Here is a 72,089-nt window from a genome sequence, read left to right as displayed (position 1 = left end):
TTGAAACCACAATATGTCAGTCCACACCTTTCCCAACCTTTAATGTGACCCATGACATATACAATTCACTTGTAAAACCAAGCATCTGGACTCATGTATTGCACCTACAAGCCTAGACAAGTGTGAGGGTAGCAGACATTGTATCAGTATGCTGTTTCAGTCAGGTATGATACCTGATGCTGCCATATATGTCAGTACACTCACTGTAGCCTATTTGGCAACTATATCACATGCATGGGCATTGTTAAGGCAGACAGTGAAATAATAGGTTCCAAACATATGGATGTTCCAGACACATCTGTACAGAGGACTGGTATGGCCTGTACAATGGTATCACATCCTGCATGTGAGGCAGATGCCATTATCACACTATATAAAGTAATGGAAAAAGGAGGTGGTCACCTGCCATGTATGGTACTCACATCAAAATGGTATCAGCCACACAAGATATGATATACACACAGACACACACACACACACACACACACACACACACACACACACACACACACACACACACACACACACACACACCAGTATTGAGATTAGAGATCCTACCTATCTATTTATGTCTACCATAGTGTTACACAGTTATCAGACACACCACGAAGATTACACAATTTCACCTCATCCAAAGGTACTTGTAAGGTGAATGACATCAACACGGCTACTAAATTAGGATGAGTATGGTGGTAAGCAACTCAAAATGGTATAACCTTCACAGTACATGATTCTCACACAAACACACACCCCCAAACAGTTGCTAGTATTGAGATTAGAGCTTCTGCCTATCTAGTCCAAAGGTACATCTAAGGTGAATGACAACAACAGCACTAGTAAAGTAGGGTGAGGGAAGTGTAATGGGTGGTACACAAATCAAAATGGTATAAGCCACACAGTATCTGATTCACACACACACACACACACACACACACACACACACACACACACACACACACACACACACACACACACACACACACACACACACACACGTGTGTGCGTGCCAGTATTGGGATCAGAATTCCTGCCTATCTAGTTATGTTTACTATAGTGTTACACAGTTATCAGATGGGCCACAGAGCTTATACAATTTCACCTAGTCCAAAGGTACTTCTAAGGTGAATTACATCATCGGGACTACTAAATTGGAGTGAAGGGAAGTGTAAACGGTGGTACACAAGTCAAAATGGTATAACCCACACAGTACATCATTCTCACACACACACACACACACACACACGCACACACACACACACACACACACACACACACACACACACACACACACACACATTTGCCATTATTGGGATTAAAACTCCTGTCTATCTAGTTATGTCTACTATAGTGTTACACAGTTATCAGATGCACCACTGAGATTATACAATATCACTTAGTTCACAGGTACTTCTAAGGTGAATAACAACAGGACTACTAAATTGGAGTGAGGGGAAGTGTAAAGAGTGGTACACAAGTCAAAATGGTATAACCCACACAGTACATCATTTTCACACACTTGCCAGTACTGAGATTATAACTGCCTATCCAGTTATTTGTACTATAGTGTTACTCAGTTACAGCATGAGCTTCAGAGCTTACTGGACTTACAACTGGCCAAAGGTGCTGATAACTGCACAGCTGAGGTAAAGTATTACAGGTGGCAGGAGATCTGCCTTCAGTTTCTCCCATACATCTTGCTATTTCTTTCTGTCTTGCACTTCAAATAGCATTATAGCTTTGCAATTCAACAGGTTATTGTATTAATAAGTGCATCACATCTGGGAGCCATCAGCAGTACTTATTCATCACAGAATTATCCCCAGTACTTACTATTTATGACCACCCCTCCTGGCATGATTGAAATGTGGCTTTCTGTGCTTTCACCCATTAACCTGGTGCACTTGTCCATTCTGAGGCACTATTGCAACTGCATCATGTACACAGACAACCCTCTCCTCTAAACTACAAACACTCCAATCAGTGAAAGTTACCCCTATATAACCAAATGTGGAAATATGCACTCTCCAGGAAAGACTGGACTAGCTGATCTAGGGGATAAGATCAACACCTGCACCACACCATGTGGACCACATAGCTCACCACGACACCCACTATGACAGCCCTGACATTTCACTGAAAAGCTACACACCCACCTTCACAGAGGCACTCAATGGACATTTACACAAACAGCACAGACCAGCAAGACAGACATCCACTCAAACACCACAACATAGCACATGCCAAAGGACACATATGTCACCTAGACAGTGTGCCCCTCAACCTAAGCTCCTACGGCTGACCACCTTGCACAATACAGTGATCATGGGTGACTCAGTACTGAGGCACACAGATGTCCCACTCACTATGTTGATTATGGAGGAGGTAACAGCCAACTGTCTATCACATGCCAGAATCAAACACATGACACACCCAATCAGCCACTCTACAACAGCTACAAGTATCCTCTGTCATCATCCATGTGGGTGCGAATGACCTGAGACACACCTCTCTGGGCTACATGACAACAGACATGGTTGAACACTCAGATTATGTGGTCCAGGCAGGTGTGACAGTAGCCCTGAGCAGTATACTGCTATCACACAGAATGATGCTGTAGTACTATTAACAGATAATTGACTGCAGCATTGGCTTATGTGTTGTGTGTCATTCTCAGGGGATCCAGTATCTCTCTGCTTTGGATAACATGATTGACAGATCTCAATGCCTTGCCATAAATGTCCTAAATCTGTCAGCCCTGGATTTCCAGATACAGGGTAAGTATTTTGCCACCCCCTATAGTGCCTTATTAAGCAGTGTTCCAAATCAAATTACCACTGTAACAGCTAGACATGTATGCAATCTGAGGGTCATGCTGCTCAACAGTAGACATCTAATTGTCAAGATGCAGTCACTCAAAGTACTCCTCAGAGTGGAGGACATTGACATTTGTGCTGTAACTGAGAGGTGGTTCACAGCAGCAGACAGAAGCCCTGCACTAACAGGCTATGACGCATTCCATAGTTGTCAGTGCCAAAACATTGACCACACCTCCACAGGTGGTGCTGTCTCCATATTCATAATGGATATACACACCTCCAGACTTGTATCCCAGCATAATGCATCAAAGGTACTTCTGGTGCAACTGGCTTTGGGGAATAGTGCAATCCACACCATAGCCTGCTATCATTCCCCAGCTATGTCCCTAGACTGTCAATGCACATTCCTCAACACCCTGGCATCCATGAAGGTCTAACCCAACAATGACATAGTAGGAGACTTCGACTACCCCTTCATCACCTCGGGAAAGTAGTCAAGCACCAGTACACTGGCCCAACACTTCATGGAATTCATCAGTTCCAATGCCCTGGACCCACTCATACTGACCACCAGTAGAGGATGCAACAACCTTGACCTGTGTTGATTACTTACATGTGGGACTGTTGCTCAACCACAGTTATCAATCTCTACCTGGTCAGATCCAAACATGATGTAATCAATATGGCACTCAACATCTCACCCACACCTCCCACAAAGGTAACCACCTTGCAAAACCTGTCAAATGCTGACACTGCAGTCATAAAAACAGGAGTGGATGACTTCACTGCACCCATGCCAGTGGGAAATAGATACATGACTGTTGCATCACACACGTATGCACTGCACAAACATGTACATGGATGCATCATACTAGCCATAGCCAACAGAACACAGACACTGTTCTCCAAACACTGGAAGCCAATGTGATGGTCCCTGCCATTACTAAAGTGTATAACAAAAGGAGAACGCTGTTGCAGAAAAAGGTGGTTTCCCAAGACTGGTGAACCCTCTTATTAGCCTCAAACACAACTTGGGATTCCTCATGGAATCACCTACAGGCAGCTATGAAGAATTGCTAAGAATAGCTAAGAATTGCAGCAGACACTGACGACAATCACCAAAGCCTTTGATAGTTATATCAACAACCTCCACAGCAATAACTACAAGTGCTGTGAGTTACTGCACAATGCTAATTCCCATCCTGAGACAACAGATATTGGCCACAGTCTTGCCAACACATTCAGTGCCAGCTTTACCCCTCTCTCCCCCCAAGGGGACAATCACAATGGCAAATGAATGCCAGGCAGCCAGCATTACTGCAGGCCAGGTTAGACCTGCATTGTCCACAGGCAAGGATACAGCTTCCATTGGACCCCAACATATCTGTGGCTGTGTTCTACATGACATACAAAGAGACCTGGCATCACATTTGTGTGCCCTGGTCAGTCATAGCCTCACCTCAGGCATTGTCCTTCCACAATGGCACACTTCTCTGTCATCTTTCTCCATAAAGGGTAGCATCTACAGACCCTGGGGATTATTGGGCCCTTAGCCTGACAAGTCTACTATGTACAGGTATGGGCTCATCATCAGGGACCTGATTGACCAAGATGTCGGTGATCTCCTAACTCTGGACCTCACACAATTTGGTTTTCTGAATGGCAGATCATGTCTGCTCAACCTGGTTGACAATTTTGAGTGAGTCACCAGTGCTGTGTATGACAGTAAGGCACTGCATAGAGCCTACCTCAGTATTTGGTAAAACACTCAGTTCCCATTAAGTTCCACATCAATGGGAGCCCAATGAACACTGTAGGCATTATAAGAGATCTGGTGACACAGGTTTACAGCAACTTCTCCTTCAAGCACCAAATTGCCAATGCGGTCAGGAAGTTCTTCTATAAGGCACATTGCATTAACAAGGGTTTTGCATCCAGGAAGACAGCGGTAATCATCTCTGTCTACTATTCCCTCATTAGACCACTCCCCAGGTATTATGGCCCATTTGCCATGTACCTCAGTAGACACCTGCTACAGCTGGAGAAGCCACAGAAGCACCTCACAAAGGGGTTCCTATGCATTAAGCACACATCCTACACAGACAGACTCAGCAGACCCAAGCTATTCTCTGTGTCATATCACATAATTAGCAGTTATCTGTGCTTAACTTACAAAGCCATGTCTGACCCAGCTGGTTTAGAAATACTACATATAAATCCATCCACACCACACACTGCAGGGACCTTTACCTTAGTACCACATTCACCACAACATGCTGGTGGGACAGGTCACTCACCAAGAGACTGCACATGCCCTGGAATACACTTCCCATACATGTCATGCAGAGCACCTAGCTGACCATGTTCCAGAGAAATTTTGATGAGTTGATGGGTAATAGACAGTTCACCCAAGGATAACTGCAGTGGTTATACTTGATACAGGAACTGGGATGTAACATCGGGTGGCACAATGGCAGGGCCCTTCTGTGTGCTAGGCTTGTTGAGGCTCCTGGGCCATTACCTACAACACACTTATGAACCTATAAAGGGAATGACATCAGCAGGACTGATAAAGTAGTGCAATGGGTGTTTAACCTATCAAAGTGCTTTGTTCTACAGACACACATACACTTGCCAGATGTGGAAGTAGAACCCCTACTTGATTAGTGATTTGTACTGTAGTGTTACACATTCACCACACATGCTACAGAGCATACTGGGCTGTGAGCTGGCCAAAGGTGCTGGCATGGGGAATGACATCAACAGGACTAATAAAATAGGGCAGTGGGTGGGAAACATATCAAAATATTTCTACTTACAAACATACATACCCACACACACATTTGCTGGATACAAAAGTAGATCCCCTGCCAAACTAGTCATTTGTACTATAGCATTAAGCATTTATCATATGCACTACTGAGCTTACAGGGCTGACAGCTGGCCAAGGTTGCTAATAAGGGACTGACATCATCTGGACTGATAAAGTGAGGCACTGTGAAGTGTCTTGGGTGGGAATGACATAAAACTGTTTCACCTATAAACAAACAAACACACAACTCCCTCAGTCTTGCACACAAACCTGTCTCACACACACACTTCTACAGGTGTTAGCACTGAGATTAGAACTCCTAACTAAATAGTTATGTGTATTATCGTGTTATGCTGTTATCACATGCACCACAGAGCTTATGAGGTGGAGGCCTGACGGAAGGCACTTCTAAGATGACTGATACCTGCAGGACTGCTAAAGTAGGGGAAGGGGAAGTGTACTAGGTTTGAATGGACCCAAAAGCTTTTAGTTGTAAACACACACATTTACATTCGCCAGGACTATGATTAAAACTCCTGACTAACTAGTTATTTGTACTACTGCACTATGCAGTCACCGCACACACCACAGGGGTTGATGCCTGATGTAAGGCACTTTTAAGATGACTGATATCTGCAGGACTGCTAAAGTAGGTAAAGGAGAAGTGTGCTGGGTTTGAATGGACCCAAAAGCTTTCAGTCATGAACACACACACTTTTATCTTGCCAGGACTGAGATTAGAACTCCTACCTAACTAGCTGTTTGTACTATAGTGTGGTGCAGTTACTGCTGATGTCACAGAGCTTCTGGGGAAGGGTTTAACAAAAGTGACTTCTATGGTGACAGACACCTTCAGGACTACTAAGGTGGGGCAATGGGAAGTGCACTGGGTTGGGAAGGCCTGTTCATTTCTCAATCCTACTGACATTTCTCTAAGTGTATGAGCATGCCCAGTGTGTCCATCTATAATTCATGTGGGACTCCATTCCAGGGATTGTTGTAATCCAGTCCGGTTTGTTTTGTGTTACAGCCATACCTCTCAACCTGCTGGTGCAGGATATCTGGAGATAGCATATCAAAATGTGGGGATAATGGGCCATACAATGATCGTGACAATTTATCTCAGTAATGTATGGGATGCTAGGATATAGGGCTTGTTTTAGCAGACATCTGTCATGTATGCCATTTGACATCATCATATATTGTTTCAGTACCTCATGACATAGCTCCTCAGATCATCACAGTGATTTACCAGAAGAATACAGGATGTATGATGCACACACAATGTTTATGGCCCAAATGCTATGCATTCTTGCATAATCCAGCCTATTGAGGGGGTGCCTACAAGCAACTAACTGCTGGTGCTGTGGGAATGGTCCAGCACCTTGGTGATATATTACAATGGTGGAATCTCTGTGCATTTATGTTCTGGCCTGGTCGGATTTCCAATCCTGATTTGGGTAATATAAGTCAGACAGGATCAGGGTGACAGGCAGACTCCACATAGATTTGTACGGGATAGGATATGTTGAGGTGTGTGTCCTGGGCAGATATGTTTGCCTATAGCTAACAGTACTTTGCAGTGGGCTCTACTCAATGGTTGACTGCACTTGGAGGGTCTTATGTGTGTCAGACTGTTTGACCAGCCTGGAGGTGTGTATTTGCCACACATATATGTATGGCCCACCTCATTTGGCTTGGATGGGCACATGTTGGGTCAAAATGTTGCATAGGATAAGTGATCAGGGAGAGGTGTGTTACTCCCCATGGCTGTGGCCCAGGGTTCTGTGGGTGCAGACATGTCACCATCTACAGTGAGTGCATTCCCATGTTGTACAGAATATCACAGAGTTTCCACATCCATGACTTATATATCGTGTTAGTTACCCAAACAAGTGTGGTTTTCCAGCAAAAGTGTTTTGGAAGTCAGTCCGGGTTGAAGTCAGATATTGCTGACAGTTGACATTTCAATTTCAGACTTCGTACCCCTCAAACATTCCATGCTACTACAAATCATTCCATCAACTTTATAACATTATTAGAGCAGTATTGTACAGGTGTCCTTCTCTTTGGACATTTGGCTCCCTGAGGCTGGCAGGTTTGCTCCTAGCAGTTGTCAGTGTGGCTTTTTTTTTCATTTTGTGGACTGTGTTATGGACCCCATGACACTCTCTAAAGGGCACTCTGAGTGAGGCATAGGCATTTGCCAGAGGCCTGCAGGCCAGGGGTGACAGATGCAGGCCATCTGTAGCAGGGCAGTGCATTCTGATGATCATATGTTCCCAGGCTGTCGGCAGGAGACACCCCTAGGATGGCACCAGTAAGGTGACTGTGGGTATTACTGACAATTGCTTTCTGTTACTATGCACCATCACTATGGGACTATGGGGTGGGGTGACACAACTGCACACAATACACATCTGCACAGACTGTGCTAATATTTGCTTAACATTTTGGTCCCATGTAGCATATGGTGTGTTCTAGCTTTCAGAATACAGGCATAACAGTATCAACCACAGGTCAGATTGTTCTGGCATACACATTTGTAGTTTCAGACCTTTTACCTTTCAAAGCCATACTGCCACTGCCAAACCAGCTGTGATATCACTGTGTAAAAGTCTGCGGGTGGGGATTTCATGGATGTCACCATGTGGGGGCCTTTGCCAGGCATTTCTGTATGGTTGTCTATAGCTGATCTGCTGTGTGGGGTTGGTGGTGGGTATGGGACCCCCACTTTGACATCTATGCATGTGACCTATGACCCCCCAAGTTATTTGGCTCCCAAATATACTGCAGTGGTATTTGTCGACTAGGGTGGTACTACATGGTGTAGGTAGGGCAGTACTGGGGATAGACATTCTGCTGTCCCACAGAGCTGTCAGTTGTCTGCTGATATCCCAGTTAGTCACCCCATTCCCTTACATGCTTGATCAATACCATATATATATGCTATCAGAAAATTCCACTCAATTAGTTTATTTTGTTACAGAAACTGGCTTATCTTGTGCCTGCAGCTGTTGTAAGGGTGGTGCTTGAGGGCTGGCTATGTCATATGCACACAGTACACTGCCTATACATGGTCAGGTATAGATGGTGTGATGTTTGGCACCCATTTTACTGTGTGTGCGAGTCAGACAGAGAGAGAGAGATCAGTCCCTGGGGCCTTACAGTGTCAGTGTATGTGCTATGCATTGCCTCTTTGCCAAAGCCAGGGAATACTGGGCATGCCTCCATCTGTCTATAGGGGCAGGCTCAGGATGTTGCTCCTCTGAGTCACTCTGTGCCTGTGGAGGTCTTGGAAATGGTGGGGGGCTGTGTGGCCCTTCCCCATTTTGTTCCTGCTGCAGCTGTTTCCACAGGATCATATTGTGTAGCATGGCACATACTATGAACATGTGTGCACATATGGCTGGAGAGTACTGCAAGGCTCCACCGGATATGTTAAGGCAGCAGAACCATGACTTGAGCATCCCAAACACACATTCTATAATGATCCTGGTTTGTGTGTGTGTCTCATTATGGCATTCTTGCATAGGTGTGTGTGCATTTCTGATGGGTGTCATCATACACAGCTCCAGTGCGTAGCCAGCATCCCCCACTAAATGGTCATATGGGATGTCCCCCCTAGCAAGCCACTGATACAGCTGTGAGGGATGCCAGATGTGGGAGTCATGACAGCTTCCAGGGCAGCCAGCACACACATTCATGATAATGCCCAGGGCATCGCACAAGACCTGGCAGTTGGAATGGAATCCATTGCTGTTTATGTAAGCCCTACCCCAGTCACCAGGTGGTGCTTTGATGTGGATATGCATGCAGTCTATGGCACCCAGTACCACCTGGTAGTCTGCTACATGGTGGAAAAGATGCATATTGCGGGTCTTTTCCTCACGGGTGGTGGGAATTTAATGTGCTCCCTAGCATGTGGTCGGATGACATCCAGGAACTGGTGAAGTATCCTGGATGCAGATGCCTGTGAGACCCCCATGATACCCCCAGTTAGTCTATGGAAAGTACCTGTAGCTAGTATTCTAAGGGCTACAAACACCTTGATATCCACTGGGATGGGTTCCCCTCTGTTTGTTCTGGATGTGAGGCGAAGCCAGCACAGCTCCACAATTTGCTGCAGTAGTTCCCTGTCCACCCTGTAGCGCTCTACTATCTCCAGATCATGTAGCCCCTGGTAGGTTACCCTGGGCCTGAACACTCTTCCCATTCCTCATAAGTCTGGGGCAGTTTTCAGCACTGTCCTCTTCACCACCCTCAGCCTCTTGCACATACTAATGTATGAGACCAACAGCAGCCCCTAACATTTTATTAGTTTTGTCAGGTAAAATGTCCCCATCTGTGTACATTGGTGGTGTTGAGGTTGTGGGGAAAAAACAGACTGAAAGATGTTTGCATAGTTTATAGTGGTGTGCTGCAGATGCTGCCTGCATGATTGGCTGAGTATGATACATTCCACCTGCCAGCTCTATTACTTGCATTTGAGTGTCTCTATTCTGCTATTTCCCTTTTTTTTCTTGTTCCACTTGTCATTCCGTTTTTTTTTTATTTTGTGATTTAAATTCTGGTGCACACCACACACACCTGTTTAGGCAAGATAAACAAGGCTATACTGCCTTGGACACACACCCTTGCTCACATATACAGAGTGCTGCCATTTCCTGGCTTTTTTTTTTTTTTTTAAGACCCGGTGCATGCTGCACACTCCCCTGTAGGGAGTGTAAGCAAAGCTATACAGCTTGAGACACACCCCCTTGCTTAGCTGAGCTTAGCTAAGTGCAAACCTGGGCAACAGAGTTCCAGTGTGCTTACAGCAAGCATGAGACACCTCCTTTTTATGTTATTTGCTCCTCCTGCCTACACGATCCTGTTCTAGCACCTTCATGGTTAGGTGCAGGTTTTGGACTTAGAATATTTTGTGATTCAGTAACATTCCCCTTATTTGCATACCCCACTGCCTTAGTCCATAGATACTGCACTGACACTGAGCCTTTCCCCTTGACAACCACTGTTCCCTGGTATTGTTTTGATTCTGCATGCCACAGGCTATAATGGCAAAATGCAGATTTCCCTTAAACTTGGGTTTTCACATTTTTGGTTTTATTTTTGGCACAATCGTGTTTGCTCGCCGCTGCCCTATGGTTAAATGGCCGAGACTGGCCACATAAAAAAAAATATATATTTTTTATTAAAATTAAATATTTATTTGTGTCAATGGCCATATATTTGGCCATTGGCATGGCTAGAGATGTGAACCCATGCTTTTATTTCAGCTGTCATGCCTCAGTTTTCTTTTTTGCAGAAATGTGTTTATTTAGTAACTGAACACATTTCTGCACTGACACTGTTCCTGCATGCAGCTTTCTGAATCACTAATTCACCTAATTTGCATAGTTTTCACCAGCAAATGAGGTGATTGGCATGCCACATGGTCTTCTATGCAGGAACAGTGTAGACAGGCTTGTGCATGTCTGACCAGCTGTTTGCTGAATCGCTCGGCGGCCAAACTCCATGCAGGAGTTGCTACACTGTTCCTGCATGGAGTTTTAGTGTTCGTGAATCTCGGGGACAGTATTTCAGCATTTTCTCCCAACATCCACAGCTCTCAAAAATCTGCACATTTTCCAAAATAAAAAAATAAGAACTCTTTAAAGTTAGTATGCACCTTTGAATATTTACTTAAGGCCCATTTTTGTCCCCCTTTTTATTGCATAGTTGTGTTTGTAAATATTAGTTTATAATGCATGATCAGTCTTCCCTACGTAAAATACAAGGCATGTAAGCAAGATGCAAGACAGACTACACCTCTTGTTGTACAGCTGTATCTACCCAGGCAAAATAAAGTTTTTGAATAAGAGAGGATGCTGATGTTTATACTCTCATAAATAAACATACACTGCATGAAGGCCCTGCACTTGTACAACCCTTGTTTTTGTCAGTGTTTCCTTTCACTTCACTGGCCCCTTTTTCCACTAACCCTGTAAGTTTTGTACTATGTTCAAAAACAAAGGTAGGGGCTTAACCTATTTTAAGAGTCAGGAACCAAATGGTTGTCTACAGCAAGCCAAGTCATGGAACACAAGGATCAATCTGCAAACAAGCAAACTGAAAATATGTCCTTGCAAAGTGATCCCCTCACCCACTCAGTCAGCAATGGCCAATTAACTCATAGTAAAAAAGCCTTGCATGAGTGCTTGGTAAAGGAACATACATTATGCTATAGGTGGGTTTGTAAACAGTAATGGTACCTTGGGAGACAACCTGAAGCATTTTGAAAAACTTTTATTCAAATGTAGGAGTTTGCAACCTGAAAATGCTTTTTTAAGAGGCAGTACAGCAGAACATAGAGGCCCCAAAGGTCTGGGGATATTGACATTCCCTAAAAGTACCAAATACAGTTCAGCAATGCAGAGTGAATTATTGGAATTTTTTGACAAGACTGTAATGGAGCTTATGGCTATTTTAATCAAGGACAATGACACACTGTTGGTAAGGTTTACTATTGAATAGTCAAAGTAACTACTGTCAACTGGCATGCGGTCAAAAGGCAGTTTTGAAATGGTCAGAATGCTGACTCAAAATGCATCAACTACACTACAGCAAATAGGTAGCGTAGTTCGATTATCTGAGTTTGGCATTGTGCATGGAGAGTGTGGTTCAGTGAGGAACAGAGAATTAACCCATTTCCTCACTGTAGTGCAATCTTGGAGTTGGTATATATAATGTGAAGGGGGGCAGTGACCCACATGGGGGGTGCAAGGAAGGTTGCCAGGGAAGGTCGTGGTAAGGTAAGCTGCATAACATGGGTGACTGACATCACCTCCTGCTATGTTGAATTCATCGAATTATGGATGTCGATGTATTCAGTTTCAACCTGGCCCCATTTTCACCATTCCAGATTCAGCAGTTTGTGTTGAATATGTGACAGGTTGAAGTATGCAGTTTCAAGGTTTCAGTAGTAAACCATTGGTAAAATTAACTACTGACAAGCTAAAGGTGTTTCTGCTCAATTGTTCAATACTGGGAGCATCGACAAGAAACTACACTCCCTGGAAGTTCTCCTCACCAAAGAGTATGCTGATATCTGTGGAGTTACTGAAACATGGTTCAAAGCCATGGAAAGCACTCTGGCAGTGTATGATCATAATGCCTTTCATACATTGTCACCACCCACTGAACAAGAAAGAGCTAAAGGTGGAGGTGTATATATCTACATAAAATATAAACAAACCTCAAGGCTGGTCAAACAATATGACATGCCTGATGTATTCCATGTCCAACTAACCATGTTTAAAATCCTTTAACATATTCTTGCTAGGTACAGCTCCTCCACTGTGAACCAGGAAACCCATACATCATACCTGAAGTTCCTAGAAACACTCACCATTCAGCCCAATACCATACTCATGGGTGATTTTAACTACCCCTCCATTAATTTGGAGGCATACACAACTACTAACATGCAGGCCCAAAGACTTCTTGGCTTTGTAAATTCAAATGGTCTGGAGCACCTGATTTGCACTCCCACTAGGGGAACAAATATCCTAGATCTGGTGCTCCCAAATATGGGACAGTTCTATTCCCCTCCAGTATTATGTCCTCACTAGTAAGATCAGATCACAAAGCTGTCTCCCTTGAAGTAAAGGTGAAACTAGTCCCCCTGCCTAACTCCAAAAATGTTAAGAACTTCTCTAAGGTAATTTACCCATATTAAGGGATAGCATAGCTAGTTTTCAAGCTCTCCCAAATCTAGAAAACACAGAAATCTATGCAGAGGCATACATAAGAGTTCTATATAACAATTGCTTAAAAATGGCAGTAACAGACAAAAATAAACCCCGATCAAACTGCAAAAAGCAAGCCACCCTGGTGCACTTATATTTGTATAGGTTATACAACAAAAAGAAAGAAAATCCTATTGAGAAGTAAGAGGGAATATGCACAACAAAGAAATAAGTCCCTCATTAGTCTAAACAAGCAAATCAGGGTACTAGCCAAGTCTCTGAAAGCAGACTTTGAGATAAAATAGCCTCCAAAGTTAAGTATAACCATAAGACATTTTTTTCAATTATCTTAAAAGCAACACCCAAGAATATATGAATTAGTTGTATATGGCATCACCTAAACTCAGCTGGAAGAGATAGCAAATCTGCTGGCTGACAAATTCAGCTCAAATTTCACCTCCCCATCACTCTCAGTTCTACCCCCAAGAATACCCTTCACCACACCAATTATCACCAAAGAAAAGGTTGCCGCTGTGCTCTCTACAGCTAAAAACACAGCTTCAATGGGGCCTGACAATATATCAGGTTGCCTCTTAAACAACTTAAATCAGGACTTATCAGGCCCATTAGGATCTCTGTTTAACCACAGCCTCCAGACTGGTTTTGTCCCGACAGAGTGGATGACATCAACTGTCACCCCTCTGCATAAAGGTGGACCATCTACTGAACCAGAAAATTACAGCCCAATAAGTTTTAGTCTTATATGTAAGCCCATGGAAGGAATAATTATGGACCTGATAAATAGCATCATAGGAAACCTCCAAACACTGGACCCAACCCAATTTGGCTTTGTCAAGGGCAGGTCATGTCTACTGAATATGGTAGATTTCTTTGAGAAAATCCCTAAGGCTATGGATGAGGGTAAAACAGTACATACCACCTACTTCAACCTGGCCAAGGCATTTGATATAATTCCCCACTCAGGTATTATAAATAAGCTCACAAAAGAGGGCATAAATTCCTGTCACCAGATGGAGAGCCAACTGGCTCAATGATAGGACACATGTGGTTAAAGTGGGTGAACTGGGATCCAGCAAGGGGCCAGTTACTAGTGGTGTTTCACAGGGCTCAGTACTGGGACCACAACTGTTTGGAATATACTTCTCTGAAGTCAAAGCAAATGTGGAAGGCCTCTGGATGACAAAGACTGCTAATGACTGCAAGCTGGGGGCAGTCACTGAATCCCCAATGATGTTGATATCCTTCAGGAGGGCCTAGATCAGACAAATGATTGGTTCCAGAACCATGGCCTAAATCTAAATGCAAAAAATGCATTATTATAACTTTTGGAAAGTCAAATACCCCTGAAAATTACAACATCAATAGCACGCCCCTTAGAGTGGACTCAGAAATGGGAGATTTAGGTACACAGATAAATAGTAGCCTGAACCTTTACTACCATGTGTCCAAAGTGGTGAGGAAATATGTTTATGTGGCACAACTTAAAAGTAAATGTATGACATCCAGATCCAAGGAAATTATAGTTGTGCTGTACTCAGCCCTCATTAGACCAATAATCAAGTACAGTTCATCATTTGGCATGTATTTGACCAGACATTTACAGCAACTGGAGTGACCTCAGAGGTTCCCCACAAAAAGCCTTATCCCTTTATTTTGCCTCCTACCAACTTTTAAGGGGTGACCTATGCCTGACCTAAAAGGCACTCGCAAATCCAGCCCTGATGAAGTTGCTACACATCCAAAAGTCAAACAGCACAAAAGTCACCCAATCTAGGGACCTAAACTTAGTGACTCAAGCAAAACATGCTGGTGATACAGATATGTGTCTCAGAGGTTGCCCTTCTTTGGAACAGGCTTCCTATTCATATTAAGCAGAGCCCTTCTATGGCCCTCTTCAAATGCAGTTTGGATCAATGGCTGGAGAACTGCAAATTCATATCTGAGTTAGTGCCTGTATCTCTTATGGACAGGAGCAGTATGTAAGATACACAATGCACAAGCACAAATCCATGCTGTCATCTTGCCCCTAAGGGTCATATATAGGGTAAAATCAGGTTATATTGGCCCTTACACCATTAACCTAGTAATCTCTTATGAACCTATGAACCTATAAGTAGTAAATTGAAATTAGTAATGACCTTTTGTTCCCTATCTTTGAAAATTAATTTTGTCAGATTTTTGACATGGTTGACAGTAAATGTGCCACTATAAGGAAGAGAAATAAGATGAAGTTGACATGTGACAGGGCGGACAATAAAAGGAAAACAGTAATGCAATCCAACAGGTATATGAAACAACAAGCCAATGTCAACTGATGGGGTACCCTCGTGAAGACAATGCAACCATCGCGGTGTATAATAAAGAGACTGATACATCTGTAAATGAAGTTGTTTTTAAAACTCAATCTGTGAAGGTCCAAATGAATAGCCCAGAGGCACAAAATCAATGCTGCATTACCCCAGGAAGAAAGGGGAGAGGCAGAAGCAGGAGCAGGAATCAGAGGTACTGAACATTTCAATAACAACAAATGCAATAGTGGTAAATACTCCAACTGCATCAGGTAACGTCATTGAAGTGACTGTCTTAAGAATGTACAATTACAGTTATTTGAACATTAGCGATAATTATGTTTATTTTTAACAGGATTTACCTTTTTCCCTCATGTGGGCTGAATCTCGTAAACACATTGGTGCAGTTAAAACTTTACACCAGGAAGATGAATTTACAATTGCTTTTCAGAGGTGATAATAACCATCAGGATACAACAGTTGTAAAGAGACCAAGCATGTTTAATCCACCCCTTTGCACCTTCCATTCTATATATGAGAGATTTTGTGAAACCAACATCAGATGATTGCATGCAAACAATAAGAAGCATTTTTTTTATTTAACAGATGATGAAAGATGACTGTTGCATTCTTTCTTCAGTGATACATCTATTCAGATCATGAAACCAGACAAGGGGAGGGGCAGTGGTAATGAACAATCATGATTACTCAGTCTATACGATGGCATTTAATTTAGACTGACATATAAATTAGCTTAATTATGCTTTTGGTGCAATTGACACCTGGTTCAAACAAACTGGTACATGAGTTTGATTTGGATCCTGCTCTCATCAAGTTTTTCAAAGTTTTCCACTGAGTAATACCAGACATTTTTGGAATCCCTAAAACACATACGACAAAGCTATGGCACTCCATGCACTGCAGTCATGAAATGGCATGTACAATATACATGTCCTAGACATTATGCTATGTGCATGCTATGCCAAAGTCATGGCACTCCATGCACTGCAATCATGAAATGGTATGTACGACATACATGCCTAAGACATCATATAATGTGCATGGTCTGCAGTACTCATGGCACTCCATGCACTGCAGTTATGAAATGGTATGTACAATATACATGTCCCAGACATCATATTATGTGCATACTCCACAACAATCATGGCATTCCATGCACTGCAATCATGTAATTGAATATACAATATGCATGTCCTAGACATTATACTATGGGAATGTTCTACAGTAATCATGGAACTCCATGCAATCAGGTAATGGCATGTACAATATACATTCCCTAGACATTATACTATGTGTATGTTCTGCAGTTTCAAACATTTCAGATAGATTATTCCTTGGGTGTTAAGATATGAATATAGAGACATTTGTGATGAAATATATCTGACAGAAATGTTAGAGGAATATTACATATATTTTCACACTCTTCAAATACTTATCTACTGATCACATTTTAAGGATTTATATGTGTATATATGCATGTGTTTTGGTTGACTGCATTTTCTCCTATAGGGCTGAGCTCATTTACAGAGAGGACCAGGGTTGAAAAGCACTCCAAGATGCCAAGGAATATCCAATAATTCCATTCACTGATTGTAGTACTAAACCATGTATTTTTTATGTGAACACATCGTGCTAGTTTTAACAGCCAAATGCACAGCCTAATCATTGATGAATGAAAGAGATAGCAACTATTGTCTCTGTGCAAAAGAAGCTTAAGATTAGTAGAAATCCTTTTATGTAGGTGGGCAGCAGGTGATCGCACTTGCAGTAAGTATATAGCACCATTCATGATTACCTGATGGTGCAGGTATTTGTAGATTCGTGATCTCCTGTAGGATGTGATATAGAATAATGAGGATCTAACCCAGATTCCACTCTAAGAGCATGAGGATCTTCTGATGGGGTGGCGTAAGACAAGAGTCCAGACAGCTTCGCTTTTAGTCTTGACAAGTCCCCTTTGACTTATCAGAAGACTTGTCACTAGATCTTGGCAATGGCCTGTGCTTTCATTTCCATCCTCTGCAAATCTTTGAGGATGACCTTCTATATAATGAAGGGGCAGAACATCAAAACAACACAACTGTCACCATCACAATTCTGCAATGGAAATAAACACTGGGAAAACTCCAGAAATGTAGCTATATGAGGTATAATTTGTGATGTTGTTAGGCCTCTCATTCCATCATTCTCTGTTCTATGACTAAATAAAAAATGGTCATATTAAGTAATGTGACACCACAGAGAATGATGACTCTAATCCATCAGTGCTGTATATAGTCTCTGTGAATATGCACATATACATGTAATAAATATATCTATCTATATATATATATATATATATATATATATATATATATATATATATATATATATATATATATAGATAGATATATATATTTAGCCTATACATTGATCATCAGCTTGACAAAAGTCAAGGACAGCTATTTGACTAACTACACATGAAACATATTTACATTATTATATACTTATGAAATCATGTGATCAGATGCAACAATATATTGCAGACAACAACATTACTAGCCATGCCATAGATACATTTGTATTCAATGCTATGAGTCACAACCATACTGTATGCTGTACTATATGAGACCTTCTTCAAGATGTATACAAGTTGGGAGGGTGGCCTAATGGTTAAGGTGTTTGCTTTACAAACACAAGTTGCAGGGTTTGAGTCTCACAAGGGATAACTGGCTAGGCTTAAAATGGCTTGCAAGAGCAGTTAGCTTAGTACTAATCTATGAACCTATGAATATGCAGGCAAGTGTTGCTTGTTACATAAAATGTCGCAAGACTACACAAGTACATACATACATATTGACTGGTGTTTTTCACACCACAACACATGCCATTTCTGACAGTATCCAATTATGACATGCTCTGTCCTTTTTCAAAAAGGATAATTGTCCTTTTTCAAAAAGGATAATAAAGGTAACTCCGTGAGAAAAAAGACCTGCAATTCATTGTTTTAAGATATATTTATACCTTTGCCATGCCATTGATTGTTTCTGGCATCATTAAAGGTCAACTTCAATTTTTGTTTAATGATGGAACTCAGTTTGATATTATTTATAAGTGAAAGAGTAATTCTACTAAAACTCTAGGACACCCAGCTCTGTTATTTTAAGTCTGCATATCAGTTATGTACTTATTTTGCCCAGCTGGGTTACCGTTGTTTCTGTTCTCGTTATTATTAAACTTTATAAAACAAAATAAGCTAAAGGCTGCTTCAACCCTTTACTTTAATATTAAAATTAAAATAAATCTAAAAAAATTGATAAGCGCTTTTGTCTCTGTTTTATAAAGGCATGAGACTCCTTCCGATAACTAAAATCATATGACTAAAAGTTTTATACAAAAAGGTAGCCAGCTGATCAAGCTCAAATCTGTTTGGAGCAAAAATGTTTAAAGGGTCTTTACCTTTATCTGTAATATGCCCTTAATTTTAATATACTATTGATGGAAATGCGGCATAAAAGCTTCTAATAATAATTGCCGCCACAATTCTCTAATTTCTAAGAGTATAGTCCACAGGCCTACTCTAGGATTAATATTTATTTTTTCAAGAATGGCAAAATGAAAATAATGTCTGCTACGTGTCTCAATGTGTCGATATAATGCATTTGTAGTGTTGTTTTTACCAACATCATATACATGTTCATGTATTCGACACTTAAGTTTCCGCTCAGCTTTCCCAATGTAGTAAGTGGGACATTTCATACAAAGTGCAACGTATATCGCTCCAGATGTCTGACAATTATAATTTAATTTTACTTTGCAGGCCTTATCCATGATGCTGGCTTCACTACATATGTGAATGTATACAGATTGACAGCATGCTCCACAGCTACTCATTTTTCCTTCAAACCTATCATTAGAAGTACTAATACAATCGTCAAAAATGTTTTTAAAGCTTCATCCCCTCTTATAGATGATTTTAGTGTGTACTCCCAAACTGTCATAAATATCTCAATCATATTTTAATAAAGCCCAATTTTTCTATATAATTCTTTGAATATCTTCACTATCACTAGAGTATGTCATAATAAACCCAATTTTGTCAATATCAAACTGTTTATCCATTAAATTAGTACCAACTTGCATATGTCCATTTTCATCTCCACCAGTATCTCTTGCTCTTGTATCCTGTTCAATATTTTTTTCTATACATTCTGAACTTAAAATAGGGGCAAAATGGCCATTTTTTTTCTCTTCCCAATAACTTCCTGTTGTATTACTTGTATTAATGAGTCAGTATATCCTCTATTTAGAAACACATTCTCCAGATGGTCACATTAAAGGATAAAATCACCAATTTCTGACACCATTTTGGCCACTCTTACCATCTGCCCCTTTATTACTGCCTTTTTCTTATGATATGATTGACTACTATCATAATGCAGTAAACTGGATATGTGGGCTTCCTGTATATATTTGAAACCAAAGTATTCATGGCTGCATCTTTGACCAACTGAATGTCAAGATAAGAAATAGTGTATCTGCCTTTCTGGTAAGTAAATGTAAAAAACGTTGTACTTGTATTAATATATTCCATGAACTCTGGTATAATTTCTACAGGCCCTCTCCATACAATAAAAAGATCATCCAAAAATCATGTATACATCTTGACATACTGGAATTAAATGCTATTTAAATATTGCACTTCCCAAAATGCCATAATGATGTTGACATGAATTGGTCTACAGGCAGCCCCCCTTTTTCACTCCAGACTGTTGATTGAAATAATGGCATTCATAATAAATAAAATTATTATGCAAAACAATATCCAGTAAAGCTGTAACAATATTGACCATATCCTGTGGTATTTTCAAATGGAAAGCCAAAATAATAACAAACCAATCGACCTATATTATGAGGGACGCTACTGAACAGATCTTTTATATCAACCGTTATAAATACACCATCCATAAAATGAACAATCTTATTGATTTCTGACAGAAACGCCCACAAATCTTTACATAATCTTGGTATATTTCTAATAGCAGCTTTCAACGTATTTATAAATTTTGCTGTGGGGCTGGTTTTTGAATTGGTGGCATTGACAACTGGCCAAAAAAGTGGATTCTGAATGGAATTGTGCAGCTTTGGAATACCAAAGATTGTGGGTATTTTTGGTGATTTAAAGAATAAATATTTATATTCTGCTGGAGTTAACTGACCTTGTGCAATCATGTCATCCAATTGCATGTTATTTTGTGATATGATATATTGATTTCATTTTTTTGAAGACTCCATGTACATATCACTATACAAAATTTCCCATCATATGCTGTTCATAATACCACTTGCCCATCAGTATATAGCCCCTTATTTATCTAGCTGCATTATTCTTATCTGACCATGCTGTTTAAGATCGTTCAAAAGGAGTCTTTGTTGGGTACATCAAATTATCATACATAAATGTTGGTTTTACTGATAGTAGTGAATGCCTAATATGCAATTCACATCCTCTTTCAAACAGCTGTAAAATGAGATGGATTTCTGGGTTAAACATACTCCATACAATGTAATGTTTCCTGCTGTTTATGTTGCTGCTTCTCAGATTCGTTATTGTTGAAATATAGAAATAAATTAAGCTTCCGAATAAAACGCATGAGTTAACTTAATATGGCTACAAGCTGTGCTCATCTTGTAGGGACACATGGAATTCCTTTACTAAAGAACTCAGCATCTTCTGTATTGATCTTTTAACTACTATAATTATACATGGTAAAATCTTTTTTGATATTTTGTACAATGGGAACCAGTACTACCACATCATAAATGTCATTTAATGGGCATTCTGTTTATTGCCTCCCTCCTGCTCCACTATTTTGCAAGTTGCCTATAAGGGGAATAGCTGGTGCTCATGTGGTTCCGATTGCGAATCTGCTCTGACCTGTGAACTACTGCTTCTTGTTCTAAAGGGGGTTTTGATTATTACTCCTCCCGCTCCTCTTTTGGTTCATAGAGTCAGTTTGAAGTATGTCATTTCAATAATTTTCCTTGCTTTGTTGATTCCTAGGTGGTTTAGGGTATGCGGTACCATTTAAAAATTGCCTCCGGTCCCATTCTGTTTTCTTTAATTTCCATTGTTGAATATCTTGACAAATAGAGTAAATTTTCACAAAAGTATTATTATAGGCCCACTTAAATTGGCTGAAACAAATTTTGAGTGATGCTTGTATCTAACCATTTGATTTCAGTATACAATGTATCCATTTCTTTTATATTATTTTTTTATATTATGTTTGATAAGCAGTTCCATAAGTTCTCAGCCATGCCTATCACAAATGGCTATGCGTTCTTGATGCAATAATGAATTTGCAATCAATCCAGTTGGATATTTGCAACATCGAAGGCCTTGAAGCACTTGCTGAACTTTAATGCATTCTCTTAAAAATCCATTTTCATATTGTAATTTCCAAAATCGTAACAATTTATCTTCATATAAATTTAAACATTTCCAAATTATTACCCTTTATTCCATCCATATTTGAAACACCATGCTATCTACTGAGGCATGTATAAAAAATTAAATTGGAAACAACTATTCTCTGTATTATTTTGTAACATAACACTATTTGAGGGGCCATTTATATTAGTAAAAAAAGTATTATTATTTTTATTTTATTAGATTTATTTTAATTTTAATATAAAAGTCAAGGGTTTAAGCACCCTATAGCTTAATTTGTTTTATTGGTTGGTTGGTTGGTTGGTTGGTTGATATCGGGATTTGTTAATTATTAAACTTTATTCCATTGATTATGTTTCTGTATCATTTAGACAATGTCGCCCTTACATTTTTTAAGAGTGCCTACAAGAAAGTTTGTAATTAGATTAGCTTTGCCTCTCTTGATTGTTATTAAGCCTAAATTAACTGAAACTTCATCCAGACAAAACAAAAGTGGTAAAAGTTTTACATCAAAGAAACAAACAAAAGAGTGCTTTCTGGGAGAAAGCTGCCCCATTCTCCCTCCATACATCTATACTTGTATAAACTAACTTCTTGTTTGCTCAACCATGGATAAAAAAGTAACCCCAAAGACTCACTGACTCAATCCCACACACAAATAGAAAACACACTGCAGAAATTTACTATGCAAAAATTTTATCTGGGAGTTTCAGACTGGGAGCTAGAAAATAATCAATTTAAACTCTTCCACTTTATACCTATTATCATCTTTCCATGTTTCTATTGGTGCACGTCCATGCTATGCATGCCGTATCTCTTTCTATTCCTTATTCCTCACAGTAACAATTTATCATTTATTATTAGCTTCTGCTGCTTTTTTTGGAAGCTGTGTGGCACATGCTAAATTTATAATTTCGAAAGACAATTCAGTAAACTAAAGCTACATCCATTTTAAGTTTTCTTATTTTCATTTGTAGGGAGCAGGACAGGAAAAATGTATTTTGAAATAATTCTAAGTATTTTTTATCTCTTCACATTTTGTTCACTGAATAAGCCTTGCTGGGTAGTGTTAGATACTTCCAGCAGCTGGGAAAGATTTCTCCCATATTTTTAAATATAAAAAAAATATTTGCAGTGCACCAAATAACCTGATCTGTAGGTGGTGTTAGCAACATACAAGGCCAACAGAACCTCTCAAAAAGTATGTATTTATCCACATCAATTACACGGTGAAAGGGGATAAACAGACCAGCAAAGCAGAGCTATATCAGTATGTGGGTAGCATTAACTGCATTTACTCTCCACACCAGTCTTATTTTTTTAATAAAATCTAACCAACAGAGTTGAAGAATATGGATTTTCTGATAACACATGAGGGGAACAATAGGGATATACTATGTTTCATGGGATGCAGTTTTCCCAAAATTGTACTTTACCCCCAAAATACACTATGTAGAAAGGAGTTTTTGCCCCCTCCCTGCAACATTCTCGAACCCTACTAGTAGGAGACATCATGCATGTCCCCCTTTACTTATATAACCACATTCAAAGGTTGTACTATGTAGGGGAAAGGGAAATACATATTTCCAAGGAATACCCGGGGAAGTGTAGATATTCAGAAAAAAATGGAAGGTGTATTCAGAAAATGCAGTTTATTAAAGTATAATCCAAAAGTACACAAAGACAATACGTAGTCAGTATAAACAAAACTTCATCAGATAAAAGTTACAATTCAAAACAACCAATAGAATTGAGTAATAAATTAAGTGGTGAATACTTCATTATAAGCAATACCAAAACTAAAACATCCACAAACTAATGTCTTCAACTAAAATGTCATTTTCATACAAAGTGGACTATTAAAATGTGTAGAAAGGTTAGTTGTAGTACATTAAAAATACATATTATTTAAAATTGATACTTAATATATATAACAAGAATAAATATATATAAAATCAAATGCATTTCATATTACTATACTACACTCTAGTGGTGCAAAATGGTAATTCAATTAAATCTAATAACATTTTAATAAAACCTTGGAAATATTTTAATAGTTTGACCTGTTCAATTGAAGAATTTTGAATTATCATTGGAAAATGAACTAAGGAACTCTTTGAGGAAAGACTTTGTCCGTCCTAATCTTACCACTAGGGAGGAGGACATTTTAGCGACCTTGAGTAAAGACAGAGATGTTCGGGTTATGAAACCTGACAAAGGTGGGGGAGTAGTATTTATGGATCGTAACATGTATGAGGGTAAGATGTTAAACATGTTGAATGACGTAGAAAAATATAGTGTTACTTCTATCAATGAGATTAATGTCGCATACAAAAGAATATATGTTTTACTAAATGACTTATTGTTGGAAGGGTTGATTGATTTAAAAACCTACAAATTTTTACATGTGGAAAAACCCAGGATACCATCAATTTTTGGGATCCCTAAAGTACATAAGGACTTTATGGGGTATTTAAGTGAAATCTTGATGCGCATGTTTTATCTGATGAAGTTTTGGACGAAACGTGGAGTTTATACTGACTACGTATTGTCTTTGTGTACTTTTGGATTATACTTTAATAAACTGCATTTTGGATGGGAAAGTTATTCCTGCTGTGACTGAATACTTTGGATATTAGCGTTTTATTAGAAGTGTAGATATTCCATATAGGGAGGATTGCGGTCCTCATGGCTTGTTTATGCTGAGTAAACAAACTTTGTATTCTGTATGTATGGGACATATGTGTCTAACACTGAAATAAGTGGATAGCTTGGTAGACTATAACAAGACTATGGAGGCGCAGATGGTTACACATTAAAGTCTACTTTTAGTGGGTCTGTGGGTCAGATTATACTGAAAGAATTATACAACACTATGGATTATAAATAAGGCCACTTGATGTGGCATATAGTAGCACATCAAATGACACTTTCAGTGGATAAATGATATATTGTATTATCACTTCAGAAGAACAAAAATAATATTAATGAATTACATCTGCCTACTGGGAATATAATTGTTAATAGTTATAGCACTTTAACAGCAACATGCCTTCAGGGAATCAAACAATGGACAAACCAAAGACAGTTTCATAAATAAAACAAACACCAATTATAAATTCACCTCAGTCAAATTAAAGAAAAAGTCAACCACTCAAGTGCATAATTAAGAGCCTCCAGTTCAAAACCACATACTTTGAGTCAATTAAAATTATCCTATGTTTATTAATATTATCTAACATAGATTTTTTATATTTTTAATTTATCGATATGTTCCTGAATATTTTTCTTTAACTTTCTTTTTGTTTGGATAATGTATACCAAACCACATATGCACAAAAACAATACATATTATACTTGCATGTATGATGTCCCTTATAAGTAAACCTTAATTCATTAATAAAGTATACTTTTTTGTATAATATTTACAAAGTATACCCAAGTCACAGGGGTAGGTCCCCAGGGAAGGGTTATATATTGCATAGAATTCACGTGTTGCTTAAAATAATGTGCACTGCTATGTTGACCACACTTTTACCCTTTGAATAAGATATAAATGATCTAACCATATAATCGCATACTCTACTGTCTTCAAGGAATATTCTCCAATGTTCTACCACTAAAGAAACTAGTAAAACAGTCAGTATTGTGTACTCTGTGACAAAACAGATAATATTTCTAGAATCGTATCCATATTGCTCATGATGGTTACAAACAATAGACATTTTTAATAAATCCAATTTATTTTTCTGCATGCACTCAAATATGCCATTTTAGTTAACGCCTAAAGGATCAGAGCTTGTCAGACATTTGGGATGCATGGCTAGGCTTAAAAAGGCCCTTGTAGTCTTTAGCCTTAGTAAACACCTACGAACCTATGAATCTATATCCCATCCCAGTAAGTAACTTAACTAAATATTTATCCTTAGAGCTGCAAATGTATGTTTAGGATGTCAGCTGCTGCTTTCTATTTTGAAGAAATCTCATATGAATCTGATTATACTCAATAAATAATTTAATATCTATGTCACTGAGAAATTAATATTAAAAGCATTTAACTAAAAAATTATAGAAATAAACCCAGGGATTCATTAGAATTCCCAATTCAGGCTAAACTGCTCATAGTAAAAAGGCCTTTTTCCACAATGCAGTATTTTGGAATTCATAGACATGTTACCTGCAATGAGAAAATACTTCATTATTGGTTAATTTGCATGTCTCTGAATCTCAAGTTAACTATCATTAAGTATAGATTAGCATTGTCCTCAGTAAATTGTGATGGAAGCATCGTATAAGCACAGGCATCCCTCTCTCCTCTGTCAGTCTACCACACACACACACACACACACACACACACACACACACACACACACACACACACACACACACACACACACACACTCACACACAAACACACACACAAACACAGTAAAACACTCAGACAGGCAGACACACACACACAAATACAAAGTAAAACACACAGACACACACACGCACACACACACGCAGTAAAACACATAGGCAGACACACAAACACACAGTAAAACATATAGACACATACACACATACAGTAAGACACACAGACACACACACACCACACACACACACACACACACACACACACACACACACACACACACACACACACACACAAAAACACATATCCCATGCCTGTGCCTGTTAAAATGTCCACAGTGTCTCCATTTTGCAACTGATTACAGTTAGTCCTTTAAGCCAGTTGTTCAAGTTCTAGTCTTTATGTACTTCAGTAAATGCATGCTAGGGTAAAAGCTGTTTATGAGGCGGAGAGGTATGGCTAACATTTTCTGTCCTTTTCCCTTACACTGCATGACATATTGTATGCATTTCATAATGTCTTGGATCCTCAGTAGATTATAAAAACACACCTGTTGCACTAGTTAGGACAGTGAGTTAATGCAGAGATGTCTTCTCTAAAGGTATGCTGCTCAAATCCCTTTCTCCCATTTATTTTTAACATATATTTACACTAAATAGTAATCACCGGTTCCTACTGGTGGCACTGAGGACTAATATTCTGTGTGAAAAGTGAGAGAGTACAGGATTTGAGGTCTGGTTAGCACCTTTTAAGACATGAAACTTTTGTCTGGTGTCCAGTGGCCCCTGTTCTTTTTATCTAACTATGAACCTTTATGGCACACCAGACTGAATATTCCTTGTGTCTAGTATTACCCCCACCTGCCAGATTCTCATACTGTAAAAGTGCCATTAAGGTATGAGAATTTACAGTAATCCCTAGTGTCAAGTGTTTCTCCCCAACCTCTGTACTGTTAAAGTGTCATTAAGGCACTAGAATCCCAAGTTATTTGCAGTGTCTAGTGCTTCTTCTGATCCTAAAAATACAATTAAACACAAGAGTTTAGAGTTATTCTCAGTGTCTACTGTTTACACCCGTCCCATCCCTATATTTTTAACATGCCATTAAGACACTAAAATTTAGAAGTATCCCTTGTGTCTAGTGCTCCATCCCAATCCCTGTACTATTAAAGCATCATGATGATTAAGAGTTATCCGTGGTGTCTAATGTTCCCCCCAATCCATGTACTGTTATTTATGCCATTAAGGCACTTGAAGTTAGAGTTATCCCTGGTGTCTAGTGTTTCCTCCCAATTCCTTTACTGTTAAAGTGCTGTTAAGGCATGAGAAATCTCTGGTGTATAATGTTTTCTCCCAAATCCCTGTACTGTTATTTATTTATGTTTATTCATTTATTTTACATTTGTTTACAGGGAGTTTCCATCTGAGCCAAAAAAGGCCCTTTTTCAGCAGAGGCCTGGGGAGAAAAGCTCCAAGTTGCATAGTAAACAGTGTTATCATAGAATTTATCAAAAATAGTAAACAGTGATACAATTAAATTGAAATGAACAAAGCAAGTAAACAGCAATACAAACTGAATTAAAATGAACAAGAACAAGTAACAACAATACAAATACTGTGGTAGAGATCGTTAGTCACAGTTATTGCACATTATAATTCATGGTCATCACCTCAGAAACTAAAACATTATGTATTTTTACTTAGGGGGTAGGGTGGTAGCCTCACCAGATTAAACAAGTAGTTTAAAAATTATACAGTTATAAGCTGATGATAGGTTCCAAGGGAAAGGGTCAGGGAATATAAACAATACAGAGGAGTAATATAGGAAGAATAGTGCAAAAAAGAAAAAAAAATGCTGAAGAGTTAGTCTGAGTCAGGAAATATAAACATTAGAGAGGGGTAATACAGGAAGAACAGTGTACAAGAAAATACTTAGGGGTTAATATACCATTAAAGCACAAGAATTTATGATCATCTCCGGTATATAGTGTTTCACCAGCAATCCCTGTACTGTTAAAGTGCAATTAAGGCACTATAATTTAGAGTTATCCTCGGTGACTATTGTTTCCTCCCAATCCCTGTACTCCCAACATGCCATTAACGGTCAAGAGTTTAGACTTATCCCCATTGTTTTGTGTTTCCTTCCAGTCCCTATACTGTTAATATGTGCCATTAAATTACATTATGGAAGAGTTATCCCTGGTTTCTAGTGTTTACTTTCAATCCCCGTACCATTAAAGGGCCGTTAAAGCATGAGAATTTAGAGTTATCCCTGATGTCAAAGTATGACAGCTATACAACCCCCTCCCAACACACACATGCACACATAACCTAACTCCTCATTGCCTCCCCCACTGCTATTTCTCAGTCAGACATACATTTACACATACACTCACACATGCAGCACCACACACACACACACACACACACACACACACACACACACACACTCACACTCATGAATATATCTTCTAGCCCAACTTTTTACCAATAAATTCCTCAGCACTTATCTCTGTTGCAATGGATGAATGACAATGAATGAATGAATGAATGAATGAATGAATGCAGTCTTTTGAGCTGTTTTCACTACAGTAAACAGGTGGCAAGGCAGTGAATTGTGCTATACACAGATGGAGGACTCCAAGTACAGTACCAAACAAGAAGTTTAATAATACATTGAGAGTTTTCATCCTCTTATGCACAGGACTTCATCAGAATGAAAATATAATTCCTAATACTCATCTTAAATAATAACATCCATTAAAACCAATTATCTGACTTCATTAAATTAATTCCACTCCTAAAGACACGGTACATTTCAAACCAGATAAAACATAAACCATGTTACATATGTAAAATAATCACAGCGTACAATATTAAAAATATTAAAAACATTCCAAATGTGGAAATGAATATTAAAATCATTTATTTGAACTTTAAATAGAATTTGAGTAAAAAAAAAAAATAAAGCTGAAGCCACACAATGACATTTTCTAAAAATTACACATGTATTTTTAATGTTGTAATCTTGTATTAACCTTGTGAGAAAATGTTGATATTTGAAAAAAAAAAGACCTTAAAAGGGAAGAATAAAAGTGCCTATCTTGATAGCTTTGATGCTTTATGTTTCAGAACTGAATTTATGGAAGTATAATCATTAAGCACAGGATGAGTGAAGGTATTGAGTCTAAATTGCCAAAATAATTCCTTATATTGCAATGTATTCTCCCAATCCCCATCCGTGGGGTCCATATTAACCTGTTCTAAAATACCAAATACAAACTCATTGTGAGAAACATTGAAAAATGAATGCTTATACAAAACATTATTAATGTTCTTACTTTTTATATTGTAAGGATGTTCATATATTTGCTTTTTTCAAAGTTATTTCTGTCTTTCCTATATAAAAACATTCACACTTCTATATTTTTATTCTGATGAAGTCCTGTGCATAAGAGGATGAAATCGCTCAATGTATTATTAAACTACTTGTTCGGTACTTTATTTGGAATCCTCCATCTGTATGTAACACAATTCACTGCCTTACCACCTGTTTAGTGGTTTATTAGTTTTTATTTTGGTGGCTTAACTTTCTTTTTTGTTTTCACTACAATGACACTAGAGAGAGCAGCTAAGCTACTCTACACCGAATGATGTGTAGATTCCTTCTAGGAGGCAGTTACATTTACTCTCCACATCTATATTAACCCAACAGTAATCAGTCTACTAAAAGACAGACTGCAATTTAAGAATTAGGTCACTTGAGACTTGCAAATAAGATGGTTACTTAACTACTTTGATTAGTAAAATTCAATTTGCAATGCTGTCAACCTTTTCCTAAGACCTCCATATCCATACACTATAGGTCTGCTGTGGAGGGGGGATCTATCAAATGTTTGTGTATATTGAAGAGGAAATAAAAGGAAGGAATCCTAGTCAAACTAAATTTTCTGATTCCTTTTCTAATTATAACTTTCAACTGTTCATTTGCATCTAAATATTTATCTTTTTCACTTTTGTCATAATCATTTCATTGTCTAAATATTTCATGCACATATTAAAATATTGATTTGAATTAATCAAAACTATATTCTTTCCTTTATCTTTTGGTTTCAAAACTATAAGAATATTATGTTGTAACTCCTTCAAATTCTTCCACTGTTCCATAATGAGTATAGAGAATATTATCTGTATGAAAACAATTAAGACATAAACCATAGGATAGACATTAATATGTCAGAATAAAATTGTGCATTGTCAAGTTATTAAAAAGTGGCATAAAAAAAGACTTTTCCTTAGGAATAAAATTATCAGAGTAAATATTCTCACTAATAAAATCCATATCACTTGTACTGAAAACAATAATCATCAGAATTCACTAGAATCTCTGCATGTAACACATTTTTCTCAATATTTATAACACATTCATCAACTGATAAAAATAAGTATGTTTCCAGATCAATTAATAAAATTTATTTTGTGTTTTCCTCGAGTTGCGGATATAAATGTCAGTGCTAAAGATAAGACAGTCAAAACTGCATCACAGACATCCAGTCTTAATAAATTTAAATCAAATTATCCTTTTGATAATTTTTGTTTTTTTACAAGTCAGTATCAGAAAAAAAATTAGAGAAGGGCAGATGCCCACAATACTAAATTAGAAAAATACCTTAGTTTGTTTATTGTCTCTTCCAGTCATTAAAGGAAAATCCTTGTTCTTCTTAAGAGATATGCATCTCTTCCAAAAATTACATTGTTGACAAGGATGAAATCCTTTAGTATTTCTTAATTGATTTTCTCAGCTCATTCCTCTTTTACCTGTTTTACATGCATTTCCTTATTCTGCTGATGTGCTGTCTCTGTCTGTGTTCATATTTATTCCAGTTTGGTGACGAGAGAGGGAGGTCAGTGGAGCCATTTTCAGTGGAGGCCAGTACAGAAAAGAAAAAGCTCCACAATACAAAGTTATAAAAAAATGAGAATTACAAGAAAACATTTTTGCATTGCAATCAACAGGTGGTATATTGCAGTATTACACAAAACATCATTCAGTAAAGACAGCAAAACTATTAAACATTTTTAAAGAAGAAGCAAGGCTATAGCATTTAAATGGCTGATATTTACTGTTTAGTTACATTATAATCTAAGTATATGAGGAAATTTAGGAGTATGAAGAAGGTTAGCCAGGAGAGGAGGGGAGGAGAGCTTTGGAGGTATGAGTTGAAGGAGTGTTTACATTTTCTGTGAGAAGCGGGTAAGAGAATGAAGTTGTTTTTTGGTGTGGTGTGTATAGGTGTCCTCAGAGTAGAGGGCAGGGCATTCCATTTTTGTCTAGAGAAAAGGAGAGTAAACTTACCATAACAGTAGATGTTCAAGTGATCATTGCTGCAGTAGCTTGGCTATATGGGTTACAAAGTCAATCAAATTTTCACACAGGCTTACAACAATCACACAAGCAAACCTTACACAGTAACATCCAGTGCATACAAACACATAGGCATGCAGTCTGTCTGCTTTTCCATTTCACACAGACTATCATCACTTGTACAAATAACACACACCTGTATTACATCCATACAAATACACCTGCATCATAGGTTCATAGGTAGGTTCATAGGTAGGTACTAGGCTATCGGCCCTAGGGCCCATACAAGCCTAGCCAAAAAATGTACCCTGGCTTTCGCCACCCAAGAAAATTATTTTCCTGTGCCCCTGTCGAGCAGAGCCACAGAAGTGATATAGGTTCACAGGTAGGTACTACCATACAAACACATACACACACATGACTCTTACAAATCAGACACACCTGTACACACACACACACACACACACACACACACACACACATCTGCTTTCCCACTTCATTCATACAAGCACTCATCACTCCTCCAAACATCAGCAGCCAAAAATCTGGACATTCTGCAAAAATCTGGACAGTTGAGAGTCATGGCTGGCCACCTTTCAAACTTCCGGGTACCTTCCACTTCCCCAAACTGAAAGGCAGCTGTCAAGTAGAGAAGATTAAAAGATAAGTTTGGGCACAAAGCCCTTCAGAGCACTCTTGGAAATAGAGAGAGGGAGGCTGACCCATAAAAGGGCAAGGCTGGGAATAACAAAAAATAAATGTCCACACCCTGGCATAAAAATCACACCAAAAACAAGAGCGATTGAGGGAGGGAATGGCTACTGCAGCAATTCGAACATCTGCTGTTATGGTAACTTTACTTACACAACTGCAGTATGCCCATGACATTGATCACTGCTGCAGTAGCCGTAACTATATGGGGAGATTACCATAGCTAGCTACATTTGAGAAGTGGAAGGGGAAGAGTCCAGAAGCCCCTAGAGAAAAGTCCTTGCAAAGCCTGATCTAGCCCTAGAGATGGAATCAAGCTTATAATGTCTTGTAAAAGTAAGTACAGAAGACCAAGCTGCAGTTTCTAGAATACTTCTAGATTCCAACTCTTTCAAAAACACACAGCTGAAGCCAATTCCCTGGTAAAGTTGGCCTTGACCCTGCCTGGAGCAGTTATGTTATAGTGAATATAGCAAAAGATAATAGCCTTAGACAACCATTTGGAAATAGTCTGCTTTGACACAGGTTGTCTTTTCTTCTTACATTCACAAGAAATAAACAAATGATCCAAAGATCTGAAAGATTTAATTCTATCGAGGTGTGACATGGGTTGCCTGTGGACATCCAAGGTATGGAGTTTCCTTTCTCCCTCATTTTAAGCTCATAAGTTCATAGAAGATTGCTAGGCTAATGGCTCAAAACCCTTACAAGCCTAGCTAGTTTCACCCAGATTTTACCCAATTTTCTATCCTTGGGGAAATTTAACAGGGTCAGAAAGTGGGGTGTTGACTATTTTTACAGGCTGCCTCTGTCCATAAGGGACATGGGTGCCATCCCAGGAGTAAATTTGCGATTTCCCATACATTGGTCCAGATTGCACCTGAAAATGTTCAGGGAAAGGCTTTGCTTTACATGAAGAGGAAGCCTATTCCAGAGGAGTTGCAATCTCTGGGACACATATCTGTCTCTCCAGCATGATCTATTCACATCAAGTTTAGAACTTTGGACTGGGTAACCCTCGTGCAATTAGTTTTGTGAATGTGCAACATTTGCATCAGGGCTGGGACAGAGACTGCCTTGGAGGTCAGACACAGATCACCCCACAGAAATTGGTAGAAAACTGAATACAGTGATAGGAATTTTAATCAGTCCACATATGACATGTTGGTTATACCTGTATTTTTTTGGTGAGAAACCGTCAAGGATGCTCCAACTTGTGGGTACCTGGCCAGATACATGCCAAAGATTTCATTATACTCAATTATTGGTCCAATGAGGGCTGAGTACAGTGGTACTGTGAAATCCTTAGATCTGGATGCCATGCCCTTACTTATAAGCTGAACCACATAGAAGGATTTCCTCACTACCATGGATACATGATGGTCAAAGTTCAGATTACTATCTATCTGAATACCCAGATCTCTCACCACTGGGTTCACAATGTTGTAATTTGCAGGAGGATTTGATTTCACAAAAGATATTATTATGCACTTCTTCACATTTAGTTTTAGGCGATGGCTCTGACACCAATCATTTGTCTGCACCAGGCCTTTCTGTAGGATACCAACATCATTTGGGGAAGTCATTTGACTGCCCCCACCTTGCAGTCAACAGAAAACTTGGTTAACCAAAGACCATCTACATTTGCCTTGACATCTCAGAAGTATATTCCAAATAGGAGATGGCTCAGCACTGAGCCCTGTGGTACTGCACTGGTGAATGGCCTCTTGCTGGATGTGGATCATCCACTTTGACAACATGTCCTATCTGTCAGCCATTTGGCCATCCGTCTGCTGATGTAAAAACTTATGCCCAGTTTTGTGAGATTATCTATCATACCTGAGTTGAGTACTGTCTCAAATGCCTTGGCCAGATCAAGGTAGGTGGTATGTACTGTCTTACCATCATCCGTGGCCTTAGTGACCTTGTCAAAGAAGTTCACCATACTGAGCAGGCAGGACTTGCCCTTGATGAAGCCAAACTGAGTTGGGTCTAAAGTCTGGAGATTTCCTATGTCTTTGTTAATCAGGTCCATAATTATCCTCCCCGTAGTCTTGTATATGAGGCTAGTCAGACTTATGGGTTAGTAGTTTCCTGGTTCACTTGATGGTTTCCCCTTGTGCAAAGGGATGACTTTGGTTGTCCTCTGCTTTACTAGAACAAAGCCAGTCAGGATACTGTGGTTAAATGGGGATCTGAGTAGGTCTACTAGGTCATGTTTCAAGCTATTTAATAGGCACCCTGTGATCCCTTCAGGACTCATTGATGACGTGTTTCTAGCTTTAGAGGGTGCAGAAATAACCTGTTATTTTGTGATAACAGGCAAAGGAATGGTAGTGGGTATTTTATGGAGAGTGACTGGAGGTGATGACGAGGTTGAAATTTGAGCAGAATTTATTGGCCAGCAGGTTTCCTATTTCTTTGGGATGAATATAGGTAGTACCATCTGCAGTGTTTCCCTTAAGATTTCAGACATAACTAAACATGTTTTGTGGTTATCCTTTGCTTGGGAGGCTATTTTAATCTCATACTAACTTTTGAGGACTTGACTAGTTTTATGAGTTGTCTGTTGAGACTAATGAGGGATTTGTTTTGTCTGTTTTGCACCATCCCACTTACTTTTAAACAGGAATTTCTTCCTTCTGTTGTATAGTCTATTGATGTCAGGGGTCCATCAAGGTGGCTTGTTTTTCTGGCTAGACCTGGGTTTACTTCAGTTAAGTACTGCTGTTTTTATGCAGGTGTTTAAAGGGTTGTACTGGGCATTCTTGTATACTTCTGCACAGGACTTCATGAGATAAGGGGGAGTTTTGAAATTACCTATGCTATCACTTAACAGAAGGTAATTCGCCATGGAAAAATTCCTTAAGGTTTTAGGGTCTGATGGGAGTACTACCATTACATATATTTCAAAAGAGACTTTTACCAACAAGGACATTGCACTGGGGAGAAGGTGCAAAGCTCCTCAGTGTTTGAGTGTACTATGTCAAGAATATTTGAGCCCCTAGACTAGCTGTTTCAGAGCATTTGCATTGACAAAGTCCAGGAGTCTTTGAGCCTGCATGTTAGTAGTCGTATATGTTTCCAGATTTATGGAAAAGTAGTTAAAATCATCCATGAGTAGTGTGCGTGGCTGAATTTCAAGTAATTCTACTAACTTCAGGTATGCAGAGTGGTTCATGGTTTGGGATCTGTAGCTAGCAATGATATGGTGGGGCATTTGGCCTATGGTCAGCTGGACATTGGGTAGCTCTAGTGAGTCATCCTGCTTGACCAATCTAGAGGTGTGATTGCTTTTTATGTAAATGGAAATGCCTCCACTCTTTCATTTTTTCCTTTTCAGATGGTGGTCTGAATGTGTGATAGGGATAAACATTGTAGGCTTTCTGCAGTCTTGAACTATGTGTCTCTATCTGCACAGACATCAGCATTCTCCAGGGCAATGAGAGATTCCAGGCAGTACAGTTTCTTGTTAAGGCTCTTAGTATTGAGCAGTAGTACCTTCAGCTTGGCATTAGAAGAATTTGTTATGTTGGTGGGTCTGTTGGTTTGTTACTGCCTAAAAAAGGCACTATGATGGTGGCTAATGCCTTGGCTAGTATTCAAAAGCCTAGCAGTGATAGATGTAGTCCACTTCTGGCAAAGCAGTATGGTCTATCAATCATGCTGTCTAAGCCTGACAAATACTGGCTCCCCTCGGAATGACACCAGTAGTTAAGCCAATTACTGAAGTCAATCATTTTCTGTTTGTATTGTGGTATCATTCTTGGTGAGGGTAGAATGCTACTCAACGCGAGGTTCATACCAGCCTATGACACATATTTAGAGAAGTCCATTATGTCTCCCTTCGCATATTCAAGGGAGGTCCTCCTCACATCATTCACACACACATGGATTATGACTGAGACAGACTGGTACTTGTGATTGAGTAACCTAAGTGCCTGCATGATCTGGCGAATCCTGGCCCCTGACAGGTAACTGAATGTAACGTTCTGTTTATCCAACCAGGTGAGGAGGGGTGTCTGACTGTCTCATGATGGGGTTTCCTATGACCAAGAATTTTGAATGTGTGGTGTTTCATCTTAGGGGCTTACTTGTGGAGACACTGTGATGTATATTTTTATGTGCAGTGGTTGGTAATGACTTGGTTTTGTTTGCATGTGGTTTTTGAGGGCAGCATATGGGAGGCCTCTGAGGTTTTAGTAAGTTACTTGTGAGTACCTCCACATATGTGGGTTTATCTGTCGAGACCTTATTTAGTGAGGGAAATGATGTGCATGTCCTGACAACCTGTTTGTCATTTGATTTGTCAGCATGTGAGAGTCGTGTCTCAATTTTCATAATGTAACTACATCTCTCACATACTATGTTTGTTTGTTTCAGGATTAAATGGTTGTCAGTATACATGAGACAATTGCTACATTGCCTCAGGATGTCCATGTCTACCAGGTTTGCCACAGAGATAGCAGGAAAGGGCCTACCCATGGTTTCAGGTTTTTAAGTATGGATTTAACCAGGGAGAAGAGCGGAGAGATTTAACTAGACTGAGATGATAACACATGGATGAAGAATGGGTGCTATACTCAGTGTGAACTGCAGCCATCTAAAAAATGCAGCGCTGCTCTGCACTACTACTACAAGAAAATTGAGAGATAGATAGTCTGGCTTAAAGTAAACTCAGACACCACTTTAGGCATAAAGAAAGGATTAGTTCTCAATAAAACCCTATCCCAATGGAAAATGAGATAAGGTTGGCTCACCATAAGAGCTTGCAACTCAGATACCCTTCTTGTAGAGGTCAGAGCAATCGATAAAACTGTTTTCCATGTTAAGAACCTCAAGTCAGCCAGGTTAGCTGGTTCAAATGGAGCAAGTGTTAGCTTCTGTAACACAAAATGAAGGTTTCAAGGAAGGGCCACCAGTTTTAAAAACATTTTGACATGAGACTGCATTGAAAGAAGAGACTCCATGGACAGACATGCTGAAATGGCTGATGAGACTTGACAGAGGAATAAAAAAGACCATTGGATAGTAACTCACACAAATATTGTAAAACCAGTAAACAAGTAACCTTCAGTGGGTGCTAGTTATACTGTTGGCACCAACTAGAAAACATTTTCCTTTGCTAATAGATGACTTTCTAGTAACAAGCTTTCTTGCCTCCATTAGTACCTGCTGCAAGTCCTCAGTAAACAGGGTGCCTAAAAGTAATTAAGACCCTATCATCCAGACAGTCAATTGACATTGACTGATGACAGGGTGTATCAAACACCCCTGTTCTTGTGTAGATCCAGTGTATGAGGAAGCTTGTGGTAATTTCCCCTAGCCATTTCCAAAAGAATGAAGTACCACTGTTGCCTGGACCAGAAGGGCATCACCACAATAATTTTGGAGGGTTCCTTCTGAATCTTCAGAAGTACACTGGATATTAGTTGAAAGGGTGGAAAAGTATACAAGGACATTGCAATCCAAGGAAAAGAAAAGGCATCCGTATTGCAGGCCTTCTTGCATGGAGTCCTGGAAGAGAAGCTTGTTAGTTGATTGCTCAGACAGGAAGCAAAGAAGTCTACTTGAGGAACTCCCTAGAGATGGATCATATCTTGGAAGACCCCCAGATTTAGTTTCCATTCATGAGGATCTGTCCTGGTCCTACTGAACTTGTCTGTCACACAATTCAGCTATGATGAAATGCAGGATGTCTGTAGAGTAAGATTGTGCCATGAAGTCATACATTAAGCTAACATGGCTAGTCTGCAAAGGGGGTACAACCTGATTCTTCCTTGTTTGTGATGTGCCACATGACTGTGGTATTGTCTGTAACCACTTGAAGAGGTCAAAGTGACCAAAGATGGTTTAGAGAGTTGAGTGCTTTGATCTTGGCAAGCATCTCTTTGACATTTATGTGTCTGCATCTGTCCTTGGTGTTCCATACACCCTGCACTTTTATTGCTTCTGAATCTGTGTCCCAAGTAAGGTCCAAGGGAGAAGGTGAGACTTGGATTTAAGGATATCTGCAGTCTAGACTAAATGGTTTCCCTTCTAACAAACCCCAGCACTGGCATTTGAAAAGATAAAGGGTGTTGATGCTGCACCAAAGAGATTTCAGATACCATTGTACCTTTCTCATATGGAGTCTTGGCGGAGGTTATCAAGGAAAATCATAGATGCCATGCGACCCCAAATCCTGAATTACTCCCTAGGACTGACTGAAGTCTTGAGTTGAACACATTAGAAATAAATCTAGATATAGATCTATTTTTCCTGTGGGGAAAAAAAGCTCTTTGAACTGAGGTGTCTTGTTGACATCTCAGGAACACAATCCTGTGTGATAGAGTCGAGAAAGACTCATGAGTGTTCTCTTGTTATCTCAGTTTGTGTAAAAGATCTCTCACCCAAGACAGAAATTCCTGGAACTTTGAAAAGTAAGTCATCTAAATATGGAAAAATGTGGATACCTTGTAGCCTGCAATGAGTTATAACTGGAGCTAGACATCTTCTGAACACTTTTGGTGTAGTGGATAGTTGATAGGGTAAGGCAGACAACTGATAATGTGATTCAAACACGAAACCTTCAGAAACACCTGAAATATGGACGAATAGGGATGTGATTATAAGCATCTTTTAAGTCTAGTGTGACCAGGAAATTTGAAAGAAGAAGAGGTAGCAGATTGTGAAGTGACATCATTCTGAATATGGGCACTGTCACAAACAAGTTTAGGAAAGAAAGTTCCAGAAATGGTCTCCAAGCATTATCTTTCTTTCTTTATCACTAGAAGCATCCTACAATAAAATCCATTCCCCACCTAGGAAGGAGGAATTGGTTCTATCACTTCTTTGGACAGCACATGATGAAGAACTGGTGGAAACAGAAGAATATGATCTGGAGGATGAGGAGTGACACCCTAGAAAGGAGGAATTTCTTCACACTGCCATCTGTAACATTAATTAATGATTTTCAGAATCCACTTGTCTGAAATGCTCTGTTTCCAAATTGAAAATGCAAATTCAAACTTTCTGGAAGAAAGACGGGGCCAGGGTGGGAGTCATGAGGTTTCTTGAATAGTCATTCAGACTTGTAAGACTGTCCTTGGTTTTGAGAGGTTTGAGACTTATTTTTGGAACCCCCTTGCCATTTCTTCTTAAATGTCTGTTTACCTGTATTTTGTTGAGACTGTTTATTCTACTTTTTGCCAAAGTTGACTGAGGAGATAGAAAATCCCTTGGTACATTTGGAAAAGGAGGGCTGAACATTTTTAAGAGACTCTGGATCAGCCTGCCCCTTTCGTCACACTTTTTGATCACTTCTGCAGTGGAGAGGACAGGCACTAAATCTCTATCCAAGGGTAAATTTAAAATCTTATTTTTAATATTATCTGGGAGGTTCTAAGAATGCATCCATGCAAACCTTCTCAAAAGAGTACCAGTGGTCATTGTCTTGGCAGAAGAATCAACTGAGTCATACACATGATGTAAACAATAAGTAGTGACCAGTGCAACAGAAGAAACTAAGTTATTTAAGGCAGATTTATTCTCACAAGAAGAAACTGCAGATATAACATTCCTCATAATTTCACAGTTAGAACAAACATTAGCATATGCATCTGACAATTCAAAATTCTGAAAATCAGAGTTGCAGAAGTATACACTTTTTTCCCACACCTATCAATAATTTTCCCATCTTTATCTGAAATAGTAGGATTGGAATTGACTAGGTGCTTAACAGCAGTGGGATCAACTAGAGCTATAGCTTCTAGGTCATGTTTGGGAACAGAGTTTAGAAATTTAAGACTGAAGAACTTTACATATTTTGTCTGCTTTTTAGGGACAGCTGGCTCACTAACAAACATTTCAGGCAGTGACACAAAGATCTAACGCAGACAGAACAGGAGGAATGGGTGTATGTTCTGGAAACTCCTTCTCTAACAACTCATAGTATTTTCGGTGGGACTGATAAACCTCAGTGTTGTCTCATTGAAAACACTGGCACAGTCTAGCAATAGTCTCAGAGAAAGGGAAACTCTCCCAGGGAGAATCAGAAACTGAGATCTCCCCTGAGTTTTAATCGCAAATCTGAGGGAAAAAAAACTGCATTTTCTTTTGCATCTTCCTCTTCATATTCAGAATCTTGAATTTCTTCAGGAAAAGAGGAATCCCTGTTTCTTTCTTTTACCAGAAACCACTTGAATAGAAGGATCAACATACTGAATTAAACCCTGAGCCAGACCCAGTAAACTACTCCTATCCAAAGACGTTTGAGGAGGAGTAGATACATGCTTGGTTTTCTAATGATAGCAGCAGCTTCACAGGAATGGGTACAGCATTCTGACCCAACAGGAAAACCTTTCCTAGTCCCTCTCCTAGGACCAACAATAGTGACTTTGCCTTGCCCACTGAGGGGACTCACAGCCACAGAGAATGTGGCTAATCCCCAATCCATAGTCACTATAGGGTAAAATATGAGTGGCCTGAGGTGCAACAAATGGCCACAGCAGAGTCAGCAACCTCTGGCTGCAGTAAATTGCTAGCCTGCTGTGGTGGTAAAGGCTGTTTAAATATATATATTTTTTTGAAACTGAAAGAAGGATTGATCATGGGACTGCTATTCTGTTCCATGGACAAGCTAGAAATGATGCCTCTGTCCCAGGAAGACAAACAGCAAATGCCGGTAAACAGTACTGGTCATCAAAAGTGACTTTTGTTTGACAGAAAAACAAAGTATAAAGTATTTTAAATCACTATGCCGCTCCCACAAAAGTAAAATAAACCCCCCCCCCCCAGATTCAGCAAGCCCTGCATGGTGTGCAAGAACAGTGCAGGAGCTCCAGGAGGCAATATGTCCGCCGTGCAATCCAGAAATAAGCAGCAGGGACGTGCACGAGTGCTCCTGCACTTTTCCTGCACAGACGCAGCTCCTGTATGCAAATTACCCCATTTGCAGGTGAAAACCATGCACATGAGGTGAATTTGCTATCCAGGAAGCTGTCAGCCGGCCATGTAGGACTAGTGTAGTGTGCAGAAATGTACTCGGTTAGTAACCGAGTACATTTTTTCAAACTACAAAACAGAGCCATGACAGCTTCAAAAATAGTTTCAAAAATAAAAAAAACAACTTTTATTTTTTTTAGCCGATTTCAGCTGTTTAAGCATATGGCAGTGGTGCACAAACGAGATTGGGTCGAAAATATTAAAAATAACCTGAAATAAGCATTCTAACCAAAATCACTATTTTGCCATTATACTCAATGGCAGGCAGAAGACAACATGGCCAGTGAATAGTGGTTGCTAAGGGGGGAGGCTCAGTGTGGGACCTGTAACTATGCATTAGCAGGCAATCCTGTGCAAATGAGGAGACTAATACTGAATCCCAGATTTCCCCTAAATGCTAGTCAGCACCGAACAGTGTAAGTGCAGGAATAGCATGGTTCAAGCCTAAGAGTTAGCTGACATCATGGGAGGGGGTGTCAGGCATACTGTAAGCGGATTGGAGCCCTGTGGCTCAGGTTTGCCTTTAGCTTAGCAGAGCTAAGCAAGGGGGTTTGTCTGAGGCTGCCTAGCACTCTTTACATTGCCTAAGCTGGTGTGGGTGCCAGGCACTGAGTTTTAAAGGAAAAAAAAAGTAAGCCAGGAAATAGCAGCTCTGTGCACATTTGAACACTGTGTTTGCTTGGCACAGCCCTGGGCTTAAACAGGAAGGCAATGGGAAGGGAAAACAGTAGTAGGAAAGGCAATCAAGGAGAACTAGCATAGCTGGCAGGTGAAATGTATCAGAATCAGCCAATTATATAGGCAGCAGCCCAGCCCAGTACATTACTATAAACTATGTGAACACCTCTTCTTCTGTTTTTTCCGACATACTCTACACTACTGGTGTATACAAGCAGGGAAGTTTTAACAAACAAAAACAACAAAATGATAGGGGCTGCAGTAGCTATCATACATCAACATGTGGAAGAGGCTGAGGGTGGTGAGGATGACAATGCTGTTGACCAACCCACAGTGAGGAGATGGAGAAGAGTGTACAGACCCAGGGTAACCTATTAGGGGCTATATGAGCTGGAGATGGAGCTCTATAGGGTGGACAGGGACCTCCTACAGCAAATTTGTTGAGTTGTGCTGCCACGCCTGACACACAGACCTAACAGGGGGGAACCCATCCCAGTGGATACCAAGGTATGTGTAGGCCTAAGAATACTAGCCACAGGTACCTTCCAAAGGCCAACTGGGCAACTGGGGATATCATAGGGATCTCACAGGCATCAGCATCCAGGGTACTCCACCAGTTCCTGGATGCCATGTCAGCACATGCTGGTGAGCACGTATATTTCCCCAACATCCATGAGGCGTTGGCCAGCAATATGCATCTCTTCCACCAACTAGCAGAATACCCTGAGGTAGTGGGTGCTATAGACTGCATGCACATACGCATCAAAGCACCACCCAGTGAGCAGGATAGGGTCTACATCAACTGCAAGGGCTTCCCCTCCATCAACTGCCAGATCATGTGTGATGCCCAGGGCATTATAATGAATGTGTGTGCTAGCTGCCCTGGAAGCTATCACAGCTCCCACATCTGGCATCTGATGCAGCCGTATCAGAGATTTGCTAATGGGTATATTCCTTATGGTCACCTAGTAGGGGATGCTGGTTACGCACTGTAGCCGTGGCTGATGACACCCATCAGAAATGCACACACCTGAACAAGAACTCCATAATGAGGCACATGCACAAGCCAGAATTATAATAGAGTGTGTGTTTGAGATGCTCAAGTCACGGTTCCGGTGCCTGGAGCCTTGCAGTACTCACCAGCTACATGTATTCAAATTGTTATCGCTGCAGCAGGAACAGCATGGGGCAGGACCACACAGCCCCCCACCATTGCCAAGGCCTGCACAGGCACAGAATGACTCAGAGGTGGAACAACCTGAGCCTGCCCTAGTAGGCAGAAGGAGGTGTGCCCAGTATGACTGGCCTTGGTAAAGAGGCAGCACATAGCACATACACTAACATAGAAGGGACCCAGGGAATGACACCTCACTCTGACTCGCACATACAGTAAAAAGGATGCCAAACATGACACTACCTGTGCTCAACCATGTACAGGGAGTGTACTATGTGCATCCGACATAGTCAGCCCTCCAACACCATCCTCAGTACTGGCACAGCTACAAGGTAAGTCACTCTTCCTACCAATTGCCGAATGGAGTAGTATTTGTTGTTACTTATATCTATGGTATGGATATGAGCATGCAATGGAATCGGGTGGCTGAATGGGATGCCAGCAGATAGTAGATACCTATAGTGGCAGCATGACATCTGTAACAAATACTGGTGTCACCACAGTAGCCAGTACTACATATGGTGACAAAACCCACTGCAGGAAAAGTGCTGGGCTGCATGTGTGTCCATATGACACACACATGCCAGTCAGGGAGGCTCACATATACAACAACATTCTCAGCCAGCAGTACAGGTGTAGATAAATACAAACAAAGATTGTGTTAAGGCCTCTGAATGATGGCCATGGGTAACTTCCCACCCTAGGCCTACACAGACAAACTATAACAGGTCAGGCAATGGGATGTTAGTTTTGAAGGGTAAGAAGTCAGAAACTGATATGTAGGTCAGTCAAACCTAAGACTTGTAGTACACTGATATGCCTCTAGGCAGCATTATAGGTTAGAATACAGAATGAAATGGGAGTATCTCACATACCAGTACAGTCATAGCAAATGTATACAAGTGTCAGGTGTACCCCCCAGTCCTATGTAGAAATGTAACAGGTGTGCTCCGCCAATCCGATGTAGACACATAGTAAAAGTCAGGTATTCCCCCCAATCCTATGTAGAAATGTAGTAGCAGTCAGGTGTGCCCCCCCCATTCCTATGTAGATACTCCCACACTTAGAGAAATGAAGGCAATGTCAGACAACAAAATACTAAAAGGTCATACTGGGCATGCTCATACACTTAAAGAAATGAAGCTCATGCCTGGCAACAACAGTGGACCATAAATATCTGACAGTTGCAGATATTAGTGCATACACTCCTCAGTATGCACCAGTCATGTTTTGCACACACATTGGATAGGAATACATACATATATCCAAGGACAACACACTCTAATATGCCAAAAGTACACATACATAGATGTGTGGAAGAGTGACAGTGACAAAGAGCCCTCCATCATGGGGCCTGTCCCACCCAGCACACAGCCAAATGGCTACAACCACATGATGTGTAAATGTCACTCACCATAGGCATTTGCCTCTGGAATCCCTCAGCATTATAACCTCTGTGGTGCTAGTTCTAACTGTCCAACATGACTGCATAAGGCAGTAGTCATCTAGCAGTTGTATACAAGTACCTGTGAAATATAAAACTATGTGTGCCTGAGTGTGGTGTGTCTGCCTCTAGATGAATGGGTTATGGCCCATACACACACACTCCCTCCCCATTGCCCTACTATGGCAAGCCTGCTAATGTCAGTCACTTTGAATTACACCTTTGGTGAAATGCTAGCCCAGTACTCTCTGTGGTGCATCTTATAACTGTGTAATGCTGTAGTGTGATAAACTATTTCAGTAGGAGTTTAAATCCCAGTTGTGGTAACTGTGTGTGTGTGTGTGTGTGTGTGTGTGTGTGTGTGTGTGTGTGTGTGTGTGTGTGTGTGTGTGTGTGTGTGTGTGTGTGTGTGTGTGTGTAGGGGTCAATGCTTTTCAGGCTAGCCACGCTCACTACAATTCAAATGCCCTACTTTGGCATGGCTGCTGATGTCATTCACTTTGAAATACACCTTTGGGGAAAGAAGAGCTCAGTAATCTCTGCGGCATGTCCTATAACTGCATAATGCTGTAGTGTGATGTACTAGTTAGGTAGGAGTCATATCCCCAGACTTGACAAGTGTGGATGTCTGTGTGTGTGTGCTTGTTTGTCTGTGTAGGGAGCAATGGTTTTGAGGCCATTCACAGTCACTACAACCTCCACTGCCCTTCTTTGGCAAGCCTGCTGATGTCTTTCACTTTGAAATACACCTTTGGGGAAGGAGTCGCCCACTAATCTCTGTGGTGCATCGTATAACTGCATAATACTATAGTATGATAAACTAGTTAGGTAGGAGTTCTGTTCCCAGACATTGCAAGTGTGGATGTTTGTGTGTTAGTTTGTCTGTGTAGGGAGCAATGCTTTTGAGGCCATTCACAGTCAATACAGCCTCCATTGCCTGTCTTTGGCAAGCCTGCTGATGTCTTTCATTTTGAAGTAAACTTTTGGGGAAAAAGTAGATTAATAATCTCTGTGGTGCATCCTAGAACAGCATAATGCTGTAGTGTGATATAGTAGCTCAGTAGGGGTTCTTCTATTCCCAGGCATGGGAAGTGTGGATGTTTGTTTGTTTGCAAGTGTAGGGAGCAATGCTTTTAAGGTCATTCACAGTCAATACAACCTCCATTGCCCTTCATTGGCAAGCATGCTGATGTCATTCCCTTTGAAATACATCTTTGGGATAGGAGTAGTTCAGTAATCTCTGTGGCGTGTCCTATAAATGCGTAATGCTATAGTGTGATAAACTAGTTAGATAGGAGTCCCAATCCCAGACATGGCAACTGTGAGACTTGCTGTGTGTGTGTGTGTGTGTGTGTGTGTGTGTGTGTGTGTGTGTGTGTGTGTGTGTGTGTGTGTGTGTGTCTGTGCTTGTCATTCGTATCCTGTGTGGAGGTGGCTGTGAGTATGTAACAACTGGACTCATTGTGGAGTGGGTTTTGCAAATTTCTTATATGGTGGGGTATTATATGCCACAATGTCCACCTTACAAGGATAACAAATGTCAAACAGCAGAGAGGATGGGGTTGCCAATCCATACCCCTACATGTGACATCAAGGCATGGTGAACAAATTAAGCAACCATTGTATTACCCAGAGAACACTCTCAACCCATGTCTCATACACAAACACACTTGCCTAGGCAACAACCACTTTGTTGATAGTACCCTGCATATTGTCCACAGATAGTAACCATAGTGTTATTGCAGTGGACTACAGAGGATATGGCATCCTGTCCCATCACTACACTAGGCACATAATTGCAGACAGTGCACCTTCACTATGTTCCCCACTGGACGCCTGCAACAACTGTAGTGCCATCAAATGTGACCCACAAAGGACATACCATGCCTTAAACACATGCCCTGTATGGACAGATGCCACTGACACCAGGGGATATCTGTATCATGCTGTCAGTGTAGGTGCAGGGTCAACCTGGTGTCCATTACCAGTTCCCACCACATGAAGCCAGGACTGGCACATCTGATGATAACAATCTGTGTACACAAGATGGGCCAGACACCCCAGGTACAGTTCCACATGTCACTGAACATGCATGTAGGAAGTTTGCACATCCCAGACACCATCCATGTCATGGACTATAGAACACATACATGGCAAGCATTGCACAGCACTGGCCACACACAATAGTAACCCAGGTGATTGGATGGTAAATACAATACCCACCTGTGTGGGCCAATCCAGACACTACCACCCTGAGCTACACTGCAGACCATTGTCATGTGACCTGATGCCAAGGTATACCCTTCATCTAGCCTTGAAGTATCCACCAAGCACAAATAAATCGATGCTCAAAGGAAAAAATGCTTTAATAAGCACTGTAAAAACACTCCAATACAAAGACCGGGTCTAGAAATACAAAAGCAATAGCATTATCCACTATCCGTTTTAAGCCAACTTCATCAGTTAAACATCCATCTTTGAAAGTTAAATGCTTCTATATGTTTTTCAAATTATATCACAGTACTGAAAGCCAATCATGTTAGACCTTTTACTAAGGCTAATTGTTGGAACTGATTGGTTCATACAGTCTTCACAAGCCAAGGTTAAAACCACATCTCTGAATAAAATAAATCCACACTTTAATTACAATAATAATTTAAAAACTTCTTTAAAAAGTTGATTAAAAACATTATTTTGTAACACCATTTAAAATAATTTAAAATGCTTTCTACATTGCTTATTTTTAAATGGTGTTACAAATAATTTTAATCAACTTTTACAAAGTTTTAAAATATTATTTATTCAGAGATGTGGTTTAACTTAACAAACTGTATGAACAATCAGTTCCAACAATGTGATAAAAACATATAAAAGCATTTAACTTTCAAAGATGGATGTTTAACTGATGAAGTTGGCGCGTGATAGTGATATGCTATTGCTTTTGTATTTCTAGACCCGTCTTTGTATTGAGTGTTTTACAGTGCTTATTAAAGCATTTTTTCCTTTGAGCATCGATTTATTTGTGCTTGGTGGATACTTCATTCTACTTTTCTCAGTTTATTTGGCTGTTTGGCTCACTATTTTTTATTGCTTCATCTAGCCTTGTACAGCCTTCTGGCACAGTCATCCACTATATACCTGTAAAGCAATGCACCCATGCATGTCAGTACTGGCACCCTGTGTCTGTGTGTGTGGAGTATGATGCTTTCAACCTCATTCACACTCACAACTCCCATTAACCTACTGAAGCATGCTGTCTGTCAGACGCCTTCACATACCCTTTGCCCATATATCATCCGGATAACCCTTGTGGTGCATGTGACACCTGTGTATTACTATATTGTGGCAAACTAGCTACTTAGGAAGTCTATTCCTGACCCTGCCAACTGTGTTAATGTGTGTGAGTCCCTGAGAAAGTGTGGCTGTGTTGATGTTGACACCTGTTCATGTGGACAGGCACGTGTACTACACCTACCTTATCACTCCTATATTACTGTTGCAAATGGCACTCACCATCAGATATACCTTTGGACAGCCCCCCAGCAAGTAAGCTAAGTGGTGCAGCTGATAACAATACATAGACAGTCAGGGGTTTGAAACCCCGTACTGGTAGGTGTGTGACACAAACATGCCTAGGTTTTACTTTCCCACCCCTTCCTGACTTACTTTGTCTCTGTCTCTTTCACTCCCTCTCTGGTGGATGTGGAGAAGTACACCTGCTTTGCTTAGGCAGCAGCTTGTGTTTTGTAAGTGATGCTCATGATCATCTGATGGCCTCTGCATGAATTGCAGTTCCCCTCTAGATGATTGCATGTGGAACAGCTGTGGTAATATTCCCATAACCAATTGCATGGAAACACACTCCAATATCTAGGAACATCATGTGGGTATTGGGCATTTTCTTTCACTGTGAGCAGGACCTCAATTTGGTGTTTGGCAAACAGCATCACAGATGGAATTGGGGTTTACCTATAACAACATACCCTGTGGATACAGGCCAACAGACAGGAGGGGGGATGTGCCAGACATGACTACATAATGTAAGTGTTGCTCTTCTGCATTTGGAGTAATGTCAGTTTAACAGGGTGTCAATCAGGGCATGTGTGGATATGGCTGGTCTACATGATTTAGTACCTGTCATGACAGTGTTATGTGTTTGTGAAAACTCCCACCTGTAGGGTTATCACTAGACTGGGCAGTGTGTGGAGCCTTATGTTTCTTGTGTTACTCACAGAACACTTATCTTAGAACTGCAGAAGCATAGTCTGAGGATTGCAGTCAGTACATGGTGACAGCCATGAGAGTTACTGACTTCATATCCCTCATAGGATATATGTCACAACAAACGCTGGTACGACAGTAAATGCATGAGGTTATCACAGCAACATGCCAATATTGGCCCAGTGCTTGTGGCTCCAGCCACAAGTCTGTCAACCTTTGTACATATGTCATTCAGTAAGAGTGGCACATGTTTTGTACACCATTATTTATTGACATCATACCTGATAACAAGCCAGTCAGATATCAGACTGCTAGACATGTTATGTATAGTAGGGGTTATTTCTGCGGACATAACCTGGGCATTCTTGGGTTGTGTGTACAGTACTGGGGTCTGTGTACTTATGGTGATTGTCGACAGTATGTGTATTGTGCATACATACCTTGGGCTGTGCACAGACTGTGGTAGACGCCATTGTTCTTGGTCCTCTTCTATCTGATGTTACATGCTGCTCCTGTGTATGGTACTCTATCAACTCACATGTCTGTAGGACCAAACACACGTGTCCCATACCACAGACAGGAATCGGACCACACTGTGTCATGACCCAGTTTATGTAGGGTTAGTTTGTGAGTGGCACATATGAGGATGGTGTTTATCTTTCAGTCCATATAGTGTCATATTAAGCTTGTGTACCATAAGTTGCTGTGGCTGTGTTCACATTGGTTGTAGGTATGCACTTTCTCACAGGTGTCTGTTACTCTGTGCTGTGACATGCGCGTAGAACCTGCTATATTTGCAGGTACATGTGAATTCCCCCATACAAAATGAAGTCCAGTGTTGTGGCAGTCTGCCTGTAGTCTGCACAGTGCTTTGTGACATGCCTAGTAACTTAGTGTAATTACCCAGTGTGCTGTTATGTCCAGTTATTTGCAAGACATACTGCTGCCAGGCCACCATAACTGTTGTGTATTTCTGACAAAGCAGTGGGATTCTGTACAGATGTATGTCACTAACTACTGAGTAATATGTGGCCATGTGACCTCTGCACCACCTTCACCAGGTATTATGTGTCAGGACAGACTGGAGTGTGTGAATGCATAAACTGTGTGAGCATATGTAGTCCAGTATTTACATGGCATACCCATGTACATGGCTGTTAACATCCATATTGTCAGGCATGGTCCACATGGCTCACATGAAGGGAATCTGAGTATACCTCTGGACTGACCACAGAGTGCCAGACTGTCCATATATATTGGTCATATCTCTGATGTAGTGCACAGGATCATTACTGGGCTAGCAGTGGTACTGTACTATGATGTCCTTAGGATGTCTGTCAGTAGCCAGTGGCATACATGTCAAAAAAGCAGATGTGACCTCCCACACACATCTGTTAAGACAACCCCTGTTACACTAGCAACAGTCTGCATATATACCTGCAATACATACATGACATCCCCTTGCACTAAAAGGTTGGGACTGTTGATGCTGAGGTAGGACTTCACTCCATGTTCTAGACATATGGTAAACATATATATATATATATATATATATATATATATATATATATATGGGTTCACTTTATAACATCGAAATACTGAAATGTCGAATTTCAGTATCTCGAAGCTATAAAGTCGAATGTGTGAAATAACGAACGTTCATAATCGCAAATTTCACATATGTCGAATATATGTCGAATTCGCGGTTATGAAGCTGCACTACATAATGTCCGAGTTTGTGTTTTGGTGGTGCGCGGTGCCGTGTGTGGATGTAGGTGTTATGTCAGGTAAGTGAGTGTTTTGTAAGGGTTTTGAGTGGGAGTTAGAGTGTGTGTGAGGGATTGGAGAATGTGCGTGTGTGAGTGAGCTTTTGTGTTGTGTTTGTGCGATCTCGGAGTTAGTATATATAAGTAGGGGTGGGGGCTCACATGGGGTGTAGAGGGTGTGTGTGAGTTGTGTATCTGTGTTTTATTTTGTTTGTGTTGTGATGTGGGTGTTGTGTTGTATGTTTAGTGTAGTGTGTGCGGTGTTTTCGGTTATGTGGTTTCGCGGTTTTTGTTTGTCGGTGTTTTGTGGATTCGGTTTTATAGTCTCGAGATACTGAAATTCGATATTTCAGCATTTCGAGGTTATAAAGTGAATATATATATATATATATATATATATATATATATATATATATATATATGGGTCTAATTAATTTGTACAAAAAACAAAGAGCCAGCAAAAGTGACTGAAAATAATGTATTCACAAATACATACAGCAAACAACAAACCGGTTTTGGCTGGAACAACACAGCCTTCCTCAGTGTATAGATTCAAATCACAAAAAACATGCTGTTTAAATATTATAAAGTCATCACCCATTGGTTGAATACTCATAAATATTCATTTAGTCCAGGGGGAAATAAACCCCCAAGCTTAATAATCCACTTTTTTTCTTTACTGTTTAGTATATTATGACATCCAGTTTTCTTCATACGATTTCCATATATTACATCAATAACAATGAACTTGAATTCAGCAGTCGGATGCATCAACTGATGTTTATACAAAGCATTTGTCAATTTTTTATGTTTGATGTTACTCATGTGTTCAGAAATACGTGATCTGAAGGGACGAGATGTCTGCCCTACATAGAATGCTCCACAGTGGCATGTAGCTAGGTAAACAACCCAATCATTACTACAGTTAGCAAAAAAGCCTATATCAAATACCTGGGAGCAATTTCTACTGGAAAAAGCTTTGGACGTACTGACATGTTTGCAATTAGAACAATGACCACATGGGAAGCATCCAAATATAGTCTTCCCTGATATGGTAGTCTGTTTTGATACAGAATATTTATTATCACAAAATTTGTAATGATTGAAATAAGATTTCAAATTTTTACCATTTCTATATGAGAAGGTACATCTATCTGGAATGATATTAGCAATTGTATGATCAGATTGTAAAATATTCCAATTTCTATGGACACTATCTAAAAGACAATTAGTGTTCCGAGCATAAGTGGTAGTGAATCTTAATGTTGATGATGCTGTACATGTACGATCCCTGTATTGAAGCAAATCTGATCTCTCCATATTGTTCACCTGATTTTTGGCAGTCATTATATTGCCAACTTTATAGCCCCTTTGTTTAAACCTGCCTGTTAGATCACATTGATTAAGACAAAATGTAGATGGTTTCGAACAAATACGTTTGGCTCTTATAAACTGGGATTTAGGAATGTTCCTAGTTATATGCGGTGGATGGTAGCTGGAAGCATGCAGAAGTGAGTTGTATTGTGGGAACTTTCTATACATTTCTGTTTCCAAAGTGCCATCAGGCAACTTATGTACAAGGACATCCAAAAATGCAATATTGTTAGTATCATGATGTTCAGTAAATGATAGTCCCCATTCATTATTGTTAAGATATAAAAGAAATTCTGCAAGTCCAGATTCAGTACCTCTCCAAACCAACCACACATCATCTAAGTAACATCTCCAAATATCCATATCAGATAGATATGTATTTCTGGTGGAATCATAAATAATCATTGTTTATACATAAGCCATGAAAAGGTCAGCATATATGGGGGCAAACGATGCCCCCATAGCTGTTCCTTTAGTTTGCCAGAAACACAGATCTTTATAATAGAAGACGTTACATGTAAGAACATACCTGGCCATGTCGACCAAGAAGGAGTTAAATGATGAACTATACAATTTAGTAATGTCCAACCAATATGCCAAAGCTTTTAATCCTGCCTGGTGTGGTATATTCGTGTATAGCGCACTCACATCAAGTGTACATAGCAGCCAATCAGCCTCAAGTTGTGTATCAGATATTATTTGTAGAAAGTTGCTTGTATCTTGTAACCTGGAACGAATAGATGGTAACAAAGGTTTTAAATATTTAGTCAAAAACATGGATAATGGTTCAGTAACATAGCCCTTACCAGGTACTATAGGTCTGCCAGGAGGATGAATAGCATTCTTGTGGATTTTAGGTAAAAAGTAGATGTATTGGGCATTTGAATCAATAATGGACAATTGATGCAAAGTGTCATTAGTAATAATAGCCTGATTTTTAGCATCCACAAGAAAGCATTTCATACATTTAATAAGTCTTGATGTAGGGTCGACAGACATATGGGAATAGTATCTGGTATCAAAAAGCTGTCTGCGGGCCTCACTATCATAATCTGTCCAGTTTTGCACAACAACAGCACCTCCCTTGTCTGCTGTAGTAATAACAATATCTTTATTGTTCTGTAACTCAAAAATAGCCTGTTTCTCAATAGATGTTATGTTGTTGTATTTAAAGGCAACATCAGAACTGAAGAAATGTAGATTTTTGAGAACGCTATTTTGAAACAAATGAACTGTAGCATGCATAGGTGGTAAAAAACTGGATTTGTGGTAAGTGAATTTACCATGATCCAGGTTACTATCAGAATCACCAAAAAATAATCTGAGATTAAGCAATCTACAAAAATTCACTATATCTTGAGCAAGTGCATCTTCAGAAATCATAAAGCCAGGTATAAAACTGAGGCCTTTATTTAGGACAGAAATATGTGTAGAAGATAGATCAAAATTTGACAAATTTAACACATTGTTATTTATTTCACCATTCAATTTTTCAGGGCCATTGCTAATAATCCTTGAATATTTTGAACCTTTTCTGTGTTTACGCCCCACTCGTCTACGTTTAGTCCTAAAGGGACAACCCCAGGTGTTCTTTTTGGAGAAGGAGACCCCGATGCTGCCAGGGATTCGTTATCAGTGCCAGATGATGTATCCTCAAATGATGAGGTAGTATCAGTGAAATGTTTTCGTAGAATGGACCTAGGTCTCTTCTGTTTCATAGTGGATGCAGGAGGATTATTGAATCTCACATGCTTGGTCTGATGTAAAAAATGGTTCCCACGTGAATAGTCCTCCTGATCCCTGGTAAATTTTTTCATTTTCCTAGATTTTAATTCAGCATCATATTTTTTAAGATCTACAGCTACCTTATTTAACCTACCTTCAAATGAAGGTTCTTTTTCAAAGACTTTCAATTTGTCCGTTAAAGCAGTGATTTCTGTTAGCCCCCTGTCAATTGCACGATTATGAAAATTGTGCAATTCTGCAACAAAGGCCATAATGGCTTCCTGTTGTATTTTGGACCAATTTTTGGTCAACTCATCATCCATACTATTGACATGGGGGATCGTACATATACGTAACCCCCTGGGAGTAATATTAGCGGCCTGATATGCCTTAAAAAGCTTGCTGTGCCACACATTTGCACGCAGTAATCTAAGCTGCTTGTTGAGATCATCAATTAAATTTTGACATGATGACTCCAGACTGGTTGTGTCTATAGGTTCAGTACTCCCATTACTGGTAGAAGTTAGATCAAAGACCCCAAGGTCTTCTCTGTCCGCAACTAAACCTGAAATAAGATTGGATAAATCCATGCTTATGGATACAATTGGAAATGGTTATACCAAACAATATTACAATATATACTGTCAATAATGGTTTCAATATATATGAACCAAGACAGACAAATTTTTTTGTAAATAGCTGTCAATAATGGTTGCGCATTGACATAACCATGACAGCTAGAAAGCACAATGGACAATGACAGAAAACAAATTATCACTTAGTGAATAAGAGAAGCTGCGTCCAAGTCTACAACAGCATCGGGGTCTCCTTCTCCAAAAAGAACACCTGGGGTTGTCCCTTTAGGACTAAACATAGACGGGGGGGGGGTGTAAACACAGAAAAGGTTCAAAATATTCAAGGATTATTAGCAATGGCCCTGAGAAATTGAATGGTGAAATAAATAACAATGTGTTAAATTTGTCAAATTTTGATCTATCTTCTACACATATTTCTGTCCTAAATAAAGGCCTCAGTTTTATACCTGGCTTTATGATTTCTGAAGATGCACTTGCTCAAGATATAGTGAATTTTTGTAGATTGCTTAATCTCAGATTATTTTTTGGTGACTCTGATAGTCATAGCTCTCAACCTTCCATCTCCAAAATGAGGAACACTAGCCCTCATAATGTGGAACAAATGGGCAAAATGTGGAACACATACTAATGGCTTACTAACAACTTCAGCTAGGAAGGCCTTAGGATGGTTAAAATATGCTGGTTTTACTTATAAAGAAGATCTTTTAATGAATTAATATGATTCATTTCTATTTACCACTGATTTCACTTAAAAAAAATTCCTAACACTGAATGTGTGACAGAGTCTTTCAATGTGGAACACTGAGGAACTTTGAGGAACATGAACTTTTTAAGACCCCAAATGAGGTACGTTCCTCGTAATGAGGTACACTTGAGAGGTATGCTGATAGTAACCTGGATCATGGTAAATTCACTTACCACAAATCCAGTTTTTTACCACCTATGCATGCTACAGTTCATTTGTTTCAAAATAGCGTTCTCAAAGATCTACATTTCTTCAGTTCTGATGTTGCCTTTAAATACAACAACATAACATCTATTGAGAAACAGGCTATTTTTGAGTTACAGAACAATAAAGATATTGTTATTACTACAGCAGACAAGGGAGGTGCTGTTGTTGTGCAAAACTGGACAGATTATGATAGTGAGGCCCGCAGACAGCTTTTTGATACCAGATACTATTCCCATATGTCTGTCGACCCTACATCAAGACTTATTAAATGTATTAAATGCTTTCTTGTGGATGCTAAAAATCGGGCTATTATTACTAATGACACTTTTCATCAATTGTCCATTATTGATTCAAATGCCCAATACATCTAATTTTTACCTAAAATCCACAAGAATGCTATTCATCCTCCTGGCAGACCTATAGTATCTGGTAAGGGCTATGTTATTGAACCATTATCCATGTTTTTGACTAAATATTTAAAACCTTTGTTACCATCAATTTGTTCCAGGTTACAAGATACAAGCAACTTTCTACAAATAATATCTGATACACAACTTGAGGCTGATTGGCTTCTATGTACACTTGATGTGAGTGCACTATACACGAATATACCACACCAGGCAGGATTAAAAGCTTTGGCATATTGGTTGGACATTACTAAATTGTATAGTTCATCATTTAACTCCTTCTTGGTCGACATGGCCAGGTATGTTCTTACATGTAACGTCTTCTATTATAAAGATCTGTGTTTCTGGCAAACTAAAGGAACAGCTATGGGGGCATCGTTTGCCCCCATATATGTTGACCTTTTCATGGCTTATGTTGAAACAATGATTATTTATGATTCCATCAGAAATACATATCTATCTGATATGGACATTTGGAGACGTTACTTAGATGATGTGTGGTTGGTTTGGAGAGGTACTGAATCTGGACTTGCAGAATTTCTTTTATATCTTAACAATAATGAATGGGGACTATCATTTACTGAACATCATGATACTAACAATATTGCATTTTTGGATGTCCTTGTACATAAGTTGCCTGATGGCACTTTGGAAACAGAAATGTATAGAAAGTTCCCACAATACAACTCACTTCTGCATGCTTCCAGCTACCATCCACCGCATATAACTAGGAACATTCCTAAATCCCAGTTTATAAGAGCCAAACGTATTTGTTCGAAACCATCTACATTTTGTCTTAATCAATGTGATCTAACAGGCAGGTTTAAACAAAGGGGCTATAAAGCTGGCAATATAACGACTGCCAAAAATCAGGTGAACAATATGGAGAGATCAGATTTGCTTCAATACAGGGATCGTACATGTACAGCATCATCAACATTAAGATTCACTACCACTTATGCTCGGAACACTAATTGTCTTTTAGATAGTGTCCATAGAAATTGGAATATTTTACAATCTGATCATACAATTGCTAATATCATTCCAGATAGATGTACCTTCTCATATAGAAATGGTAAAAATTTGAAATCTTATTTCAATCATTACAAATTTTGTGATAATAAATATTCTGTATCAAAACAGACTACCATATCAGGGAAGACTATATTTGGATGCTTCCCATGTGGTCATTGTTCTAATTGCAAACATGTCAGTATGTCCAAAGCTTTTTCCAGTAGAAATTGCTCCCAGGTATTTGATATAGTCTTTTTTGCTAACTGTAGTAATGATTGGGTTGTTTACCTAGCTACATGCCACTGTGGAGCATTCTATGTAGGGCAGACATCTCGTCCCTTCAGATCACGTATTTCTGAACACATGAGTAACATCAAACATAAAAAATTGACAAATGCTTTGTATAAACATCAGTTGATGCATCCGACTGCTGAATTCAATTTCATTGTTATTGATGTAATATATGGAAATCGTATGAAGAAAACTGGATGACATAATATACTAAACAGTAAAGAAAAAAAGTGGATTATTAAGCTTGGGGGTTTATTTCCCCCTGGACTAAATGAATATTTATGAGTATTCAACCAATGGGTGATGACTTTATAATATTTAAACAGCATGTTTTTTGTGATTTGAATCTATACACTGAGGAAGGCTGTGTTGTTCCAGCCGAAACCGGTTTGTTTTTTGCTGTATGTATTTGTGAATACATTATTTTCAGTCACTTTTGCTGGCTCTTTGTTTTTTGTATGTATTTGGTTTGTGAGCCTGGCAATTGCTCTTGTGCAGGGGGACCCTGTTTACTGATACTCTAATTAATTTGATCAAAAGATCATTTGAACTAAACCCATTTGATCAAAGTTTAATTTGATCAAAAACCAGTACTCAAGGCAAATAGCAGGGATTTGTCCCCCTCCCCAATGTCATGCAACCCTGGAGTTGATATATATAGTTAGGGAGGGTGTGGGGGCGATGCACCCCTACCTATTTTTGTTTAAAAATCTGTACTTTTTGTTTTGTTTATGCACAGATAGTTATGGATATCTGCATATCTATTGACATAAATAGGTATATCTGATTAGATATGTATGCACATATAGTTATAGATATCTACATATATATCAACATAAATAGGTATATCTGTACACATAGGATGTGTATACATATATATTTACATATATATATATATATATATATATATATATATATATATATATATATATATATATATATTTATATAAACACACACACACACACACACACACACACACACACACACATATATATATATATATATATACCCACACACACACACACACACACACACACACACACACACACACACACACACACACACACACACACACACACACACACAGATCTAAAAATGGCCATATATATATATGATGCACTATACAGATGTATAGAACTACATATATATGAATATATACGTGTATGTACATGTAGACATATATCTACATATGTAAATGTGTATATCCATATCTTTCTCATGTGTAAACATCATGGTTGTGTATACCTTCACAGATGTATCTCACCGTATTTATCTGATATGTGTATATTTATAACCTCAAAGTTCACAGCTGCTTCAAAATAAAACTTATAAATGCCCAAAAGAATTGGCTTGTCAGGCAAAACAATAAAGCTCTGAACAGTGCAAGATAAAGGAAAAACACTATGCAGATCGATGCACGTCTCCTCTCTTTAATTCATAAAATGCAGCACATTAACGCTCAACAATACGTTTTCATTTGGAATAAACACTTCATCAGATGTGGATGAGCATTATCCTACTGGATAATGATCTGACATGTGGAAAGTAACTGTAGACTACTGTCTGTACAGCACATGCCAGTGAGGGCTTCCAACATGTAGTAATAGCATACATATTGATGGTAGATGTCTATCTGTCAACAAATTCATCCTACTGCATAGCTACTTGCCAAGATGATGTATGTCCAGTCCCTGTACAAATGTGCAGATGACAGGTATCCAGCTTGGATACTTACAGGCAACCTATGCTTGACTAACACTGACATGTCTGCCCATCTGTGTTATAACTGGCATATATATGAGACAACACCCAGTACACAATACATGCCATGGGTACTTCCACTACACTACCACAGTCAACAGAATATGCTTGGGTACAGGTCTCCATCACAGACACAAACCATGTGTTGTAATACATGTTACATACATGTCAACTGGATCACCTCAGTGACCATTTGCAGGATGCACCCAGAGGATTGTCTTATGCATGTCAGTCTCACCCTGAGGGTCACCACAGTGGTGTCTGTTGATAGATTGCCTGCTGTCACATGGCAGGTGGCATGATACTACTGTACCCACATCCCCTACTACACTTCCCATCTCTCCATAGACAATAGCCAGGTACACACCTATGACCACCAGCAGTGATACCCCCCAGTACTGACAAATGTATACATGTGCATTACTGAGGATAGCAGTGTCTGTGTGTTACTACACCTGTAGTTGGGAATACCATGAGGGCCTTCACACCCACTGCAACACCCATTGTCATAGTAAGATGTGGCTGCTGTTGTACCAGACATTACATGTACCTTGTTACGCTCCTCTCCCTAACAGCTACATGAGCCTTGCAGTACCAGCACAACAGTGTTGTACAAATCGGTCGATAAGCATGAGATACCCATTGAGTTCTGGCAAGTATGTATATGTGTGCATGTCTGTATATCTGTAGGGTACAGCATTCCAAATCCACATACTTCTATTACGATATGCTTTGCCACACAGTAGTATGGATAGTGTTGTTGCTGCCCATAGGTGAGGCATGACAATGTACCACCCTACTATGCCTGTGGCATGTGCATTAGATGCATATCCCTGTAGTACCACTGTTGGGTTGTACAATGGGTTGTATTGCAGTCATGGGCAATGTGTGATGGTGGGTATGTCAGCGTCTCATCATGGGTTCCAGTGAGTACAATATCCACTGTGGGATGTGGGTGTTGTGTACACTGTCATTACAGCATGGTACACCTGGTATATGTCCCATGTACCACTGTATGGTGACCACTGTCACCATCAACCAGACAGGTAACTGATACTACAATCCAGCCCAGTTATGCATGTGCTGTGTGCAGCCTACCTGTAACACACTGGAAACACTGACAAGTTAGTTAGCGCCAATAGGCCCAGGTCTCTCGGATGTGTGTCTGCCTGTTATGTGTCTGTTAATGTGTATATGATGGTATGTCACACTATGTATTCTCCATATACAACCATTACATCCCCCATTACCATACTGGACATGTCTGGGGATGTTCTGCATGTGATATGTAACCTGGAACACACCTCACCCTAAATGTTGTGTGTTGTGTGCAATGAAAGCCACACACTTCAGTAGCACTACATACGTAGGTAGGGTTCTAGTCCCGGTATTGTCAAGTAAGTGTGTGTGTGTATGTGGATGGAGCTACATCAGGTTGCTGATTGTACATGTCCCAGTGGGTCACTTGTTCATGTGGCACAGGCAGCAATTGTTATACAAACCTGTGACATGTGTTCAACTTTACCCAGGGTATGTCACAGCCATGGTGTCACCACAGTGCCATACCCCTTGTGGAATATGACTGCAGACTATCCTCCTGCTGACACATGTACACTTACAACACAAATGGATAACATTATGGAGACCACAATCTCTCAGTGTTACTTACAGCTATAATGCATCATGGCTGGACAGCAACACTACCTGACATGTATGCATTAAACATTACTACTGACAACATGTTACACAGCAGTACATTAGTACACTGTAGTACAGTCACAATGTGCATCAGAACCATATTAGCCTGTTCCTGCATTGATGTTATGGATGACAGGGATGTGGCACAGGTATCATCATATGCACAGAGTGTGTTGTTGGTTTGCCAGAGACCAAGGGTGGGCCATTCATTTGACACCATGTGTGTGGGTGAGGGGTGTAATTAGTTGAAATGGTCATAGTGATGTGGTGTGTGTAGGTATGGTGTTGCCTTTGGTGTGTTCGTATAGTGTGTGGGTATGCATGCAAACAGTTCTGCCATGTGACTGCCCTATACAGGTGTTTCTTGGACAGCTGCAGACTATACCTGGCAGGGTGTGCAGTTCACCATCTCTGGCCATGGACACGTGGACTGTGCCTGCCATGGGTTCCATGGGCACATCCAGGTACAGGCCTTGATGTGCTACTCTCCCCTGATGATGGTAGATGTCTGCTGGAACCAGGTCCCTCCTGGGACTGGCCAGGGCCACGTGCACATGGCCTGCTGTCATGTGGTATGGACAGCACCCCCCTCTGCAGTGCTGGGGCTGGTACTGCCACTACAGGAGTGCCTTGATGCCCTAGCATGTCCACGCTGACTGCCAGCTGTTGGTGTTGCTGGCCTATGTCCATGCGGCCATTGCCCCACTCCCACCACATGTTCGAGCATGGACAAACCATGGTAGATGAGGCCCGCCATCTCACCCAACCATCTATCCATCACCTCGGTATAATCACGGATGTACCAGCAAGTTAATGGAAGTGGTCACCTACAGATGAGAGATCAGCCCTCTGCAGGCTCAGACCCTGTCTGGTGTACAGTTCCATATGTGCCTGTGTGCTCCATGACAGTCTGAAACATGCACCTCGTGGTACCAATTGTGGTGCTTCTGCCAAGGGCATGATGCCCAGTAGCCCTACCATGAGCACCCTAGTACATCTGCCTATGTGGTGCCCTGCTGGACATCTGGCTATGCTTGCTGTGACCAGATACAGTAGGCATAGATACCACACTCTCGTGTGCACTGCCACCAACCGCCAACTGTCTCTCTACTATGGCCACTGGTGATGGGGTATGTAAAGGCACTGTAACTGTGTGCCACCCAACCATCTATCCATCACCTCGGTATAATCACGGATGCACCAGCAAGTTAATGGAAGTTGTCACTTACAGATGAGAGATCAGCCCTCTACAGTCTCAGACCCTGTCTGGTGTACAGTTCCATATGTGCCTGTGCCCTCCATGACAGTCTGAAACATGCACCTGGTGGTACCAATTGTGGTGCTTCTGTCAAGGGCATGATACCCAGCAGCTCTACCATGAGCACCCTAGTAAATCTGCCTATGTGGTGCCCTGCTGGACATCTGGATATGCCTGCTGTGACCAGATACAGTAGGCATAGATACCACACTCTCGTGTGCACTGCCACCAACCACCAACTGTCTCTCTACTATGGCCACTGGTGATGGGGTATGTGAAGGCACTGTAACTGTGTGCGGGGTTGGGGTGGCTAAGAGGGGGAATCCAAATGATGGCGCAGTTCTGGCCTCTGACAATGCCCGCTGTGCCTCAACAGTACTATCATCATCTTCTGTGTCTGTATGGACACCAGCATCAGATTGCATGCAGGAGGAACCCTGACCCACCTCACCACCTGTAGGAGAAAGCAAGAATGCACTTTAAGATCTGTACAGCATTGCATAACAGTACACACATATAAATGCACACACACACACACACACACACACACACACACACACACACACACACACACACACACACACACACACACAGAGACACACATACTGAAATTCCACCATAATACCTGCCTGTCCCTGAGTTTAAAGACAGTCCTACGTTTATTCACCTAAGTTCCCCATCCTGGATCACACTTGGTAACATACACTCATTAATACCACTCATTAATGTATCATTCCTCTAAATGCCTAGATGAGTGATCACAACACAAGACCTGTTACTCCATTACCTCCTTGACTTGAGTGGAGTAGGTTTTACATGGCCTCACTGCTGTCATCCAGTGTTCACCTTGGCTATGCCCGGACATTGTGAGCATGGCCCCTATATGTTAAGGGCTACTACTTTCACTCCATAATGCCACGCACTGGAGTGTCATATGTAACTATTGCTCAGTACATGCCAGAGCTGCTGCTCAATCAACTTATCATGTGGACAACAGTAATATATGGATATACACCCTGGTGTTGTCTAGTAATTCCCCAATGCATCTGTAGTGCTGCATACGTGGGTAGGTGTTCACCTTTCTGCTGATTGCAATATTAAATGTATACCTGGTGTCTACTTTCCCTCCCAATGCATGTTCCATGCTTCAGACCTTATTATACTATCAGCTGTCCTGTGATTACATATCAGACAAGTATTCCTGGTGTCTCATGTGTCAGTCCATGACCATGCACTGCACGATCCCAAAGGAAAGTACTGCCGTATGTACAACCTCACAATCACACATGTGCATACATGGTCTCCCTCACAAACACACACACACACACACACACACACACACACACACATACACACACACATCCTACATGCATCAACTCCCTCCACTCCACCAGATTGCACTTACAGAAAAAAATAACCTCACACACACACACACACACACACACACACACACACACACACACACACACACACACACACACACACACATACACCTACAGGTGAGGTTGCACAAAGATAGCACACACAGTCCTTCCATTATCCATCTGTCAACATGCATAACATATGGTACTCAACAGTTTGCAGTGCAGCTATAGTCAATCCATGCTAGCAACAGTATACATGTGTGTGATGCATGGGCTGTGTTAGTAGGTGATGCCCATTCCCCTGGAAAACACTGCACCCATGTACACAGTATTGCTGTGCACCTGTTCTGCACCCTGCCATGTACTGTGCACCAAACCTCACAGGTGTACAAACCATTGCTGAATGTGTATTACTGTGTCAATTATGTCTGCTCTAATGCTCACAGTCCCTATGTGTTTGAGGTACACATACCTGGGATGATATGTGGACAGATGTAATTTGTGAATGCCTGATGTCTGGTTTACAGATCTCATTATCAGCAGTGCATGTATGACCAATGCAATACTATTACACTGACAACCGGCAGACCTTACCATGGCTATGGGGAGTGTGCACACCCTTATTTATATGACGCACTCTTCCTTGATATGCCATGGGACCACATCAATGCATATATTAACATTACATGAGACTGTTATGTGACTTATGTCCTGTACATTCACATGCAGTGTCTAAGAAATGTATTAGGTGTGCAGTTGCTGACTGTGATGCATACACCCCATGGGTGCATATATGTGCATGCCCTTATCATGACGGTTTGTTGCACCTATTGTTATGTGTACTACAGCAGTCACTATTCCTGGCAAGGGTATACTAGCATGGGCCATCTGCATTTGCTAGTATATGGTCAGTCTGCCCTATACATATCCCCATCTCTGCATGATAGCAAGGTCTACTCATGTGCACATCCCTTGGAGTTCACACACTGCCGTCACTATTGATGTGGAGTTAAGGTTATGTCTGCCACAGTTCCTGAACCTGACTGTGTGCAGATACAGCCATTCTTAGCATTCGTAGGATCCCTGCTGCAGTGCACTGGTGTGTCATGATGAGACACCCTCCCCACCTTCAGTCTTTTTGCAGATGCTTGACAACTATGCCCTACACATGTGTGTCAGTTTGCAGTGTCCCAAACACTGAACATCATGTGTAACAGCCTAGTCCCAGCTAATAATGTAAACCACAGTATTATGTTATGCCATAGTGTATATCTGTAACAGTTGCCATTGTAATACTGGTATATAAACAGTTGCAGCACTGTATAAGGGTGAAGTTTCACACACGTCCCTACTGTAGGCCATGTGTACCACCATTATGTTCATCCCTGTGGACACATTTCACAATGACCAGATGTCATACCTTCAGATACCCCATCATGAACACCACTGTGATGCAGTGCATTTAACAGCAACAATATGTGAACATGTATGGCATGCATTATTGATAGGTGTGTTAGATGTGTGCATGGAATATACCATAGCCATTACATGCCCGGTATATTGGCAAGCATGAACATAAACCATACTCACCAGCTACAGGCTTCTGCCTTGGTGGTATACCAGAGGGACCTACATAAGAGTGTGAGAGATGCGATGCCAGTGGCCACAGCTGTGGCATTGCTCCAGTGTGGATGCAGCATTACAGTACATAAACAGTACAAGTCCACAATACTACAGCTTATGCACATCTGTTTATTACTATTACACAGCAACAGACTATATATATGACATCCCACATATGCATGATCTACCTGTACAGATGCGGATGCATATGCAACAGTGGTCTACTGATGTGCCCTGTGGCCTTACCTGCATGCTCCTCAGCTGGTGTGTGGGTAGCACCCGCCTTCACAATGGTCTCTGCCAGTTGTTGGGTGTGCGGGTGGGCAAGTGCCATGAGGCTGGTGAGGAGCTCCTCAACATGTGTCAGGGGTGATGGATGGCATGACCCCCCCCTGTTGTGAAGGGATCCTCCCAGACTGCAGCAGCATGCCGACGCGCATTGTAAAACAGGTCGCTACAATGATGCTGATCCTGCTCATAACTGCAGTTATGCAGGCTGACATCATTGATCCTGTGGACTAGATCATTTCACATGGTGGCTCGCTATTGTTGCTCATGTGCTGCCCTGCTGAAGAGAACTTGGTAGTGCTGTATTAGGTGGTTTAGTATGACCTCATTTTCTGCTGCTGAATACCCTGATAAATGGCCGTGGGACATCTTGCCTGAAAGATATAAAGATGGAAACAGGTGTGAGCAACTCATATAGCAAGGTTACCATAGTTCTTAGTACACAGCTCTGTCTCTCCCCCCACCATATCAGTGACAACAAACTGTTCACACAACTCAATAGGTATGGCTACAGCTTACCTACCATTCGGACATATATTGTATTGTACCACGTTTTGTGCTATGTGTTTGTAGCCATCTTCCATGTGGGGACACTATCATTGCTGGCCTGTTACAGACTATTTCACCTGCATGCCATATACTTGCTATGTGATTGGTGCACATCTGTCATTCTGTGTTATTGGGGATATCTATGCATGCTGTTGGACATGTTCTGGGATTATGTGGACTATTACTGCCCACATATGTTCTATAACAGTGACACAATAGCATGTTTAATGGATAGTTGCCAGCAGAAACACCTCTCCTACCTCATCTGGCCATGTTACCAGGTTACATCACATGAGAGGCCTCCTCATCTTCTGGTACATCACTACCTTCAGGTGGAACCACCTCAAGGGATGGTGTTCCCCCCTGGGGGCACACACAGACATGATCCTGTCACCTGAGGTCAGGTCCAGGGTCTGTTCCAATGGGGGGATCCAAAGAAACTTGTAGGATGTGCTACAGCACCTTGAGGCCCCCAGTACACAATCACAGGGTCCACATGCTCCTCCTGCTAAGCCTCCATGCCAGGCACCTTCAGGGCCATGGAACTGCTGTTGTGACTAGCAATGGGTGGGGGCCTTGTTCCCATTGTTTCCATATGGGGGATCATGGGACTTCCACATCACAGACCACATACACCATCCAGGGTGTTTACCCACCACATGTGTCATATACCACCCCTATAGGCTGTCCTCGATATCTACCAACCCGAACCCCCTCCACAAATATACCTGCTATCCTTCTCCATATTCCCATTCCCTACTTCACAGACAAGGGCAATGTGGTCCCAACAAAGGGTTCACATATGACATAACCGCCCATGTTGCACACACGTACAGCTGTATATATCTGTGTGCATTGCTATGTGTGATGTTTCCTCACACATAGCATGCAGCACTGTGGTGGTAATATAGGGGACATGTATTTACATACATATGTGTATGTGTGTTTGTGTTTGTATATATGTAGACATATATACATATATATATATATATATATATATATATATATATATATATATATATATATATATATATCTACATATGGGTATCTGTATATCTGTAGACATACATGTATGTGTATATAAATATATATATATATATATATATATATATATATATATATATATATATATACACACACACACACACACACACACACACACACACACACACACATATATATATATGTGTGTGTGTGTGTGTGTGTGTGTGTGTGTGTGTGTGTGTGTGTGTGTGTGTGCACATATACATACCTATATATAGGGTACATTTAGACATCAGGTCCACAATCTCTAACTCTCCTTCCTGCACAGCTGCACTGTTCTGCCTTGCTACAACACAGACAGGTGCCAGATATGGACACAGCCTAACATTAGGTGGGTATATAAAAGGCCAGAATGCAGGAAAGCCTATTAGACACCTATGGCATTTCAGCATGCTACAATACATGTTAACCTGCATGTCCTGCAAGTGGTGGGCTCTGGAACCCACGTGTCTATCATTATGGCATTACTTCCACCACCAGTTATTGGCTACAATAATATACATCCTTTCGATTGCACAATGCACACTTTGTTGGCTTACATCTTGTTAGTCAGTGCTGCTCTACACAGTTGATGGGTATGGCCCACTACCCACAGGGACAGACTCTATTGTCCATAGCAGTTGTTCAGCTGAACATCATTACAACAACAACACCTGATGGCACATATATATCATTCCATATCATCTATCCCAGTATTATGGACCAAGTGCTACAGTCAATTACATGCATATATACTTCACATACCTGTTGGGGGAATGAGGTCTGTTTTGGATGGCTTCCTTGTAGGAGTTTTTTATCTCCTTGGCTTTGGCCTTAGCCTGCTTTCTTTGCTTCTGTTTCTGTTTTGCTTTTGTTTTAGGTTTTGGTTGTTGCTCTGGTTTCTCTTTCTCTCCCTCTCTCTCTCTCTCTCTCCAGTAAATGGCTTGAGCTGCTTGGAATAGATTGCAGCATGGCTTTTGTATGTGATGCACATGATTAGGTGATGGCCTCGGCACCAATCAGTGTCCTTCACTTGCTACCTGCATGCAGTATGCTGTATAGTACTTCCAATTACCACTGTCATGGCAACCCACTACTATAAATCCCTGCATCATGTGGGTGTGGTTCCTTTACCTTTCCTGTATGGTGGACATCCTTCTTGTGTGTGGGCAGCAGTGTTACAGACAGCAGGTAGCAATAACTCTTACAAGAGAACTTGCACACTCAGACCAGCTACATATTTGTAGGAGGTTCCAGAACTACAGACAGAGTGTGAGCAGTGTTGTTGTATGCATTATATAGCACCAGTGTTACAGGGTTTGGGTGTTCATACAAGTTTAACATGGAATGCAGTCTGGCTGAATAGCTCTCAACTGTGAGCCTACCCACTTGATGTCCAGAGGTGTGCCTGTCATGTTTTGTCTCTTCACCACACAGGTCTTGTGTCAGATATATCACTGGCAGTGTGTGTGTGTGTTGAGTGCTATCAGTACATGGCTACATCCATTTGTGTTTCTGATTTCATATTCCTAACTAAGGGTATGCTGCAGACTATCCTGTAACACCAGCAACTTGCTTAGTGTATGACAACACTATTTCACATATGGGCCTGTGTTCTGGCCTCTGGCCTCCACCTACATACCAGGCTTTGCCCATATGACATGCTGTCAGGGGTTGTTATGTAGTGGCCTATGAGTATGTCATGCTGCCATTCCTGCCATCATTCTACTGCTGTTGTGACCCCCACACATATTGTGGGGTTGGGTCCATATATGTGTGGGCTTCATCGGCACAATACATGTGTGCCTTTCTGCAGTCCAGAGTTCAGTGTATGTAACAGTGGTATATGCCCCTGTATGTCAGTCTCTGGGGTGGGGTGCACTATAACTAACCTAGACTGTTACAACATGTGAGGTATTTCAGGAGTAAGCTGCTTTAAGGTATCTGGATGTACATTACCATACAATTCACCTTGGGAAAATGCAGGCCTACTGCTTCCTGCCATACAGACTGTTCTGTTTGTCAGTGTGATTGTGATGGCTTCAGTTATGCCTTGTTATCTAACAGATACATCCCATTGTGTTAACTGAAGTCTTTTCCCCCTGGGGATTGCATACAGAGTGTAGTCAGAGGCTGCTGGACTATGCATCTGCATTACTTAATGTTGATTGATTGTTATCCTGTGGCCCAGTCTGTCTTTACTGTTGTAATACTTGAAGGCCTTGGCCTGGGCAGCAATATATGTTATGCATTCCGGATTACTGTATTAATTGATCTGTTTTAGAGTTGCATTAGTCTGTTTATATGTATTTCAAAGTCTAAAAAGCTATATGACATGGCATATACAACTGTAATAGTGCACAAATAAAGCTTTCTTTTGACCTCTCTGTGGGTATATGTTTCAGGCAATAATTGTCTTTTGCATGGATGACTCATACAGTGTCCATTTGATAAGATGGCAGCTGTAAGAATACTGACTGTTCCGTATGGTGTGCACCCTAAAATATCTATCTTCCTATACATATCTGTGTGTACGTATGTGTAGTTACATATATATGTATATGTATATATATATATATATATATATATATATATATATATATATATATATATATATATATATATATATATATATATATATATATATATGTGTGTGTGTGTGTATATCTGCATATATGTGTCTGTGTATATGTATCTTAGGAATGTTTATTGTTTCCACATTGTACATTCCCAATGGTAGCCAGACTGTACTGCATGATATGTTATTGATACCAGCCAGACATCATACAGGTGGGATGAATTACTGTTAACATCTTGTGCCCATGTTGTGTTGGTTCCTGGTTATGGGACTTGCAACAGTACAGGTATTGTATTGCAGGGCAGACCTGTTTGGCTGTGTGGGTGGGGGAGGTAATGTCAATATGTGTAAGATGTATGTAGCTTGGGCCCCCTCACCCCATTAATGGTGCCTATGGTCATAAATGTATTTATGTTTTCTTTTATATCTATAGATATATATATATATATATATATATATATATATATATATATATATATATATATATATATATATATATATCTATATGTATATGTATATATATATCAAGAAGCAATAACCAAGTTCCCAACGATGCAAATGCCTCTCGAAAACCTCCGAGAACAAATAAGTAAATCCAAATAGTCAGGCAGAGAGGCAACCAGAGCATAAAGGTAATAAAAGTCTTTCACGAAACAAATAATCCAAAGTTCAAGCAGGATAAAATAAAACGGACTTTAATTCGTGCACACACAGTAAGCGCTTTCACAAAAGCTTCATCAGACCATTAGAATTCAAACATACTAATTAACTAATATATATATAAATGTGACGTAATCCCTCTCTAAACGCATTGAAGCTATTAAAGGAATACTGTCGCTGGAGGCAACAAGACTAGCGCTCTTCAGCATTAACATTATTTTGAAATATTCGTCATTACAAAATAGCCATGATAATAATTTCTTAAATTCTCATGGCGAAAATGCCAAATTGATTGTTTCTTAAATCATCATCATATAGATGATTCAAACAAAGATACAAGAAACATAATAACATTTACAACTATATACTATACAATAAAAATCTCATATGAAAAGTATAAGGTAGAACCTTTAACAGTGGCTACATTCATCTAAGTGGCATACTGTCATCAACTCATATATATATATATATATATATATATATATATATATATATATATATATATATATATATATATAAAACATATAATTTAGGCTATATATATCAACAGTCAAAATAAAAAGTTATTGACCTTAAAACCAACTAAACTAATAATTCATAAATCATAGATGCATACCGAGCCATCTGTATATTATGGATACAAAACACAAATACGTCCATAATATATACAAATATACATAAATATAAATATAAATAAATAAAGGCTCAATATACTTCCATAAGGATTACTTACTCATAAATATATCTTTAAAATGTTGTACTCCAGCATTTAATGCGTTCATCATCCTTATTATGAATTGTGTCAACATAATATATTATAACCTATGTGCTGCCAAAAATTACGCATATGAGAAACAATCAAATTGTACTATACCTAAAAAATTAATTAACATTAATATACTACCCATTGCAACTTGAAAACGGACAAAGTTTCATTAAAATATATTAGGCTAACTCTATAGTTCTAATATAATTCACATATATACCTATACTAGATTATCATATCCATATATTTCTACAAAATCAATACAACTATAAAAAAATTCAAAATATAATAATAATTACCGTTTTATTTACTTCATTTATGATTCTTGCCTAACTATAAAATCTAAAAAAACAATTTAAATACTTAATCAACAAATATAAAAAATATATATACATAATATATACATATATAAAACTATATATGAATATATAAACTATAATAATGTAAACTAAAAATATGTACATATATAAATGCACCATTATATAGTTATAAAATAAATCAAAGTATATATATATTTATATATATATATATATATATATATATATGTATATATATATATATATATATATATATCTTATATTACGAAAAAATGCCAAAACAAATTTAATAGTTTGATTATACTGCGTCTAAAATTTTCATAACTGCAATGCAAACACCTAACGATTCATAATTAGATATAGACCTAAGAAATTCTTCCAAATTGATATACATTCATATAATTGTGCATAAAATCTCACATACTAAGAAATACAAATTTCATCCCAAACAAGAACCTATTAAGAGTGTATATATATTATATATCATTGTTATTACTTAGTTTTTAAGCGTCTAGCTCTAAGTGTAGGTTTTATAGACGCTCTATCATTTAACCCCTTACCCTTATCAGCTCGTAACCGTAGTATCCAGTTTAATTCTCTACATTCAGTTCTATTGCGAATGTCCCCTTGTCTAATCATTGGACGGACATGATCTATAGCCTTAAATTTAAAAGTATGGTGAGGACCCTCGATGTTAACATGTTTTGCTAAAGCATTCATGGTATAACCAATTCTTATGGCATGAAGATGTTCCTTAATCCTAGTGCGAAGCATTCTGTTGGTTTTTCCAACATAGAATGCTGCACACTCCTGGCATACCGCCAGATATACTATGTTCTCAGTATAGCAAGTAGCTGAGATACAGAATTGAAATACTTGTCCGGTATTAGGATGTATAAGAATCATAAATGAAGTAAATAAAACAGTAATTATTAGTTTAGTTGGTTTTAAGGTCAATAACTTTTTATTTTGACTGTTGATATATATAGCCTAAATTATATGTTATATATATATATATATAGA

Source organism: Protopterus annectens, chromosome 13.part0, assembly GCF_019279795.1.
Source record: "Protopterus annectens isolate FY-2018-M chromosome 13.part0, PAN1.0, whole genome shotgun sequence".
NCBI lineage: Eukaryota > Metazoa > Chordata > Ceratodontiformes > Protopteridae > Protopterus > Protopterus annectens.
Note: the sequence above shows the minus strand (reverse complement) of the source record.